The following is a 71,845-nucleotide window of genomic DNA, read 5'->3' on the forward strand; positions in this document are numbered from 1 at the left end:
ACATTTTATAAAAGGTGTCATTATAGATACTCAATTAATACACTAGTCTTTTACTACATTTGTATCAAATGATAATACTACATCTAAACAAAAATGTCATAATGGGACTCATTTACTGACACTTCTGTTAAATGTCATACAATTTTTTCTTGGTAAATATAAGATAAATATATATATAGACGCATACCTAAAATAATTTTTAAAAAATCAAGTATTCTTTTTAAATTCAAAAGTTGGCTTCTGAATATTTTTAAAATATTCAACTATTTAGATCACCACCAATCAACTCATGCATTTTTATTTACTTGAAAATTTTAACCAATAGACTCACACAAACACTACAAAATGAGATGATACAATAACTAATTAAGCTCTAATAAAAAACGCTAATTAAAACAAGAAAATAAAATGCTAATTCAAATAAAAGAATCAAGCAAACAATCGTTAATATTTTTTCTTTATGCTTTGTGGAATAAAACAACAACCACATGCCTTTTAAACTTTTTATTAATATTATACTCCCTCCGTCCGCCAAAATTATGTAAAATTGCTTGGGCACGAGATTTAATAAAATTGGTGATGATTTTGATGTAGTGGAGAAAGGGTCCCACCACTTTATGAGATGTGTGATTGAGATTGAATTTTGAGTGGGTTTTTTGTAAATAAAGAGTGTTAGTAAGGATAAAATATTAAAGAGGATGGTGGGACCATTGCCATAAAAGGAAAGTGACATAATCTTGGCGGACGCCAAATATAGTAATTTTTACATAATCTTGGCGGACGGAGGGAGTATAATTTATATAATATCTATAATATATATAGAGGGAGTAAATTGTTGGAGGCAAATTTAGGAGAGTATTTGGCAAATTTAGGAGACTATTTCCCGCTGATTTTTTTAACGCTAAAATTTAAAGCCCTCCCCACAAAGAAATTCGGCGGTTATCAGCAAATAAGAGAATGAAAACCCCTAATTCCTAAACCCATCGTCCCACCATTATATTTCACAATCATCCTTCCCATTTTTTCCCTCCTAATCGCATCATCTAATCTTAAAGAAGCAAACAACACAGAAGGGCAAGAAACCATCCACATTTATTTATGAAAATCACGCACACAAGCACATATTAATTGTGTTAAGCTTTTTGTTGATGGGAATTCATGTGTTTCAGGTTAATCAGATGATTTGTTGGCCACAACAGTGGTTTTCTTGGTGCTTGTAAGGTAAGACACTTACTTTGCTATTTTTGTTCTGTTCTATTGAAATTCTGATATTTCTATTGCAATCTATTAGTATTTGAGCCACACATATTATATTCTTTTTATCAGCCATCAATTTCATTTTATATTCGAAGGCACAAGTGAGGTAATACTTTGACAGGCTTGTATTTACTCTTTTTATTCCCACGATTTTGATTCAAATTTGATATTTTTAATTCAATATGTTAGGGGCTATAACAGAGTACTAGTACAACGGTCTTGTTCGCTTCTCATAATTTATTTGGATTTGATTCCAATTTAATTCAATTTTTGTTGTCTTTAGTAACAGTTGTAGTGTTCGTGTACTACAAAGAAACAATTACGTGCAATTCATAATTGTTTGATGTTCAGATTTCTGTCATCTTTTGTTCTAAATTGTTCTATGCATTTCACCAGTTCCTATTTGTTTCTTTCCACAAAAGAAGTGAACTTTCTGCTGATTTTATCTTAAGGTGCAAAAACAAGTTAGAAACTCTTTAATCATTCAAATGATAACTGTAATTTGAGGATGTTCAGCTACAGAAGTGTAAACTATGAAAAGCATTTATATAATTCATTACAATTTTTCAAAACCTAGAACTTCATGATGACTCGTAACCTAGGGAGGAGCTCAAGTATCTCATTAGTTACGTGCAAGGTAATATGTGATGTGAGGTATAATTACTTATGCATGGTACTGAAATCTAATTGATTCATATTGATTGGTCTGCTTTAACCTTTTGTCTGCCTTTGTATTATAGAATTTGTGTTTAGTTTAGGCATCTTCAGTCTCTCATATACGTTGTTCTTAAAAATTATTTATGAGATTCTAATTTTCCTTCATTGTCTTGCTTTGATAGACAGTGGAAACAGAGCCTGTGAAATCTTCTTTCACCAGAAGTAGTTGCAGGTTAGATTCTACAATGATTGCCCTCTTTTTCATTGTCGGATATAGTAGTGTTCATATACCATAAAGCTAGCGTTGCTTTTGATAGAGTGAAGGGTTTGAGATAAATAGAAAACAGGAGAGCTGAAAGAGAAATAAATTGAAATAAAAACTGAACAAGGAAAACAGAGAGTAACCCTCCTCTTGCGAGGCCTACAGCGAGAACGCTGTCCCGAACTCCTCTTGCGAGGCCTACAGCAAAAGCTGTCCAGAATAATACTGCGACGATAATCCTAACCCTAACACACTAATAACTATTTAAAGACCTACAGAAACTTGAGGCCCAAGAAATATCTTAAAGCCCGTACAAAAGTCTGACTCATTACTTTATTCTAGCCCTAAATAACTTAAGCCTAATAACTAAATAAATTAAAGAAACAATTTATAATTAATTAACTATAAATATATACTGATCTTGTATCAATTCCTTCGCTCTTCAAAACAGCCTTGTCCTCAAGGCTGTAAGCACTTCAAAAGACTTCCCAAATCTGTCTAGTCTTCAAGCTATTTTGATTAGGAAATTCATATTCCCATTGTTGCACGGTAATCCTTGGAGAGGCTGTATATATTCTGCATAAGTTTCTGGTGTTGAGAAACTCCTTAGTCAATTGACTCAATTCCTTCCAATCTCGATGAGCAAAGCTGGTGTAAATCCTTGTTGGCGCAAGGGTCTTTGTAGGGAGAGAAGCAACCCTTGTAAGAGGTGAAGTTCTTGTAGGGAGAGACGCAGCAAGTATATTTGAAGGTGCAGAAGTCACCACGACTACTGCCTCTATAAGAGAAGTAGGTGTCGTCATGGAAACAAGAGGAAAAGGTGGTGGCGTTGTCAGGGAAACAGGAAGCTGAGGCGGCGGAGGTGGCAGACTTGTAACTAAAACAGGAGGTGGAGGTGGAGGTGGCGGTGGAGTCATCACAGAAACAGGTGGTGGATGCGGCGTGGCTGATTTAGCACTGTCTTGGCTACATGGAACGGGAGAGGGCTTCATTTTGCTTGATCGAATTGTCAGCAACTCCTCAATGCGATTGAGTTTCTCCATTATTCGCTCAAATGTTGTCGAGCTCGAGTTAACAGCCTCAACACCCTTCTCTATCTTCTTCTCCATCATCTTTTTTTTTTTTTTATCCGGCAGGTCGGACCAATTGATAGAGTGAAGGGTTTGAGATAAATAGAAAACAGGAGAGCTGAAAGAGAAATAAATTGAAATAAAAACTGAACAAGGAAAACAGAGAGTAACCCTCCTCTTGCGAGGCCTACAGCGAGAACGCTGTCCCGAACTCCTCTTGCGAGGCCTACAGCAAAAGCTGTCCAGAATAATACTGCGACGATAATCCTAACCCTAACACACTAATAACTATTTAAAGACCTACAGAAACTTGAGGCCCAAGAAATATCTTAAAGCCCGTACAAAAGTCTGACTCATTACTTTATTCTAGCCCTAAATAACTTAAGCCTAATAACTAAATAAATTAAAGAAACAATTTATAATTAATTAACTATAAATATATACTGATCTTGTATCAGCTTTTACACAAATCTATGTTTTTATGGCTTCTAAAGGACGGAAGAAACACAAAAAGAATGTTAATCTTTTTGATGATGAACAGATGTGTCCCAACAAAGGTCCACAACTACTAAAGTTCGTACTGCTAATACTCAAAGTTTCACGCGAAATTATGGAAATACAAGTAACTTATCTCGTCCATGTATTTATTTTTTTATACAAGTTAGTAAACATCTTCTTGTTTCCTTTTTATTCATGTTTAAATTTTTATTTAGGATGAGTTAAATTTATTTATTTTGCTATATTAATACTTCTTTTTTGTGTTGTCAGCTTGTTAGTGGCTTTACTGTGTTATGTATTTAGCACGCACTATAATATATTTTGTTTGATCTTCTAATACTTGAGAATCCTAGTCTTTTTTGGGAGAAATGCTATGTTACCCGATTACATCAATCATAATGGTTGTCTTGCAGACTCTATTATGGCTAAATCCGTGTAGGCATGAGTGTGACATTCTTGAAAATTTGCTTATCTTTCCCCATTCCGCTTATTTCTTGGTATGCCTATACATTGTTTGACAAGCGATAGTTGCCATGGTCAAGTAGTTTAACTTGTTCATTGGTCTCCGGCTGTGGAATAATTTGTTAGTTGTATAAATTTGTTGAGGTGAGTTATATATTGAAGCTTAGATTGGCCCTTCTTCATATTCTTTATCATTGATGATATTGCAAAGTTAGCATTGAGCATTTAAAACAGGTTTAAAAAATACCATATTTCTTGTAATAGTAATGAACTATAGTTGGTAAAGCATTATTCTGGTGCAAGTAAAATAGGCATAGCTCTATTTTGTTTGGTTACTTCCACGCACAAGATATATTGATATCTTGGTATCTTGTGACTTTATTGAATGCATTTTTGTTGGATTCTATGTCAGCCTAGATGAATTCAGATCATTGCATAGCTTGGTGATACAGTGGAAGTGGAAGAGAGTATCTAGAATAGACAAAAATATGGAAATGGTTGGACCAATGTTCTCCTACAATTCGCCATGGTTCACGGTGAAATATTGAACGTTTTTGTGTTCTTTTAGATAGGTTATTTTAGTTTTAGATTTTTATTCATACTTGTGCAGTTTTAGTACGGGATGCACAACACTTTATATTGTTTGGTATGTATGTTCACTTTACATAAGTGGTATGAGGCCATTAGACATTTTGGATCTCTTTATATTCAATTTGAATATTTTTTTTAATGAATTGTTCGTTAGTTTTTGTATGGCAATTATTAATAGTTTAATATGAATTTCGTACTTTTATGTTAATAGTATGTTAGAAGTGAAAATGTAATTATACTTATCTAAAGGAAGATGTAAATTTTAAACATTTAAAGGATAAAAATATAATTTACAAATATTTTTAGGCAAAATAAATAAATAATAGACATTTATAGGGAAAATGTGTAATTAAAAATATTTATAGGGGGCATTTTGTAATTTTTTTCCCTGTAAATTAGTGTAGTTTTAGACAACATTTTAAGACACTTTTTAGTGACATTACATGTTATTTTTCATGACGCCTTTAAGTGTAGTAATAGAGGTTTTATTGCCACACTTAACCTATTATTACATTTCCTAATATGACACCTGAAGCAAGTGCCATTATAGCTAAAGTGTCACAAAAATATATTTTTTGTCACATTTTTAGGTGTCATAACAACCCATTTTTCCAGTAGTGAATGAGTTCTGTGAATTTAGTGAAATAATATATAGATAGTTGAGTTAGTTATAAGTTGTTTTTTTAGCTAAATTTAGTTCTCTACATCTGAGGAGTATCACAGTTACCTATATTGCTAAATGGAATTTAAAATATCATGAAGTATTTTATTCACTAAGCTGATTAAGCATGTGCCATCAATTGCATGAACTGAAATCTGGTGAATTTGTTGAGTGAATAACATTTGAGGAGATGTGATGGGAATCTCGTTTTTGTATTGAAAATGATCATCTTTTGGGTTAAATTGGGAATAAGAGGTGGGGATTTGAGGTTTATCAAGGATCATATATTTCAAGATTTCTTGAATTCACGACCACATCTATGAATTCACAACTTAATATTATTGAATTCACAATTTTATGTTTCTAAATTAAGAACTAGATCTATGAATTCACAACCAGCTCGATAAATTCACAACTTAATGTTCTTGAATTCACAACCAGCTCGATGAATTCACAATCGTAACAATTCACAACTAGGGTTTAGGTTTAGGGTTTAGGGTTTAAGGTTTAGGTTTTAGAGTTTAGGGTTTAGTTTTTAGGGTTTAGGGTTGGGTTCAGTTTCAGTTTAGTTCAGTTTCAGTTCAGTTGTGAATTCACAACTAGGGTTTAGGTTTAGGGTTTAGTGTTTCAGTTCAGTTCAGTTGTGAATTCACAATCGTAACAATTCACAATTAGGGTTTAGGTTTAGGTTTAGGGTTTAGGGTTTAGGTTTTAGAGTTTAGGGTTTAGAGTTCAGTTTCAGTTTCAGTTCAGTTGTGAATTCACGACTAGGGTTTAGGTTTAGGGTTTAGTGTTTAGGGTTTCAGTTCAGTTGTGAATTTAATGTTTAAGTTCAATTCAGTTCAGTTTCAGTTAAGTTTCAGTTCAGTTCAGTTGTGAATTTAGTGTTTCAGTTCAGTTGTGAATTCACAATCGTAACAATTCACAACTAGGGTTTCAGTTTAGTTGTGAATTTAATGTTTCAGTTCAGTAGTTCAGTTCAGTTGTGAATTCAGTGTTTCAGTTCAGTTGTGAATTCACAATCGTAATAATTCACAACTAGATTTAAGAATTCACAACTTAATGTTCTTGAATTCACAACTAGCTCGATGAATTTACAACTTAATATTCTTGAATTTACAACCAAATCTATAAATTCACAATCAAAATAAATTACAGTTTTAATTGTGAATTCAAACTTTAAAAACTCAAATTCACAACTACTTGAATTCACAACCAAAATAAATTCTAGTTGTGAATTAAATTCAGGTTGTGAATTAGACTGATTGTGAATTCACAACCAACATAAATATGGTTGTGAATTCGTTTGTTGTGAATTCACAACCAAAAAATTCTAGTTGTGAATTAAATTTTTGTTGTGAATTCGACTGGTTGTGAATTAAATTTTGGCTGTGAATTCGACTAGTTGTGAATTCACAAACAAAAAATTCTGGTTGTGAATTCGACTGGTTGTGAATTCTCAATTCACAACCAAAAAATTTTGGTTGTGAATTCACACTGGTTGTGAATTGCGGGATTTTTTAAAGGGGCGATGTAAAGTGGACATTTTTTTAATTTTTAATGTGGAAGGGTATTTTGGTAACAGTGGCCATTTTTTAATATTTTTATCTTAGTGGACAATTTTTAATTTTACAATATGAAAGTGGCAATTTTAAAAATCCACTCTATATATTATTATTATTATTATTATTATTAACGAGTTATAATTTTTTTTAAGAGCTATGTTTAAAATCACCCATATGTGAAATGGGATGGGCCTAAGAAAATATTAGTACATAAATATTTGTACAATTCCATCGAAGAAATGGGCTTTTGTCTCTCCCATGTTTGGCTGGCTTTGGGTTTTCTTGAGAGTAGGGTTGTAATCGAATCGAATCGAAGCGAATATCAACATATTCGATTTGTATTCGTGAAATGAAACTATTATTCGATTCGTGATTCGATTCGAGTTCGAATATTAAATTTGATTCGTTATTCGATTCGTTGATATTTTTGAGTTATTCGATTCGATTCGAGTATTCGATTCGTTTTATAATAGTTCCTTAAATTGTCGAACCGAATACTCGATTCGAATATTCGACTTGTATTCGATATTATTCGATTCGAAAATATTCGATTCGAAAATCTGAAGTGAAAAAAAATGTTAAATAATATATAAGCCACAAATTCAAAATATTGTGAAATAAACAATATCCATGTAGAAACATACATCATGAAAAGTTTCAAATACATCAAAATAACATGATACTAGAACAAATGTCAAGCATTCAATCTTCCTTCAAGCTTGTAACTTAACGTGAAGCTTCTTTTGCAAACACCTCTTCAATCCACAACTTCTTTCTCCACATCATTCACTTCCACCGTAATCTCATCTACTTGAGGAGTATTTTCTATTAGATTTGAATTGGCCATTAACTGCATTCTGCCAAAACAAACATAAAATCACAAGATCAAACAATCACACAATTCTACAAATAATCAACAGTCAAGATCAAACATTTTTCATCAAAATGAACTATCCAAAAAAATCAATCTCTCCACACACGAAAGGGAGATGAAGAAGCAGAAGGCAGAAGCAGACCTGTTTATGCCGATTCAACACATCCGGCTTCACGGATCAGTCGAGAAGCAACGAGAGAATCTGAAACCCACAAATCAAGAATCCCAAATTCACAAAACAGACACCAAGAACCCAAAAAGGGAGGGAAAACAGAACAACTAAAACTAAAATTGAGCAAAATAAAGTAAGACATTTTTTCAAGATTCCCACCTCGATCTGGCCGTTAGCGGCAGCGATATGCAGAGGAGATTCCCCTGACCCATTTCTCCCTCTCTCTCTCAAGATAGATATGCAGAAGTTGGAGCAGCAGGCGGCGATGCAGATGCAGGTGCGGCGACCGGTGCAGATGCAGGCGGCGATGTGGCGCGGTGCAATCTCTGGAGCAGGCGGCGATGCAGAGGTATGCGGCGACGCGGCGCGGTGCAGATGCAGGCGGCGCGGCGCGGTGCAGGCGCAGATCTGCGGCGGGGGTGGGGCGACGAGGTTTAGGTGCAGGAGGGAGCTGTGCGGCGCTGATTTGAGGAATGAGGTTGAGGAGGAGATTTGAGCTGTGCGGCGATGAGATTTGAGATTTGAGGTTGAGGATGAGATTTGAGGTGCAGGAATGAGCTGTGCGGCGATGAGATTTGAGGAATAACTTTTAGTGAATTAGGTTTAGGTTTAGGTTTTACTTTTTAGTATATTCAATAATTTAAAATAAAAAATTATTTATATATATATATATATATTTCGAATCGAATAACTACGAATATCGAATCGAATATCAATATTTCATTTAAGTATTTGAATAATAATCGAATCGAATCGAATATTTATTATCGAATACGAATCGAATAATTTCGAATACGAATCAGGCAATTTCGAATCGAATCTCGAATCGAGCAAAATTATTCGATTCATTTACAACCCTACTTGAGAGCGCCGCTGTCCAAACCAAAACGCCAAAACCACATCAAAACTCAAAACTTCACTCTAATTTTAAATTTCCGAACACTATATGGTATCTCCGGCTTCTAAACTTTTTTTTTTTTTTTTTTTTTTTTTTTTTTTTTTTATTATGATGGTGAAGTCCTAGTGATAAGGAGAGCATAAGGCTCATTCCTACCCTCTTTTCTTGCAATTTCGTTGCAGATTTAGCAAGCAATTTGTGCATTTTATCCTCTTTTCTTCTTCTAAATTTCCATTCGCAATTTTTGCAGAGTTTAGTTGCATATGGTTTATTCTGAGTGCATAACAGTTAAACTTTTTTTTTTTTTTTTTTTTTTTTTTTTCAGGTGAATGCTAGTTGATGTATATGGAATTCCACAACAAATGGCGCAAAACTGAGTGATTTTTTTGGATAAAAAATGCCAATCGGATTGCTTTCCAATCTTAATACTGCTTTTTGTTTTGGCTTCCCAAGAGCTGCAAGGGTAAAGCTGTATCAACCCCTGCATTTCATAGAAACCCTATTCTTCCAAAATTGTTCAAATAGTAGCTGTACCAAAATTATGGCCACTTGTTCCATAGTAGCTCATGGAGATGTTGTGGTTGATACCTCACTGTCTAGTTATGGGAGTTTATCCAGTTTTGTTAAGCCCGGTGGTGTGCATTTCGGTAATAGGAGCCATAAGGTGTGCGGGAGAGCTAAATTGAGCTTGACAAATGTGGCGACTGGAAGCCGCATTTTCTCTGATTTTGAGCGGAGTAGTATCCGTTCTTTCTCGTCGTCCTGTTACTCCGATCATGTTGTGCCTGAGGAGCTTCCAAGTGTTGCAATTTCGGACAAGGAGTGCGTACTTTATCTGATTCTGTTTATTTTGTCTTGAAACCTACATTGGCTGATGTGATTCATGTTAGGTTTTTGTATGGAATTCTGGAACAAAGTGATTTCACTGGCATGAGTATGCATTTGGGGTTAAGTAAATAGAAGAAATGTGGCATGCATTTTTGGCTTTTTCTTTACTTTTTATGTTTTGCTTTGGCTTATTTGTAGGGCTCTAGATAGGATTTTGGCATTTCATCTATGTCTTATCTTGACAATGCTACTCATTTTCTAAATCAATTGGTAACTTTACAATTCAGCAGAATGTGCCTGGCTTCTGTTCATCAATCTTAACTGAACCTAACCTCGCTGATCAAATTCCTGTTATGTTTTGTCTATGAAATTCAGCACAAATGGCATGGAACATGTTTTGCTTTCCTGCAGTTTTTGTTGCACGTTTGTGCCTAAACTCCTGAATAAGGACAACGTTGTTTATCACATTATCCTTTTTGAGTTTTGTTTTCCTAGCTGCTTTTGTGCTTTGCTTGTCTGACTTAAATTCATTGGGCATTGGCTTGTTTGTAAAAGTTAAACATAGATTTATGAAATCTTGATATGATGCTTGCTGGCTAATGAATGTGATACCTTTTTCTAAATAAATAAATGATGCAGCCTGGGATGCTTGTAGTCTAATCACGAATTCTGAAAGATGAGTGAAGCCGTGAAGGTCACACGAGAGTGCTGAAATGCTATATGTTCTTTATAAATGTTTTAAGTCATAATTACTGTAACTTCTGATTTTCAAGAAACTTATTCAGTTTAATTTATTTATTTTTATTTCTGCATGAAACATTTTTATGCTGTATGTATTGATAATGCTCCATATCTGTAAAGGACTTCAATCCATAGCACTCTGAAGCTTCTTTCTGGAGCGTGCTACCTTCCCCATCCAGCTAAAGAATCTACAGGAGGAGAGGATGCTCATTTTATCTGTGCCGATGAGCAAGTAATTGGTGTTGCGGATGGTGTTGGTGGTTGGGCAGATGTTGGTGTTAATGCAGGAATATATGCCCGTGAGCTTATGTCTAATGCTGTTGAAGCAATTAGAAAAGTTCCAGATGACGTCGATCCCTTCTCAGTGTTGGAAAAAGCTCATGCCGCAACTAATGCTATGGGTTCCTCTACAGCCTGCATTATCGCCCTCAAAAACCAGGTTTGAACTTTCAATATTAAATCCGGACTAGACTTTTACCTCAACAATTACTCTCTTTGGAAATGTTGGTATCATAGCTCTGTCAATTCATTTTTTTTTTCAATAATAGAGGGTTAATGACACATTGGGTGTGGTAAGGTTTACTCTGTGCTTGAGTGTGATCCAGAAGCATTGCTGCCTTAGGATGTTATCAAAGATGCATGTGCTTCTCTATGTAATTTGCCTCTGCTGTGCTTTGTGGACTCGTTAATTTTGGGATGATTATAGAAACTATCATTGTCACATTTTTATCTATTTAGCAAAAAAATTAATTTTCTTACACAAAGAAAAAAAATTAGAGATATATAAAGTCAAATTTCTTATAGAAATTGAAATAAAAACTTTGCTAACTGTTAGCAATTTATATCATCAATTACTCTCCATCAGTCCACAATTTTTTACCACTTTCAGTAAAACAAGATAAATATAGGCAAGATACAACATATCTATACACCAATACACACATAAAGAGCAGAGATGCATATATATAATATGGATATTATGCATGAGTTCCCCTGTTATACTGGTAGGGGTGAGCATTTGATTGGTTTGATTCATAACTGAATAAAAGATTTTTTGTTGAAAGATGCACCAAACCAACCAAACTTTTTCTAGGACCTTGAACCAAACCAAAACCGAATTTTGAAGTTCGGTTTGGTCAAGTTTTTAGTTCACTGAACCCGTGACATTGCGACATACTATTCAGTTACTTTGATTCTGAATTTTGTGTGATTACAGAATATCAAATTGTTACAGTAGGCTTAAGTAATTGATTTGATTTTTTAGTTAACAATAGGCTTCCTTATTGATTTCATGAGATGGGATCTATTGGAATAATGTCGAAGCCTGAAATTTGATTTGTGACATATAAACTCACTAATTGAACACAGGTCATAAAAAGAGGATGGGAACAAAAAAGGTGAAATCTTGTAGCATTTAGAAGCTGGTTTTGAGGAATTCAATTCCTGTTACGCACCTCTTTGCCTCTATTTGCATCGGATATTACATGCTCACAATCAAATAGTAATTTACAGTAACAGTAGCAGCCGGTTACATAAGTTAGTTGAAATAAAGCCTTCATATCTTTTTGCATTGTTGGGGATTCATTATAGGTTGATCTTACTCATACTGCTTCAATGGGGAGTTAGTTGTCAATTTTAATTCTGTCACCACGGAATGGTTTGTAGAATGTCTAACTTTTGATATAGTCCGGTAGGATAAAGCCTGTCAAATTAATTATCATCACGAGTAGCTTTTCTCATTTTCAACTGATCAAAGTCTAGGAAGCAATATGCATTAGCTTGTTGTAGTAAGGTCAGGACGTGTTCTAAAAGAAATTTTCTTCATTTAAGCAGGATCTCCATGCCATTAATCTCGGAGATAGTGGCTTTATGATTGTTAGGGATGGCGCTTTAATATTCGAGTCACCTGTGCAACAACATGGTTTCAATTTCACCTATCAACTGGAACGAGGAAACCAGGGAGACCTACCAAGTTCTGGACAGGTGAGTTCAAAAGTTGCTTCAACCATAACGGCACCTCAATTTCTATTCAATATAAATTCTCATACATGCCAGGTGCCCCCAGATTTTCATTTGCTTGTAATTTAGTAAAATATCTAGCAATATTGCAATTTGATATGCTCACGGGCATCATACGGCTTCATGAGCCAAATAAAATGTCAGCTGACATTATTATGCTAACGAAAATGTCAGGTTTTCAAGATTTCGGTTATGTCTGGAGACATTGTTGTTGCAGGAAGCGATGGCTTGTTCGACAACTTGTATGCTAAAGAGATAGTATCCATTGTGGCTGATGCAATTAAAGCACAACTCAGCCCCAGTGATACGGCGAAGAAGATTGCGGCCGTTGCACGTGCACGCGCACTAGACATGAAACATCAGACTCCGTTTTCTGTTGCAGCCCAAGAAGCTGGGTTTTCGTATTATGGTGGTAAACTTGATGATCTGACTGTTGTTGTCTCTCATGTCTCGTGAACATTTTGCTTAGTGCTATGTATCATTTTGATGTTCTCACTATTATATTTTCCGCGTAAGACAACATATGAACTCTCAAAGTTTTTTTCCTTATCAGATGAATTATTTTCAGCAAAAATAGAGACATTAAGCATATTTATGCTGTTTTAGACTAACCTCAAGATGGGAATTGAACCCATCTTAACAAGTAAATTGTGAAGGGAAAAGAGGGTAAGAGCTTTGCTTGCAATCTATGACTGAGCATAAACATCTAGGGGCTTTATTTCAAGAGGTAATTATCTCACCAATGGTGTGACAATCCAACTCAAAATTCGATTAGAGCAGTGTAAATCAGTTTTGTTCCCGCAAAAGGGTTTGGATTATGAGGCACACTTTGGGTCATCCATTCTATATTTTTTTAGTTTGGTCATCTATTCTAATTGGGATGAATGCCCTGTGCATTTGAATATGCACAAGTATATATACGATTTATTTATTCAGTGACGAAGCTAGAAATTTTATCGTGAATTTACATATTATTATTATTATTATTATTATTATTATTTTTTTTTTTTTTTTTTTTTTTTTTTTTAAGAATTGTGAATTTACAACTTTGATTTAGTGAGATGGCTGATGATGCATCCGCAAAATACTAGATATCTAGGAAAAAATAAATCTTTTTTCTTATGAGATAAAAAGTAAACGTTCTTATTAATGGGGGCTTTGACATACTTTAAAACACGAGGAGCAACATAATTAACGTTTAGCAAGAAAAATTACTCAATTTATTGCCTACTGCTTATAAAACATAAGTATACATATGCACGCAATTGGACGTAGGCTTCACTTAAATTAATTAATTCCATCAGAAACATGCAAATGGCAAAATACATTTTATTTTCAAAATTACAAGCATCCTCGGTTACAAGTAGGGTACAAAAGTCAGACATCAGCATGAGCTTTGGTTTTCATCTTCCTTGCTATCTCCTTACTCCTCTTGGTGTTCCTCTCTATGTTCCCTTCTTCTCTCTTCCTCTGCTGCCTCTTCTTCTTCGCTCCATCGCTCCTGCTCCTCTTCCTTCCCTCGCCTTCTCCTTTCTTCTTCCTCTTCCTCTTTCTCTTCCCGTCTCTGTCTCTCTTCTTCCTCCCTCCTGGCCATTTCTTCCTCCTCTTCTTCCTGCCTTTGCCTCTCTTCTTCCTCTCGTCTCTTAGCTGCTGCTCGTTGTCTCCTCCTTTCCTCTTCTTCTTCTTCTCGCCTTTGTCTCTCTTCTTCTTGCCTCCTAGCAGCCTCTTCCTCCCTTTTCCTCTCTTCTTCTTCCTGTCTTCTCCTTTCTCCTTCTTCCCTCCGAGCTGCCTCCTCTTCTTCTTCTTCCTCCTCTCTCTTTTTCCTAGCTGCCTCTTCTTCCCTCTCCTTTGCCTCCTCCTCTTCCTCTCTCCGCTTCTCCTCCTCTCTTTCTTCCTCCTCTTCGCGTCTTTTCCTCTCTTCCTCCTGCCTCTTAGCCTCCTCTTCTTCCCTCTCCCTCGCCTCCTCTTCCTCTCTTTCTTCCCCCTCTTCGCGTCTTTTCCTCTCTTCCTCCTGCCTCTTAGCCTCCTCTTCTTCCCTCTCCCTCGCCTCCTCTTCCTCTCTCCGCCTCTCTTCCTCTCTTTCTTCCTCCTCTTCGCGTCTTTTCCTCTCTTCCTCCTGCCTCTTAGCCTCCTCTTCTTCCCTCTTCCTCGCCTCCTCTTCCTCTTTTCGCCTCTCTTCCTCTCTCTCCCTCGCCTCTCTCTCTCTGGCTTCCTCCTCCCTCTTTCTCGCCTCCTCTTCCTCCCTCTCTCTAGCCTTCTCTCTTTCTTCCTCTACAATCCTGAACTCCTCGTCAGCACAAGAAACACACCCTAAGATGACCGAGTCTTGCTGTGAAGCCAACAGCCGATCCATTGTCGTAATATCCACGCTGAATGACGTCGCCAACATGTCCTTAGTCAAGGTCCGGAGCACCGATGCTTGCCCTGCCAAAAACTGAGGATGATTTTTCTTTGCGGAGCTACTGAACCCCATGAACACAAATGTCTCGTTGTTGAAAGCCATTTGAGCCATTGGGTGAAACCTTGGCACAACAAAGAGGTCACCTTCTTCAACCTCAAACCTCATCATGTCACTGCATCCCGTTCCATTCGAAACACTCGGACACACGACACGAACCATCCCCCGCCCTTGCACAACTATGGCTATCTCAGTAGCCGCAGGATTCCAGTGCGGCCCCATCATGGATCCCTGCCATTACATTTATTTACCTAAGGATTATGCTCTACAACATACATAAACTATATACATCTGCGACTAACATAGAGTGAAAAAGTGCTTTTGTTCTTGTAGAATAAGAAGCCTTCGCATGTTAATGCATGTATTTTATTTATTCGAAGCTATTAGAGCCTTTATGGGGAATATGAGTCGATGCAATAACAAGAATATTTCTAATAGAACAAATTTGCGGATGAAATTCTCTTTCTCATAGTTTATTATGTTCCATCGTATTCCACTATTAATTTCACTATTTTATAATTATTTATTACAAGAATAAAAAAACAATATTATATAACAAACCCTAATTAATATTTATCATTAAAAATTATATACCCTTAACTCATGAATTAATTAACCCTAATAATTAATTATTAATTCAAAAATTGGAAAATAAAATAAAAATAATAATTATAAACCCTAATCATATTAGTGAACCCTAGTCAATTAGCTTAAAATTACACAAAAATATTAAAAACTAAAATTAAAGAAAAAATAATTAGAAACTATGAAAGACTGAAAGTGAGATATTGACAGTGGGACGCCAAATGAGACTGGTGGTACGGTAGATGATGAATGTTTAGAATACATATTATGCAAGAGACAATGTTATATATATTGATTAATGACTTACTCTTGTCAAGTTCACCATAAATATGCCAATGTTGGTGCCCTTCAATGCAGAGAGCTTCTTCCCTGTTACTGTGGTGCTCCATCCGTTCGAATTCTCAAAATCTTTATCCTCTTTGAAGAGATTGAAGAGTTTCGAACTCGACTTCTTCCCCTTTTTCTTGCTCAACTCGAATATGTTGCGACTTGTGCTTCCTAGAAGGCTGCCTAGGAGTTTAGTTTCCACCTCCCATGCTCTTCTCTCACTCTTGGACACTCCATGTATTATGGCCGCCGGCTTCGTCCCGTTCAATAGTTCTTCTATTACTTCCTCAGGTACCTTGATTAGAATCAAAGATTTATATATCACAAGTTTCTTAACAAAAGAATAAAGTATATGAAATCATAGAACAAGGAGAGTTAGTACATTAAGATATCCATTTTGTTATTATAAGAATAAAAATAACCACAAAGATAAAAATAACAATTTTAAAGTACTACTCTTCCTATATTTCATAGTTTATTGGGCAAAATAAGGTTAATTCACCAGTAAGAAGCTTTGTGATACAAATTATAGGCAAAATATGATCGATTTTACAACTAAGAAGCATTTTGGTCGTAATATTAGGTAAAACAGAGTTAATCCACTACCAAAAGATTTAGTAATTGTGAATTACTATTATAATAATAGGAGTAAAAGTGTAAGAGTGCCCATTTTTTTGAGTTTCTTTTAAATTTTAGTATCTACTTTTTTTTATTTACAATAGCAAATTAAATAGAAATTCTATTAGTTAATCGACCAGAATCTACCTTGAAAGCTGCTTGCAGAACTTTCTTGTCGAAACCAAGAACCATATCGCGGATACTAGAGTAAGGCCCAGTTGGTGGCTCCTACATAAATTATAAAAATAACCAAAAACGTTTCATCATAAACTATGTTATAGAAAATAAATTATCAGCAACTCACGGAATAATTAAAAAAAAACAGTTATTAGTGTCACAATTTACATGCATGTCCGTGTTTGTATTGGGGAAGATGGAATGAATCCTAAGCTTCTGGCGTTGAGTCTCAGTCTCCAAATTGCTCTGTATGAAGAAAGCAGCTCCCGCTTTTAGTCTGTAAACATCTCCGCGCCTTAAATCCGCTGTCTTAAGCTCATTTTCCTCCGTCCACAATAATTTGCCACTCCCTAACAAACACATATAAGCATGAATAAGAAAAATTAATCCATACATAACTCATAATTGCATTAGTTTTTGTCAGCATATCTATATCAATGTACTTCATTTTTGAAGACAGAAGAAATTAAAAGAAAGTATTCAAATTCAAACTCTCCCAATATACTTGATAATAAAAACTTTTTATTATAAAAGGATGAAATTCTCAATCCATTATAAAATTCAAACCCACTATGTCCCATTATTAATTTCACCATTTTATAAAATTTTTATTATAAATATAAAATAGTTAATACGTAAGTGATGACTAATATTTAAATTTTAAAAGAATTGTATACCAAATTGTGCATTAAAAAAAATCCTAAAAATTAATTATTAATAATCATAAATTATACTAAAACTAAAAACGGTCAAATTCGTGAAGAAAGAAGTGATTAAAATGTATCTTTTGAAAGAGAATGGAATAAATGAGCCATGAGAATGTAAGAAGGTGAGAGTTGATATAAACAAACTTCAAGTCAATAAATATTTCATAGATTTTTATGATTAAAATAGCAAGATGAGAACCTGTGTGGACATAGAAAAACATATCCGAATGCAGAATGACCGGAAGGAAGAGCGAATTGGGTTCCATAGTGAAGAAATGAAGAAGATAGGAGGTGCCCACGCGAGCGCCTACGATCTCCCCATTCTCCGTTGAAACCAACACTCTCCTCTCTCCCCTTCTAACCACAAACCCTTCTCCTTCTTCTCCCCCATTACAAGCCTGCACAATCACACACCATACACAAATTGCAATCAAAATGCCTTTCATCTTCGCACAAACCAAAACTATCGAATAGAGTTGAGGTTTTGTTTGAATATGGATGGAAGATGGAAGGAGATCGGATACGTGGCTTTTGCATGAGCGCCACCAACTGCCACGCGGCGGGACTAATGATATCATTGATATGTTTCACTATTAATTTTATTATTATTTATTATAAAAATAGAAAAAATATAATAGAATTTAATTATTTCTTCTGTTTATAAAAAAAGTATGATTTCTTTTTGTTATTTTCGCACCTCCATGATAAATATTGTGATTTTATTTTATACGCGTATTCTTATATTTTTAACCTTATTCACACTTAATCTATACCAATTATAAAATTTGTTGTATAAAATTTGATTTGCCTATTATACACCATATATATACTTTTAAGGTCAATTATGTTTATTATATATTATGCATAATAAATTTAAAAATATATTATGATTTGTCTTTTATATTTTAATATTAAATAGTCATATCTTCATCACATAAATTACTATTCTATATTATGTAAAGTTAATAATTTAGAATTACAATACAAAGGGTTGCTTGATAGTTTTATTAGAAGTTTAATTTTGCTAGAATTATTGGAATTAAAATTAATTACGTAAAGATGAAACTTAGAAAATAAACATGACGACACAATTAGGTGATGTTTAATTAATTAAAATTATTTTTTTATACTAAATTTAAATGATTTTTTTTTTAATTTTATGAGTTCTATAACATTATACTTTAAGAAAATTATCCAATAATTAGTTCAAAAAAATACTGAAATGATAAATGTTACTATAAAATAAAATACTATAAATTTACATTTATAAAAAATAATTATTTTTTACGTGCGAATGCATGTCAATTCTGGTAGTATATATAAGTTGATTACACATAAAATTGTATTTTTGTACTCCATATTGTAATTTTGTTATATATTTTACACATCTAATGTGGATTACATATAAGTTGATATTATGTATGCCTTTCGTCCCGGTCCAATAGTCCCATTTCATTTGGGCACGAAGATTAAGAAAATTGCTTTTTGAGTGTAAAAGTGAGTAAAGGTGTGTGGGACCACATTGTGTGTAGTGTAAAATCATTACCAAAAATAGAAATTGGACTATTGGAGTGAGACTTTTCGAAAAGGAAAATGGGACTATTGGAATGGGACGGAGGGAGTACTAAATACAATGTTAGGTCCGGAGGGTCTCAAATAGGTGTATGGGGGGGGGGGGGGGAATACACCTATAGGCTATTTTTACTCAAAATCAGAGAGATCTCAAGATAGAGATCAAAACGAAACTTTACACGCCTTAGACGCCTGTTAATTGAAAGGAGTTTTGACCAAACAGGGTTGACGACTGATACTGAAATACTCTTCAGTAAAGAGTTATTAGTTAAGTCACTGGAACTTAACTGATGCACGTTAAGGCTTCAGTCGAGTTTGCTAAAACAGAGATGTTACAAGTCTTCCTGACTATCAGAGGATAGATCAGTCAGACTGATAACTGATTTATGCTTAATTGTTCTAAATTTTGGGGTTTGCATGTGTGTATTTTAAGATAAATCTTCTGGAAAATTTGTGCGTTTTATGGTTTGTTTTATGCTTTGCAGGAGATTTAGGTTTTATAGATGGAAGAGTGCAATTTTGGAGATTTTAGATGAAAATGGCGTTTTTAGGAGTACTCTGCCGTGCAGAGCTGAAAAAGCCCATGCAGAGCTGAAAAGTCCGTGCCAGAGCCGAAAATCCCGCTGCAGAGCAGAGCAGAGAAGCTCACTAGAGCAGAGCTTCGAGGATAGCTCTGTAGCAGAGCAGAGCTGACTTGCAGAGTCAGAGCTGAAGTCTCCAGTGCTGAACTTCCCTATGCAGAGCTAAAATCTCCAGAGCAGAACAAACCTGTCAGAACAGAGATAAAGTAGCAGAGCTAACTTGACAGAGCTGACTACGCACCAGAGTTAACTTGGCAGAGCAGAGCTAAAGATCGACAAAGTCAACACTGTACTTCAGAGTCAACATATCAGAGCTGACTTTTAGCTCTGACTTTGCAGAGCTGACTTTCAGCTCTGCACTATTCCCAGAGCTAACTTTTAGCTCTGAACTATACCTTTGCAGAGCCGACTTTCCAGAGTTCGCTAATGTTGCAGAGCTACGATTTTCGCCAGAGTAGAGATAACTTGCAGAGCACGATTCTGATGGACTTACCTTCTCTTACACGATTCTATTGCCTTTAGAGTCCAATTTTGTATGGCAAGTTTGATGGTGATCAAGATTGAATTGAAGACTATAAATAGAGCCTTGATTTTCATTGTAAAAACATCCCTTTGACCCTAATCTTTAGTTTCCGCTAGGCAGCCAAAGTTTAGGTTTATTGCTTTCTTAGTCTTAGTTTCGAATTATGTTCTTAGTTAGTTTAGTATAGTTCTTTTAATTCATGTTTTAGATTAGTTCTTCGTTTAGAGTTGTAATTACGTGACAGATTACTTTTCGAGACAGTTTTACGGTATTTCTTAATCAAGTTTATTTATTTTTTTTACTTACGTTTCTTTAAATTCTGCAATTTAAATTCTGCACTTTAAATTATGCTATTTCAATTATGCGTTTTCATGCTTTCCTTTAAATTATGCAATTTAGTTTTATGCTCATTAGATTAGAAGCTTTTAAATTACAAGTATTTAAATTCCTAGTTAGTATTTAAATTCCAAGTTCCTTTACTGCTATGCGTTTAATTTTGCCTAGGGTTTTAATAGTTTTTGTTAGGTCCGAAGGGTCTCGAATAGGTGTATGGGGGGGGGGGAATACACCTATGGGCTATTTTCACAATTTCCTCTAAAAACAGAGGGATCTCAAGAATGAGATCAAAACAAAACTTTACACGCAAACTATGACGCCTGTTGACTGAAAACAGATTTGACCAAACAGGGTTAACGATTGATACTAAAAACTCTTCAGTAAGGAGTTATCAGTTAAGTCACTGGAACTTAACTGATGCACGTAAGGGCTTCAGTCGAGTTTGCTAAAACAGAGATGATATAAGTCTTCCTGACTATCTGAGGATGGATCAGTCAGACTGATATCACACGCAGCGGAAATAAACTTGTTTCATAATAGCCTCGGTTGAGCACGTTGTTAGTCTTAGGTTTCTCTTTGCAGTTATTCAGTAATCAGTTTATCAACAGTAAGAACACAGATAAGAATGGAAAGACTGAAAGCTGTAAATAACACATAGAGTTTTACGTGGTTCGGAAAACACTTTCCTACATCCACGGTCGGTTGATCAGACCAACAATCCACTCCGTAAGTGCTTAACTGGTGCACTGCAAACCGAACTGTGTGCTTGTCGGGTGCACACAACCATTTCACTGAAGAGACCTTACTTCAGTACCCACGCTTCACTCGCGTCGGATTTCTCACTCCTAGCACGACCTTGCACTAGGATCTCACGGAGTCAGAGTACCTTCCTGAACTCCTTTTCACTCAAACACTCGGTTTCTTTCTCACGAAAGGAGGTTTGAAAAACTTGCCAACTAGACTTCAAAGAACAAGTTCTTTGGAGCAAGTTTTGACCTGGGCTTCTGGGTAAACAGATATATGCCTAAGGTCTAAGAGGATGTGTGTAATCAGTAGTGATTGATTTTGGCTTTGGAATTCTCTTCTTCGATTCAAGCTTTAGGGAGATTAAGCTTTGGGCTGAGTGGCAATTTCGGCAGAGCTTCAGCTTAGGTCGTTGAATCGGTGAAGATTGAGGTTGATCCTCGAGCGCTATTTATTGGAGAGGTCTTGAATAGATCCGTTGGCGGAGAATGTCTTCAAGATTTCTTCCGTTGGAGAGCATTTCGAATTTGGGCTGAGGCTTCAATCTCCGAGGTTCCTTGTTTGGTGGAAACGGCTCTCTTGAAAGACAGGAGACGTGACGTCTCTGATAAAGTAGCCACCAAATAGGAATGACCTCTACAGAGAGGGATGATCCTGAGATCTTTACATTTAATGCGGCTGTACTGTGTAAGCACGTGGCTTCCTTTGAACGTTGGAAGTTCAGTCCGAGGAAGAATGTTTAACTGAACTTGACTTTAGTATCAATCTGCTGAGTCCTCGAAGCATGCATTAAGTAATCAGTTCTGAACTGATTCTTCAACTGATACTTCAGTTGGTATCTTCAGTCTTCAGTCCTTCAGTCTTCAGTCTTCAGAACTGCTAACTAAACTAGAAACGAACTCTAATACTTGAGTTCAAAACAGTTCTAGTCTATTACAAATTAAACCTAAGGATTTTGGTATCATCAAAATAAAACCTGATATTCCATGGGGTTCCCAACAATTTCCCCATTTTTGATGATGCCAAAACCTTACAGCAATTCTAAGCAAAAAAAAGACTGAACTCAGAGCACAAGTTCTCAAGCAGGGTGAAAACAGTTCCCCCTTAACAATATAACCTAATAACTTGTACTTCAGAGTTATGAACATAACAGTTCAGAACAGGAACGAGGACAAAGACATAAAACCATAATCAGAGCCTGGACAAAAAGTTATTGTCTTCAGGTTGAGATAAAAAAGAAGTTCTTTTCATTTCAATAATCTGACTGATGAGACATCAGTCGAGGTACAGAGCAAACTTACATTGGAGTACAAAGTAAATACAAAAACTCATGGGAAAACCCATGGACTCCAGCAGTCTGCTTGGCTGCGCCTTGACTTCTTGATCTTCATCTTCTGTCTTCAGTCTTCATGTTCCTAAGCTTGTTCTATTCCCACTTGTTTTCCTTCAACTTGAGGTCTTTACTGGAACGTCCTCCTTTCTACTTCTGGTGATCCTTTTGCTGTCCTATCTTCAGTCAAGAAAGAAGATGCATGAAAAACCTTTGAGAAGGTTTTTCTCTGACTTTCAACTTTTCTCCCTTTTTGGCAACATAAAAAAGAGAGCTGATGATGGAGGCAATGATCGGATGGGACTTCAACTCCGACTCTCAAGCACTCGTGGGAGGACTTGAGAAGGGGAAGAGGTCTCGAGATGCAGAAGGAAGAGGACGCCAGTGGAGAGGTGGAGAGATGAGAAGGGAGACGGAGAATTGAAGGAAAGGAAAGTATGCATAGCATTTCGGAGATATTCATGAAATGCGGCTATGCATACGAACCTGAGGGAGAGGAAGAGAGACAAGGAGCGGTGGGGAAGAGGAATGAAAGAGGTGAGGCGGGAGATGAAAGAAATGCATGACGAGCCTTTGGTGAAAGAAGTAATTCAAAGGGCAACTCATCCTACATGTAAGGGATGGATGTGAGGATGAAAAATCGAATCAGTGGTAGTCGTGAGGACTAACACTGTCGATGTTGCGCCGGTTGACAACGAGCTCCTGGTCATTGTTGTTGCACCACACGGAAGCTTCACAAAAGGTGAGAAGCTCGCCTGAGGAACAAGTGAAGACTGTCTTCTTGAGATAGGTACTTCAAGCCATATGGTCCGGGCATGAGGATGGAAGACGCTCGCGTCGATGGATACAAGTGAGAACAGCGCAAACTTTGACGTCGGAGAGACGTTGAGTTCCAGTGGAAGGGTCCGGTGAAGACCAAGTATGTGAGCGTCATTCTTTCACTCCATGACTTTGCAGTTATCGAATTCTCCTAAGTCGGAACAGAAATTTTCTCTGTAATTTTGAAAGAATTTGAAATTTTATCACAGTGAAGGCTGTGGAGAGTTGTTAGTTGATGCAGAAAACTATCGAAGACACCAAGGTATAAATAAACACAAATACCAAGTGTGAAGATGAAAAGGTTTTTGAAAACTGTGCCTAAAATGTTTTTGAAGAAAAATTCACGTTCGCCGTCACTGCAGGGGACGAAAGCTTCAAAAGATGAGATATATCATGTTGAGTGATATTCACAAGGAGTTTGACCACATAGGCAAAAAGGTTGGAAATATTTTTGGTAAAGATCAGGGCAGATCACATCAAATCAAATCAAATCAAATCAAATCAAATCAAATCTTAATCAAATCTCCGTCTTCCAAAGATATTCCATGACCCAATAATCAAGACAAATCAGTTAAAGATTTTGAAAGGAACTGATCAGCCAGAGAAAGATTTTGATTTGGAAACACATAAATCTTGACTGAAATAACTGATTTTAAATAGTAAGCTTAAAACAATACTTACTGATCAACTGATCTTTGTAGTCAGTCGATACCACTTGATCCTGGTTGACTCATCAGGATGAGTTTTCTTCATTGCTTTCCACGTCAGCAATCGTAGAACAGCAGTTGGTTGACCACCAGTCATCATGACTGTTTGAGAGAAATCTTCAAATACAACATCACTCTTCAGGGTTGATGAGATCGATCCTTCCACAAAGATTGTTGAACCTTTCTTCTGGAAGAACTTTGGTCAGCAAGTCTGCTATCTGAATTATGGTCGGAATCCATTCAACAGAGATATCATTCTTTTCGACGTGATCACGAATGAAGTGATGTCGAATAGCAATATGCTTGACTCTGGTGTGATGAACTGGATTCTGGGATATTGTAATAGCACTGGAGCTGTCGCAATAGATTGAGACTTCCTTTTCTTCGATCCCATAGTCCTTCAATTGTTGGACTAACCATAGGAGTTGTGAATAGCAGCAACCCGCAGCAACATATTCAGCTTCAGTGGTGGAGGTGGCGACTGAAGTATGCTTCTTTGAAAACCAAGAGATGAGCTTGTTGCCTAGGAATTGACAGGTTCCGGATGTTGATTTGCGATCAATTTTGCATCCTGGAAAATCCGAGTCTGAATATCCAATGAGCTTGAAGTCGTCGTCAGCGGGGTACCACAATCCTAAATTGGGTGTGCCTTTAAGATATCGCAAGATCCTCTTTGCAGCATCCATGTGAGCTTCCTTTGGATCTGACTGATATCTCGCACAAACCCTGACTGCAAACGTAATATTTGGTCTGCTAGCAGTCAAATACAGCAATGATCCAATGATTTCTCTGTACTTGGTTGAAGATACAGATTTCCCTTCTGATCCTGGATCCACTTTCCAGTTTGTATTCATTGGGATCTTGACTGATTTCATGTGTTGAATACCGAACTTGGCGATCAGTTCATTGGCGTACTTGGACTGATTGATCAGTGTTCCTTCGCTGGTCTACTTGACTTGCAATCCAAGAAAGAAATTCATTTCTCCCATCATGGACATTTGGAACTTGTTGGTCATGATGTCAGCGAACTTCTTGAACATGCGTTCGGATTTGGATCCGAAGATTATGTCATCGACATAAATCTGAACAAGTAGGAGATCTTCTCCTTCTTTGAGAGTGAATAAAGTTCTGTCCACTGATCCTTTCTTGAACCCTTGTTCAATGAGATACTCAGAGAGAGTATCATACCATGCTCTTGGAGCCTGTTTCAATCCATAGAGCGCTTTGTTCAGCTTATACACCTTTTCTGGACCTGCAACCTCAAACCCTGGAGGTTGTTCGACGTATACTTCATCTGTGATCACTCCATTTGATGTACCTTGAATCCTTTGTGAGCTGCAAAGGCTAAGAAGAGCCTGACTGCTTCCAATCTGGCCACCGGTGCAAAAGTTTCATCGTAGTCGATTCCTTCTTCTTGACTGTATCCTTTTACAACTAGCCTTGCTTTGTTTCTCACAACGTGACCTTCTTCGTCTTTCTTGTTCTTGAAAATCCATTTCAAGCCAATCACCTTTGCATCATCTGGTCGATCCGCAAGTTCCCAAACTGAATTTCGATTGAATTCATTGAGCTCTTCTTGCATTGCAATGACCCATTCAATGGACTTCAGAGCTTCTTCAATATCCTTGGGCTCTGTAGATAATAAGAAACAGCTGAAATTCTTATCTTTGTTGATGCAGTTCTGGTTGATATCAAAGACGAGGTTGCACATTGATCTTCGAGTCTTGGCACCGTCTGATGGTTCTCCAATGATGTTCTCCTTTTAATGAAGTTCAAACCATCTTCGATACTTCTTGATCTCTTCTGGTGTTGGAGGAAGCTCTTCGGTCAGGATGGTTCTGAGGTGTTGAGCATTGTTCTGAACTGGTGAGAGATGAGTTGGCTCATCTTCGGCTGGTTCAGCTCTGTCCTTATCGGTAGGAGTTCTCCCTTGACTGATGGCGTCTGCATTGGCTCCAGTCTGAACTTCTGACCTTTGACTGATCTTCTGATACTGAAGCTTTTCAGCATCTTCATCTTTTCCGGGTCCCCACACCAGGACTGAAGAGAGTTCGGTGTCCTGCTTTTCAGTTCTGGAAACTTCAGCATTCTCTGTTTCCTATTTCCTGAACTCATCAGCAGACTCATCAAATACAACATGAGGTGTTTCTTCAACACAGAGAGTTTGAGAATTAAACACTCGATAGGTTTTGCTGGATTTTTCAGTTCCAGAATATCCAAGAAAGATTCCTGGATCAGCCTTGCTATCAAATGTGTTTAATTTTGTAGCGACCCGCTCTTTTATCAGTAGTTAATTCCAGTTTTTCGTGTTTATTTATCTATCTTTTGGTAAATGAAGCACTTTATGTTTTCAACTATGTTTCTGAATTTCGTATTTTGGAGACAGAGTCACTACACTAGCAGTATGCATTTATTTATCTTCGCGTGTTTAAAGACCGCGACGAGAATCTTTGAGTCGATGAATAATTATTATTCAAAGTTATAACCAAGTTAGCTAAGTTGTGTTATTTATCAAGATGGAGTTTATTTCACATTGTTGCTTAAGTCGTGAATTACTTCCGACTTTATCGTTATTTAAATCTCGGGTGTAATACCCCGGATTTTCGATCCTAGGTTTCATATGATCCTATTGATATTACAAGGATATGATAGATCCCTAATTCCCGATTAAAAAGAATAATTATCCTAGCGATGATTTAATGAGTCTTGATGCCTAGGTTTTCTCTAAAAAAAAAAAGAGAGACGGTAAATAAGAAGATGATTATTTTATTTTTCCGTGTGTTGTTGATTTCAATAAATATATATATTTATTTTCATTTCAAAGTATGAAAATCAAAGTGCATATTTATTTCGAATACGCGTTTGTTTTAGTTCGGGTTTGAACGATTACGGGCCCGTATAGAGGGCCAAAGGTGGGCCGATTTTTAGAGAGCCTTGGGCCGATTTTAAGGCCCTATTTTAGAGCCCAAATGCAGCCCATTTCAGCCCCCAAAGCCCACTTACACATCAGCCACCCTTTCAAATTCAAAAGGGGACAAGGGTGAGCATTACATGCATGGGGAACTACCAAAGTGCATGGGAAGTGCAAGAGTCTCACAACCAATGCACCCATGCATTGGTGGCAGCCACTCTACCCTCCCCTAGGCCTCATTTTCGTGCTCCCCTCTCCCTAAAGCCAAGAGTTGGCTGATGCAACTTCCTCCATACTCTTTAACTCTCTCTACAAAGCCTAGTCCTCACTCCACATCCACCCCTCTCCATTTTCGTCCCTCCTTCCTTCCCCCACTCTCACAACTTTTCTCCCACCATTATCACACTCCATAGAAGCCCTTTAAGCCCCAAGAGAAGTATCAAAGCAAGGGAGAGCGTGGGAAACCTAGGGCGTAAAGTTGGAGTGAAGATTGTGCTTCGAGGGTGAGTTTTCTTTTGTCTTCTCAACTGAAAATACTTTAAGACCATGGATTTTTTACACATATGTGTGCTATATTGTGTGAGGATATGTTTTATGGTTTTGGATGTTTATTTTGGTAGAGTTTATTGGGTGAAAAACCGTGCATGAGGTAAGGCAGCGAATCTGCCATAAGGACACTGCTCCGGCAGTATTTTGCAAGGCGATTCCAGCCATCCAAACGGTCCCCAAAAATTCCCAAATTAATTGTGTATCATATTTCATATGTTTTCTACACTTTGGTAAACTTTCAGAAGGTTTGGAGCTCTTATAATTTATTTATGAATTTTTAAAACATCACTGCCCATCTGGAATACATTTTTGGTAAATACTCTTTGGGAGGCCATAAGTCAAGTTCCAATCGGTGAAAGCCTTTGAAACTTGAATATGTCACTCTAGACTCCCGTATCTTTCTTTTGGCTTCGGCCTCACCATTTTTGAGTAAGGGAAACAACCGGTATAAATTCTTGAAATCTAGTTCTTATTCCTTGTACCATCCAGTAGGTTTTACAAACCTACGACTTCGAGCTCGCAAAGGCCGACTTAAATATTTGATTCTCAAGCCTATGTTTCTGCTGAATATTCACTGACATGTTGTGAACTTACTTGTTCAGTTTTAGAATTTTTGGTGAAGCCTAAAGTGGGTTTTCCGATTTATGTTCTGAATCTCCCAAACTTGAACTCTTTTTGTGCACTGAACTTTAGACAGTCATATCTTCTAAACCATGAACCTTCTTGGGGAAAATCCAACTGGAGAGTGTTACACTCTCTCCCTAGTTTCCGGATTGACCCTTGGAGTTCCTAGTGGAGTTTTGTAATGGGAGATATGAATTTTAAAAGAAGGCCCATTGACTTGGTTCTAATCTGGAAATCTGAAGTTTCCAGATTTTTGCTTGTTAAGTACCCATCTTTGAGTGGGCATATCTTGCTCGTTTGAACTTTGTCTCATTCGATTCAAATTGGAGAATGATCCTTGAAATGTCTAGTTTCCAGAATGTCTTTTGGAGCCTCATTTGGAGATCCGAGGCGGATTTGGTGTCTGTTACAAAACAACCCCTTAAGAGCTCAAGTTGTTGAATTATTTTCTATGTATCAAAGTTGATTTTAAAGGATGTTTCATGAAAGATTTAGTATATGTGCGTAACGAGTTTGGGACATGTTTTGTGCAAAGTTTTTATGAATGAGTGAGTTAACCTAGATAAGGCATCAAGATAAGCTAATGCATAATCCCTAGTTCGATTATGCGTTGTAAGTTCGGGAATAGGTTGACCCAGAGACCCTAAGTAGACAACGATTCTCGTTATCTATGGTATGTGCTAAGTGTTAAGAACTCGTCTTGTAGGAATTGGTTCACAGGACGGTACTACAGCTTAAGATCACCTCTCTTCCATACCGAGGATCAGGTGGGCATTACTTTCATATATATCAAATGAGTTTAAATGTTACATTCAAGCAAGTTATTTCATGACAAAATCTTTGAGTTAAAGTTATTTCAAGTATTGTCTTGCCATAAAATGTTTCAATTTCAGTATGATATCTATCTGATGTGGCTTTGCCAATTATGTAATCGAATTCGGGTCCTGAGCAGTTGATAGCTATCCTGCCAGGGCTAGTGTACACCAGTGACCGTGAGCCATCTAGCGGGTTGGCCGGTCAAGTGACCGTGAGAGGTGGCCACCTCTCCGGCACACAGTTCCAGATATGATAGATTACAAAAGAACTTAGTCTGATCAGACGAACTTTAAGAATCACAAATAAATTTAGTAAGCTTGGGCTTCTTTAGCTAAAATTCCCTTGCTGTACTGTTTATGATGGCATGACAATTTACAGTTTTGAAGCATGTATTTTATACTTAGGCATACGTGCCCACTGAGTGCTCTTGTACTCAGCCCTGCATATATTTCTAAATGTGCAGGTTGAGCAGTGGCTGATGAAGATGAAGTGACGAGTGGAGCTTTTGTCATAAGTTGATTGAATAAACTCTTGGATACATGTCTTCATACATGTAGTCAGATTATTATTTCCGCTGCGTATTCTTAAGTAATAAGCCTCTTGATTTAAGTTCGGATTCATCCGAACTTACTAGTTATTTGAATCTTTGTAGCTAAACATAAGTTATTTTATAAATGCCCCTTCACTGTCAATGATTAAGTTCGATCCTTCTTTAATTATTTTTACCCCTTTCTATCCCCGCTTCTAATTTCCCTCCCTTGGTCACGGTTTTCCCGGCTTGGTTATCCTTAATTAAGTCCGGTCGTGACAGAATGGTATCAGAGCAGTTCGTTTGCTCTGAACCCAAGAGTTATCTATTAGCCTTAGTTTGGATATTAATATAAAAGTGTCGGTCGACAAAAGCTCAGCACTTCATCACATCGTCATGCTCAACGAGAAAGAAAATGGTAATGATTTTAAAACGTTGAAAAGTTCACGTTTCATGCGAATGTACTGATGCTTACATTCAGGATATATGCTTTATTGATTGATTAGATATCTCAATGAACTTAGATACGTTAAGAATGCATGATCACTATTACGAGAAGAACAATAGAAATTAGAAACTCAATTATCTCTCACAATAGCTATAGTGAAGAGCCAAATCAAATGTCACTTGAAGAGACACGAGAATTCAATGAGAAGATATGCAATGAGATGAAAGGAAGAGTGGCACACACGAGTTAGTGACACAGGTATAATGTTTCATTCATGTTGTTCACGCGAGATGGAACACCGAATCGACTAGTGCCTTATTTGATGATAGATCACGTGAGTCATTGCACGTAGCGACGAGTGCGACTTATGTAATCAGATAGCTAACGCGTAATTAGCTTAGCCTCATTTCAGATTTCTTGGTTATCACCGGTTATTGCATGATGAGAACCTTTATAATTAATGTTTGAACCTCAGGGTTAGACTCACATAGAGTCATAACACATTGTGTATGATGTCATAATATTGCGATTAGAACTATTGGCTTACAGTTTTAGATATTCGAAACCTTTCTGATTAAAGTTACCTATTACGTTACACGTAAGCTTGATTTAGAACCCATGTTGATTACGATCACCTACTACGAATCGAAGGACGAGATGCGAGGGGAATGAGTTCCCGAAGATGGTTAAGAGTTCAATAAGAGTTAGAAGCATCGACAATGGTTCGATATTGAAGTTAAGGAATTGGGATTCTAATGAGACACGGCGAGTATACTCAAGTTAAGTAAACATACCTTAGACTATCAGAGATACCGCCCTTTGTTAGAACGTATTGGATTAGACATTTAGTTTAGTAAGAATAATGAAAGTGTTGACTAAGATCATTACATGCCTTAGCATTACGTATGGTGACACATACCCTGTAAAGATGATCAGAGGAGCAAACCCTATTTCCCTTTTGAAGGCGTGATGATTCCGAAGGTCTTTTGCAATGACACTGAAGAGTGATTTAATTATACGGTTACATACAAGCGCTATGAGAAGGAACACTAAGTACTAGAAGTACTACATTAAGATCATGTAGAGGAAGATTGTTGAGTAAGGTTGAGCCTACCTTATTTCGCCTATAGAAGATGTTTAGGGATTGCATTAAATTAGGAGGCAGACTCCAAGTTTGAGAAGCTCTAGAATATTCTCAAGGACATGTTCAAGATGTCAAGGAGAAGTGGTTTTTAGACCAAATGTACCTTTTGCAGCCAATGAACAAGAGTTACCAAGTTCGGGAAAGTATTTCCGAGTGACTAAGAAGTAGTTGTGTCGGACCTGGCCAGTCCACATAGCCAAAATCTCAGTAGTCGTCATATATGGGTCTTTAAACCCATATATTTTAAACCTTCATCTGAAAAGCCAACCGGGTTCAGACTATTAGGTCATTTCATTTCGACCTTTCAGTCAATTCATTTCTACCCTATGGTTATTCATTTATAATTGTTTGGCAAATTATTGGATATTTTAAACCTTCATCTGAAAAGCCAAACGAGTTCAGACTATTAGATCATTTCATTTCGACCTTTCAGTCAATTCATTTCTACCCTATGGTTATTCATTTATAATTGTTTGGCAAATTATTGGATATTTTAAACCTTCATCTGAAAAGCCAAACGAGTTCAGACTATTAGGTCATTTCGTTTCGACCTTTCAGTCAATTCATTTCTACCCTATGGTTATTCATTTTCAATTGTTTGGCAAATTATTGGAACACTTTGCCTAATTGCCAATTGTGATTTGAATCATTGCGATCCACTAGCTGTTGGTAGATTTTCTGTAACCCAAGGACAAACAGGTACTCATCAGATTAAATCAGTCAGACACGAATGCCTCGGCCCAAGGGTCAAGCACGTGATGCATTTAGACCATTCCGTATGTTTTTAGTAGGACGTTTTCGTGTTCTTCGGAAACGATGATTGTTCCGATGCTTTGTATGCCCCTATGTCGGCTTAGTTGTTTTGACTAGTACTAAAACGCTGGTCCACCGGACGTAACGTGACTAAGTTCTTTTGTGATGATTTTTGCTAGACCGCCAGTCCATCACGTGTAGTACCTGGATAGATCAGTAGATCCAGGTTCGAATGTTGATGTAAAAGTCCTCATCAAGGCAATTTTCCATAACTATGTAGTGACCCCATCGATCTTTTGCAGCAAGCTACTTCCGCCACGTTTTACTCACATGTTAGCATGAGAAAGAGTATGAGCGAGTTTTGAGAACCAAGAAACGGGTTGCAGATTTGATGATATGCGTCTGAACACTTTTCGTAATGTAGTAACGACTATATGTCAACTCATCGGAATGCCACCAAGACGAGGGCGTCCGAGAGGAGGGAGAAGAATTCCCCGAGATGATTAAAGAGGTCCAGTACCAGGGCCAGGATAAAAATAACCCCACCATCCATACAACCAGAAGGTAGAATAGAGGAATTATTTCTACGACAAACCACACCTATCCTCGGTGGGATATGAGATCCAACGGAAGCTGAGACTTGGACCTATGGTAGGAAGCACAGAGGAAAACGATGACAGCTGAACAACTGAAAAATTTTACATGGGAACGTCTATAACATGAAATATGACAAGGATATACCCACGAGCTATTGCAAAAAGAAAGAAATGGAATTTTACAATCTAAAACAAGGAAGAATGACTAGTACTCAATACAACACGATGTTCTGTGACATGTCGAGATATGCGCCAGAGCAAGTACACACGAAATAAAAGATGGCTAAAAATGTTGTGCCGGTCAAAGGCACGAGATCCGGATGGCCTTGACAGGCCATTGGGGATTATCTTACACGAAATCGCTTAGTCGAGTAATGGACGTTGAGGCAACAGGGCCGAGAGAAAGACCAGTAACAATGCCTATGCCAACATCTCCACATGACTAAGATCATGGTGGTTGCCAATCGAGATTTAAAATATTGAAGAAGAGCGGTATCCCAATAGATAGACTCGCACCATAAAATCTTGTCTTATCACAATGAGCATAGTGACGACTAGGATGACTCAGTTTGTCATTAGTTATCAACCACTAGGAAGTAGTACTTTTACAATTAGAAGGATACATTAAGCGTCAAACTATCTTTTGACTTTGGATCGGTAGAAACAAAGCTGCTTCTGGAGTCTCGAGCAGAGAACCGGAACAATTACTGTGTATGACGAAGTTTTCGATGGAATGCTAAGGTATGTTCCACGATGGTGGACACCGTTGAGAAACGCATAAAGAGGTTTGGAAATGAATTATGTCATGAGATATTGAATTTTCCCTAACAAGCCAAACCGATTTTACGCAGGAGTAAGAAATGAGCGAGACTCTCATATTTAGTCACTACTATCCATTAGTAAAGGAAAACCCACGCACAGTCAAGGTATAGACTACCTTAAGATGGTCGTAAAGAAAACAAATGGGACAATAGTAGCAATTGCCAAGCGAAAAGGAAGCTATGGCAATAACAATCATCCCAACAACAGGGCTAAGAAAAACCAGGGTACTCCTAAACATATAGGAGATAATCAACAAAGGATCCTGCCCTGCCCAAAGTATGACAAGAACCGTAGAAGATACTGCAATAATGGAAGAGTGAAAGTGAAGGTTGTTACACAGTAGCCAGAAGGGTATTTTGCAAACCGTTGTCTAAATAAGGAACAAGAGACGGGTCCATGCCGAACCTGCTTGTCCAGGCTTCGTATATGCAAACGATCCATGCTTTTCCCCAACCAAACAGTAGTAACCACGCTAGCAGCATAAGAGACAGCAACAACAACATGTGCGACCCTGTCACGTTAGAAAGCCACGGAAAGCTAGAAAGAAAGAAGCTGATAAGTCCACGTGGGATTAACATAGGTAGGAAAAAAAGGGGATGAGAATTTAGCAAAGTAACACTTAAGAAAAAGTATCCTATATTGATCATTTGTCGAGGATAGATGGCATTTTTTTTTTTTTTTTAGCTCAGAGGATCGAGTGCATTCTCAAAGATATATTTGAGACTTGGATACCACCTACTAAATTTTTGACCAGAAGATGTACCTAAGACGGCCTTCACAACCAGATTGGCCATTATGAGTTAGTAGTGGTGCCTTTCGGATTGATCAATGCACCAATTTGTCTTAGTTTTCATAGATGATGACTCGACCTACTCGAAGAACGAGAAAGACCATGAGGAACACCTGAGGATAGTCTTAGAAACGTTGAGAATAGAGAGTCTTTATGCTAAGTTCAACAGGTGCGAATTGTTGACTCGGTGAAGTCATATTTTTAGGGCATATCATGTTATCAGAAGAGATCAAAGTGGACCCCAAAAAGGGTACAAGTTGTACATGAGTGGAGACCACCTACAAATCCTAATGAGACAAGAAATTCTTGGGATTACCAGGTTATTATTGTAGATTCATAGGATGATTTTCCAAGATAGCAAGGCCAATGACACAATGACTTAGGAAATGAATCTAATTTTCGTGGATGAAAGAATGTGAGAAGCTTTCAAGAGCTCAAGGAGAAGTTAACAACACGCGAGTGTTAGCCATTCCAATAGCTGACAAAGAATATGTGAATTATACGTACGCGTCCAAGAGGGGACTTGGTTGCATCTTGATGCAAGACGAAAGAGTGATAGCTATGCATCACGACAGCTTAAGCCACATGAGTTGAACTATCCAACTCATGATCTAGAATTAGTTGTAGTAAAGACACCACCTATATGGATTTAGGTGCGAGATGTTCACAAACCACAAAAGCCTTAGGTACTTTTTCGAGCAGAAGGACTTGAACATGAGACTGAGGAGATGGCTCGAACTCGTGAAGGATTACGATTGCGGTATCAATTACCACCCAAGGAAAACTAATGTAGTAGCTGATGCTTTAAAGTCGTAAAAAAACTCAATCCGAGTTAGAACTTCTTCTCGCTCAAAAGGACACACTTGTAAGGGATTTTGACGGATTGAAGATAGAAGTGGTTCAACCACCGGCAACGACAAGAGCAATTATTGCAACTCTGGTAGCCGCCCCAGACCTCAGAGAAAGGATCATCAGCGCCCATAGAGCGGACGAAAGTTTGGAAAGGGTTCGTCTTAAGATCCGAACAGGCATGCCAGGAGGCTACCAAGAGGCAACGGATAACGCCGTTCTTTGAAGGAAGATTGTGTGTTCCCCATAACGAGGAACTCAGAAATGAGAACATGAGTGAAGCTCATGACACACCCAGAATGGAAGTGGGAGCACATAGCGATGGATTTCGTGACGAGTCTACCCAAGACAAATAGAGGCAACACAACCATTTGGGTAATAGTGAATCGACTCACGAAGTGTGCTCATTGTATACCAATACCAATCACCTACGGGTCAGACAAGCTAGCTCAGTTGTACATCCGTGAGATTGTACAGCTACATGGAAAACTAATATCCATTACTTCGGGTAGAGATTCGAAATTTACTTTTAGATTTTGGATCAGCTTGCAGAAAGAGTTGGGAATCAATGCTGCCTTTGATCGAGTTTGCCTACAATAATAGTCATCAGGCGACCATTGATATGGCACCTTACTAGACGCTTTATGGAAGGAAGTGTAGATCGCCACTTTACTAGGATGAAGTGGGTGAGAGAGAAGTTTTAAGACCAGACATGCTCGATGAGATGGTTGAGATAGTCCGCTAGATCAGAGGACGAATAAAGAAGGCACAGGATAGACAGAGATCTTACGCCGTTTCACGATTTGAAATAGGAGACAAGGTCTTCCTAAAGGTATCTCCCCCCCAAGGGATAACTAGGTTTGATGTCAAGGGAAAGCTTAGATCCCGATTTATAGGACCATATGAGATTCTAGAGAGGATAGCTCCAGTGGCCTATAAGTTGGCATTACCGCCAAGTTTTGGAAACGTCCACAACGTTTTTCACGTATCACCACTCAGGAAGTACGTTCACGATCCAAAGCATGTGATCCACTAAGAAGAGATGATCCTTAGCCCAGACTTGAACTATGAAGAAAAACCCTAAGCTATTATAGGACCATATGCAAATTTCGGGACGAAATTTTTGTTAAGAGGGGTAGGATGTAGCGACCCGCTCTTTTATCAGTAGTTAATTCCAGTTTTTCGTGTTTATTTATCTATCTTTTGGTAAATTAAGCACTTTATGTTTTCAACTATGTTTCTGAATTTCGTATTTTGGAGACAGAGTCACTACACTAGCAGTATGCATTTATTTATCTTCGCGTGTTTAAAGACCGCGACGAGAATCTTTGAGTCGATGAATAATTATTATTCAAAGTTATAACCAAGTTAGCTAAGTTGTGTTATTTATCAAGATGGAGTTTATTTCACATTGTTGCTTAAGTCGTGAATTACTTCCGACTTTATCGTTATTTAAATCTCGGGTGTAATACCCCGGATTTTCGATCCTAGGTTTCATATGATCCTATTGATATTACAAGGATATGATAGATCCCTAATTCCCGGTTAAAAAGAATAATTATCCTAGCGATGATTTAATGAGTCTTGATGCCTAGGTTTTCTCTAAAAAAAAAAGAGAGACGGTAAATAAGAAGATGATTATTTTATTTTTCCGTGTGTTGTTGATTTCAATAAATATATATATTTATTTTCATTTCAAAGTATGAAAATCAAAGTGCATATTTATTTCGAATACGCGTTTGTTTTAGTTCGGGTTTGAACGATTACGGGCCCGTATAGAGGGCCAAAGGTGGGCCGATTTTTAGAGAGCCTTGGGCCGATTTTAAGGCCCTATTTTAGAGCCCAAATGCAGCCCATTTCAGCCCCCAAAGCCCACTTACACATCAGCCACCCTTTCAAATTCAAAAGGGGACAAGGGTGAGCATTACATGCATGGGGAACTACCAAAGTGCATGGGAAGTGCAAGAGTCTCACAACCAATGCACCCATGCATTGGTGGCAGACACCCTACCCTCCCCTAGGCCTCATTTTCGTGCTCCCCTCTCCCTAAAGCCAAGAGTTGGCTGATGCAACTTCCTCCATACTCTTTAACTCTCTCTACAAAGCCTAGTCCTCACTCCACATCCACCCCTCTCCATTTTCGTCCCTCCTTCCTTCCCCCACTCTCACAACTTTTCTCCCACCATTATCACACTCCATAGAAGCCCTTTAAGCCCCAAGAGAAGTATCAAAGCAAGGGAGAGCGTGGGAAACCTAGGGCGTAAAGTTGGAGTGAAGATTGTGCTTCGAGGGTGAGTTTTCTTTTGTCTTCTCAACTGAAAATACTTTAAGACCATGGAGTTTTACACATATGTGTGCTATATTGTGTGAGGATATGTTTTATGGTTTTGGATGTTTATTTTGGTAGAGTTTATTGGGTGAAAAACCGTGCATGAGGTAAGGCAGCGAATCTGCCATAAGGACACTGCTCCGGCAGTGTTTTGCAAGGCGATTCCAGCCATCCAAACGGTCCCCAAAAATTCCCAAATTAATTGTGTATCATATTTCATATGTTTTCTACACTTTGGTAAACTTTCAGAAGGTTTGGAGCTCTTATAATTTATTTATGAATTTTTAAAACATCACTGCCCATCTGGAATACATTGTTGGTAAATACTCTTTGGGAGGCCATAAGTCAAGTTCCAATCGGTGAAAGCCTTTGAAACTTGAATATGTCACTCTAGACTCCCGTATCTTTCTTTTGGCTTCGGCCTCACCATTTTTGAGTAAGGGAAACAACCGGTATAAATTCTTGAAATCGAGTTCTTATTCCTTGTACCATCCAGTAGGTTTTACAAACCTACGACTTCGAGCTCGCAAAGGCCGACTTAAATCTTTGATTCTCAAGTCTATCTTTCTACTGAATATTCACTGACATGTTGGGAACTTCCTTGTTCAGTTTTAGAATTTTTGGTGAAGCCTAAAGTGGGTTTTCCGATTTATGTTCTGAATCTCCCAAACTTGAACTCTTTTTGTGCACTGAACTTTAGACAGTCATATCTTCTAAACCATGAACCTTCTTGGGGAAAATCCAACTGGAGAGTGTTACACTCTCTCCCTAGTTTCCGGATTGACCCTTGGAGTTCCTAGTGGAGTTTTGTAATGGGAGATATGAATTTTAAAAGAAGGCCCATTGACTTGGTTCTAATCTGGAAATCTGAAGTTTCCAGATTTTTGCTTGTTAAGTACCCATCTTTGAGTGGGCATATCTTGCTCGTTTGAACTTTGTCTCATTCGATTCAAATTGGAGAATGATCCTTGAAATGTCTAGTTTCCAGAATGTCTTTTGGAGCCTCATTTGGAGATCCGAGGCGGATTTGGTGTCTGTTACAAAACAACCCCTTAAGAGCTCAAGTTGTTGAATTATTTTCTATGTATCAAAGTTGATTTTAAAGGATGTTTCATGAAAGATTTAGTATATGTGCGTAACGAGTTTGGGACATGTTTTGTGCAAAGTTTTTATGAAAATGAGTGAGTTAACCTAGATAAGGCATCAAGATAAGCTAATGCATAATCCCTAGTTCGATTATGCGTTGTAAGTTCGGGAATAGGTTGACCCAGAGACCCTAAGTAGACAACGATTCTCGTTATCTATGGTATGTGCTAAGTGTTAAGAACTCGTCTTGTAGGAATTGGTTCACAGGACGGTACTACAGCTTAAGATCACCTCTCTTCCATACCGAGGATCAGGTGGGCTTTACTTTCATATATATCAAATGAGTTTAAATGTTACATTCAAGCAAGTTATTTCATGACAAAATCTTTGAGTTAAAGTTATTTCAAGTATTGTCTTGCCATAAAATGTTTCAATTTCAGTATGATATCTATCTGATGTGGCTTTGCCAATTATGTAATCGAATTCGGGTCCTGAGCAGTTGATAGCTATCCTGCCAGGGCTAGTGTACACCAGTGACCGTGAGCCATCTAGCGGGTTGGCCGGTCAAGTGACCGTGAGAGGTGGCCACCTCTCCGGCACACAGTTCCAGATATGATAGATTACAAAAGAACTTAGTCTGATCAGACGAACTTTAAGAATCACAAATGAATTTAGTAAGCTTGGGCTTCTTTAGCTAAAATTCCCTTGCTGTACTGTTTATGATGGCATGACAATTTACAGTTTTGAAGCATGTATTTTATACTTAGGCATACGTGCCCACTGAGTGCTCTTGTACTCAGCCCTGCATATATTTCTAAATGTGCAGGTTGAGCAGTGGCTGATGAAGATGAAGTGACGAGTGGAGCTTTTGTCATAAGTTGATTGAATAAACTCTTGGATACATGTCTTCATACATGTAGTCAGATTATTATTTCCGCTGCGTATTCTTAAGTAATAAGCCTCTTGATTTAAGTTCGGATTCATCCGAACTTACTAGTTATTTGAATCTTTGTAGCTAAACATAAGTTATTTTATAAATGCCCCTTCACTGTCAATGATTAAGTTCGATCCTTCATTAATTATTTTTACCCCTTTCTATCCCCGCTTCTAATTTCCCTCCCTTGGTCACGGTTTCCCGGCTTGGTTATCCTTAATTAAGTCCGGTCGTGACAGACAAGTATTTTCTTATATTTTCCCATTAATTTCATTTTAGTTGAGTTTCTTTGCCGCTTGAGTTTTAGGAGAATTCTCACTGATCCCTTGGGAGACGATTTTGCTTGCTACTGTCTGCGCAGTGTGGGCATACCGGCTGACTGCCGGATATTTTTGGTGTAAAACGACGCATCAAAGTTATATATGTTTATGCATGTTTGTATTTTCGGCATGTGCCCACTGAGTATTTTTATACTCAGCCTTGCATGTATTTCTAAATGTGCAGGTTGAGCAGGCGATGGAATGGATTTGTGTTGAGCGGATTCTCTTTTGATGATTAAGTAATGAAACCTTGAGTATGCATCTTCATATGTATAACTCACACGTATTTCCACTGCAACACTCTAATTTTCGTTATTGCTTCTATATGAACTTAATACTATTTTATTTCGGATGATGTCACGTGGGTCTAGTCTTTGATATGAACGTTTGTAATTTCCCAAGCAGTCATATATATTAGTAATTGCTTTAAATGATTGTTTTTTTTCTTAAAGTGTTTAAGTCACAAATAAATTTCCTTTCTTTTTCGCTTCTTAATTCCCACCCCGAGTCATAACCCCGGTTAATCCGTACTTAGGTATAGTGGGTTGTGACATTCACTCACATCAGTCAGAGTTTTATGTTGCGGCTGGGTTGATTGATTATTACCTCTGATTCACTGGGCTTTCAGTTATTCCGTCGGAGATATTTGGATTCCTGTTTTCGCCACAAATCCCCTTGGTTTACTTCCTCTATCTGGCTAGGCAATATGGATTCTGTTAGCTCTTTGATCTCAGACACTTTCTATTCTTTTCTAGATTGACAACTGACTTGGTTATAGGCTCATTGACAGGATTGAGATTCCCAGCGCTGTCCATCCGCATCTTCAACAGCCGATCTCTAATTATTTTTATGATAGTTCCTGGTATTTCACTTTGGATTTTCTGGTGGCTTTTCCTGAGATTACTTTTGACATTAATTGTTTCGACCCCTATCTCTGGGGTCGATGATCGTCGTGCTTGGACTCATTCTCACTTTGGAGAGGTTACTTCGTCTTAGCCATGGATCATATTCATCCTAGCTTTCCCACCGTGGACTGGGGAAAGTGGATTTGGCCGTCTTTCATCCCGGTTCGTCGCTCTATTGTTACTTGGCGCATTATTTTGGGCCGTCTCCCGACAGCTAGCCTTTTGCGCCGCCAGGGCTTCCAGGGTCCGGGGTGGTGCCCGCTCTATAGGACAGCCGAAAAGTACAATGTTCATCTTTTTTGGGAGTGTTCGATTGCCAAGCAGGTCTGGAGTTCTCTTTTTGCTTGGTTTCACTTTGATGGTTCCTCTATTTCGGATGTGGGCAGCTTTATTTCCTGGGCTATGTGTGTTACTGCCAGTAGGCAAGTCGCGAACCTTTGGCCGGTCGGTGTCATGTCCATTGTTTGGGGTATTTGGAACCATCGGAATAAGGCGGTGTTTGATGATGCTTCTATTTCTGCCACCACTTTGACTGTCCAGGTCAAGGCTTTCATTCTTGAGGCTTCTCGTTTCAATCTTAGCGAGATGACTAACTCGGTTGAGGAGTTGCCGGTTCTTCATGGTCTTGGGGTGCCGGGCAAACCCCGTCGTCCTACCTCTTATGTTTATGTCTTTTGGCTACCTCCTCCGTATCCTTGGCGAAAGATCAACATTAATGGGTCTGTCCATGGTTCGCCGCTCTGTATTCACGCAGGTGACATCATTCGTGACTCCAGCACTGTGATTGGGTGCTTCCATTTTGCTGCTGGTAGAGACTGGGCTTTCAAGGCAGAGCTTTTGGCTCTGATTATTGCCTTGGAGCAGGTGGTGGTCCAAGGTTGGGATTACATTTGGATTGAGATAGACTATACTTATTTGGTGGATCTCTTATGTTCTTGCTCATATTCGGTTCCTTGGCGGTTCTTCAATAGGTGGCGGAAGATTCTTCAGGATATTACTGACTTGCATATTATCATTACTCATATCTATAGAGAAGAGAACCACGTTGCTGACTTCCTTGCTTCTTCTGTGGTGGATGAGGGTTATTGGCCTTTTGCTATTCTGTATATTCTGCAGCTGGTGCGAGATGACAATTGTTCTCTTCCCTATGTCCGGATCGTTCAGTAGTTTGTCTTTGGTGGGTGTTGGTGCGGAGCGCTAGTTTGGAAGTTTTTCAGGGTTCTGGTGTGCTGGTCTCTGCTCCTTCCATGTGATCTCCTTTGGGTTGCTCTCTTTAGTTTCTGCTGCTTTACCAGCATTTCTATCTCTCTCTGTTTTTGGTTCTTGTTTATGTTTTTTATGTTTTCTGTCTCTGGCTGGTAAGCCGGGCTTCCTAGGGGAGATGGTTTGGTCGGAGTCTCTGAGGTTGTCCCATTTCCGCTTACCGCCGGTGTTTCCTATTGTCTCTCTAGACGGGCACTCTTTTTCCTATTTAAGGGTTTTCCCTTTGGATTTACCTTAAAGAGGTTTTAATGAGGCTCGACCCTTAGTTTGCGCTTGTGCTCTTAAGGGTTTTGGATCTTTTTGTTCAGTTTTTTTGTTTTTCTCAATAAAATTTATATTTCAGTAGTTACAAGCATATAATTTCATACAAAAATGCATAACTTTGAACAGAAAAATGCATTACATTTTTACAAATTATGTATTTTCACTACCTCACCCCACACCACGCCCCCCAAGCCATTTTGTTTTTAAAATTTTACAAATTCTAGTATTTTCGCCACCCCCACCCCCCACCCCCAAGCAAAAAAATTTATTTGTTTTATTTTTTCACAAAACTATTTTGTTGACCGCTGATCCACCGCCCACCACGCCCTCAAGCTATTTTTTTTTCTTTCATATTTGTGAAAAAATCAAATTTGTTAAAAAAATAAAAAAATAATAATTTTTTTTGGGGGGTAGGGGGGGTGCAGTGGTAAAAAAGTAGATTTGTGAAAAAAAAAATTGGCTTGGGGGTGGGGGGCAGAGGTCAAAAAATCATATTTGTTAAAAAATAAAAAATAACTTTTTTTTTGCTTGGGGGGGGGGGGGGGGTTGGGGGTGGTGCAGGGTGGGGTGAGGAAAATAACAGATTTGTAAAATGAAATGTATTTTTTGTATAATTTAATGCATTTTTTTTTGTGAAACTTTATGCATTTTTGTGTGATTTTATATGCATGTGAAACATGTCTATTGGTTTTTTTTGGGAGGGGGGGTGGGATAGGGGATGGTGGTGGGGAGGGCTTGGGGGATGGTATAGGGTGGGGTGGCGAAAATACCAAATTGTTAAAATGAAATGCATTTTTCTGTTCAACGTTATGCATTTTTTGTGTAAAAGCTTTATGCATTTTTATGTGATATTAGAAGCATGTAAAATATGTCTATTTTGAGAAAATCTAAAAAATTATTATTTTTATTTTATTTTTAATTTTGAAAAATATATTCTGATTTTACCCATCTGCAGATTTTGCCTTGAAATGTCTTGGAAGTTCCTTGCCACGTGTCACAATCTTAATGCGCCACATGTCACAATTGTGTGGTCAAGATTGGGTACTACGATACTACATTAAGACATGGTACTATATGATCCTATATAAAAAAGAAAATAAGTCATTATTTATAAAATGGATGAAGCATTGACGAGGAGTAAATACGCATCAGCGTAGTTACCCTTCTATACTTCCATTTTATATACCGATTAAACATTCCCTATTGTGCAGAACCAAGAAGGGCTATGCAGATTGTCGGACACCCATGGCATGCGCAACCTTATCCGGCCTTGAAGACTCTTTACCGCGCAGACCTATCCGTGCAGACCTATCCAGCCCTGAAGAACTCTTCACTGTGCAGTCTTAGCAGGCATTGAAGAACCGCTTCCTGCACAGACTCTGTCGGCATTGAGGAGCCTTGCCCACGTCAACTCAGCAAATGCCTAGAGGCCCTATTCGGCGCAGAATGCCCTTAAGAAGGTTTGCGCAGACGAATCAAGACTCGATGATAGTTGGAAAAGCTGCAAATTCGTTAATAAAAGGACGAATCGCAGGAGATAATGACGGCCACTACCTTTTCTGCATGTGGAGTACGTGAAACACTAAAACGACTATTGTACCCTTCTTCTTTGTAAACCCTATAAATATATGTGGTCGTTCATTGTAATAAAGGAGACTCTTTCTGATAAATAAAAGCATAAATATTTTTCATTAGTGTTCTTGGTGTTCTTCAAGTCATCGGTAGTCTAGATCGTCTCGGAGCTCTCAAATTCGAGTTATTCAGGTTCTTGTCTCTCCCTTAACCAGTCAGTAGAGGATAGAAAAGGTTTTTGTTTCACCAACTAGCGTCGTCTGTGGGAAAATTTTGAGCTATGGCTTGAGTTTAGTTAGTTTCAGTATTTTCGTCTTTTTTGTTCTTGGTTGTTTCTACTTGGATCTGAATATATCAGCATGTTTTGGGGTGGATCTGGGGATATGAGGGGCAAATCGATGTTTTTGGGATTTTTGTATGACATGCATGTTTGATCCCTCATGATTTTAGTTTCTCTGTTGGTACTCTATGCATGTTTAACCAAGGATTTCTTATATGTGTTTTGTTTCGGAGTTGATGTGTTTTCGAAATATGATAAAGATGGAGATTGTACTCGTGTTTAACATTCTATTTCCTTCCGTAAGATGATTACTTGGTGAATCCGTGGAGTATGCTTCCTTGTAATATTTTGATCTACCTAACATGTGTTTTATGGATGTTTAGTTCATGGTTCGCATACGACTACAATTTCCATACTGAGACTAATGAAAGTGGCTAATCTTTGAAAGCTGTTTTGTTTATTGGAGAAGGGATGCGATAGTGATTTTCTTGGGTTTATTTCCCAAGAAGATCCACTGTTCTTCATAATTGTTCTTGAGAAGAGGTTTTCTATGCGTCTTTTCTATTTGGCGAATCCGTACGTTTGATTTGGGATCTTGCAATGGGCCGAAGTTTATGAGTTTCAGAAAGCTTTATTAATTTAGGGTTTCCTATGGGTTTTCTTATGGGCTTCATCATCATGACTAATAATTACCGCAAGAAGGTTAATACCCAGTGCCAAAAGCCTGCGCAGACATTTTTAATGTATTGTTAACATCATTTCTTTGTCTTATCATTTTAATTATTCAGGTACCACTCATGGGGACTAATGATCCTCATCGAGATCTTGCCAAAGAATTCGATGCAGTCGCAGGAAATGGGGGAAGTAAGGAAACAGGAATTTCTTCAACACAGAGGATCGATCTATCAGAGCTCACGCCACCAGGGTTCACCACTCTGAACAACAACCCTATTCTAGGGATAGCGCATTCTTTGATCGGGACTTCAGCGCCGGCCAACACTACATCTGCTCCGGCCTCATGACTCATCAATACTAACATAGCAGAGCAAATGATGGCAATGCTCAATTACGCAACTATGAGTCAATTGATGGGGATGCCACCCCCTCCCATAACACACCAGTAACACCACGGGAAAAGGAACAGATTACCTACAAAAAAGCTACCATCACAGCTGTGCAGGAAAAATGAATTGAAGGTCCTGATGTTTCAAAGCAAATTACGCAAAAGAGAATAGAAAATAGTGAAGAAGGGAAATAAAATAATAAGCGAAGATTCGTCACTGACAGTGTCCAAATAGAGGATGTGGGTGATTCGACCAGTAGAACTACTCCGCGGTGTGGTTTCAGAACTCAAAAGGAGAATACCAAATTGAAAGAAAAAGTATCGTTCTTTAAGAGCCAACTGAAAAGTTTGGAGACTGAATTGAGGGAGAATGCCTAAGAGACTGAATTGAATGAAAATTTTGATCAAGAAGAACGAATATTTGAAGAACGGAGAAAAGAACCACAGAAGAAAAATCAGCACAGGTTCACGGAAATCGTCACGTCAAGTAGAAGGGAAGGGCGCAACACCATTCACCACATGATACCCCGATTTAATGCTAGCCCTTTTTCTGATGAGATCTTGCTAGAACCCTTGCCTGTCAACTACAGACCAATAACATTAGACTATGATAGGACGACATACCCTGAGGAGCACATGGCACAGTTTGAGGGATTAACCGCATTACATCAGTACGCCGAAGGTATCAGATGCAAGATTTTTGTAACTTCCCTTTCCGAAGTTTCCCAGCGTTGGTTTCGTAATCTGAAGGTTGATTCTATTAATTCTTTTGGGGATTTATATCTCATGAGAAAATTTGCAAGTGCCAGACAAGTGGGAAAGATAGCCATGTCATTAATGGACGTAAAGCAAGAACCTCAGGAAACACTAAGAGAATACGTTGCCAGATTTAACATAATAGCATTAGACGTACCCGATGCAGAATCGCAGATAAAAGGATACGCGTTTGTCAAAGGTTTAAAGCCAGGGCCGCTCTTTGACAAGTTACAAATAATGCCTCCGCGAGACTTTGACGATATTATGGTCGTTCTACCTGGCTATCTACAACTGGAGGACGCCAAGGCAACAAGAAAGGCAGAATCTGACAGGCATCGATCGAAGAGAAATGACAATAATGTTGAGCATAATGACATGCCTTATCAGAAGGCACCATTGATGCGTCTTCGACTTTTGGGCCATTTGGCCCTCTTTTTTCCCTTTATTTGTGTCAGTTCAGGTCTGTCCAGGGGGAAAACAAAGTTGTGGAGGAAGGAAGATCAGTAGAGCGGAAACGGAAGAAATGCGGTCAGAATGGGCATTACCGAGCCCAGATTGCCAAATCATGTTTGCCAGCATGGAGCTTCGGCCAACAAGTACCTCTCCAATTCAACTTGGAGCATGGGAACCTGGAGTAACCATCTGGTATGAGCCACACCGATAAGAGCAGTCAGTCTGATCGTTACCAGAGGAAGCAGACAGCCAGAGCCATAAAAGGAAGGTCAATCTTGGAGATCTCGAGAAACAAGTGAAAGAAAGAAGAAGAGACTAGAAGGACCGAAGGGATGGGAAAGGTTGACTAAGCTTGCAGCTGGACGCCATCTTCAATCAGGATCAATCAAAGATCGAGCTGATTAAGGAAAGAAGATCCCGGCGAAGGTTTGGAACCGGCGCAGCTAGGGTTAGGTCTCTACCATCTGGCAGTATAAAAGAAGAACAGTGTGCAGCATGCACAACTTCTTGACACCCCGAACATTTTACTTCTCCCCAGTTATTGCTTTTATTCGCCGCGTGTGGCATCCAAAACACTTTATATTTCCGTACTTTAACTCCGTCGTGTTGTTACTTTTGGACAAAGTTCGAAGGCTTGAAGCCTAGGTATTATTTTATCTATTTCAGTATTTCATTTCGTTCAATCATGAGTTTAATTCTTTTTGCATCTATGAATTTTATTATGTGTGAGTAATCCTTTAGGTGAGGTTTTAGGGGTGGAAATAATTGTTGTTAACATGTAAACATTCGTGAGGCACTTGCTCTTTCGGTTGAATTTCGTGGTTCTGGAAGGATCTGTTCGATATCATGGGCAGTAGAGGCCTAACGGGAGACCCTCGTTCGGTAAAACGCTGTCCGTGTCAAGCAAAGGCCAGGGTGTACCAAGGAATAACAACCGGTATACCAGAGACCGAGTAGCTGAGCAACGTCAACAAAAGGCGTTGTAGATCCGAAAGGTGGGAAAGGATTGATGGGATACACTGTCCTTCCTCAGTCTTGGGCTTCTCTAGAGAATATCCATCAACTGTGACGAGGCATAAAGCCATGGTTATCAAACGAGGAAAGCAATCTCGGCGCCGTAGCATGTCTATGACTGGTCGGTCGACAAGGCCGGAAATAGTTGAGTCCAGGAGGCATGTGTCACTCTAGTGCGGAGTTGGGGACCTCGGGAGAGAAGGTTGATGAGGGTCATACTTGGTGAGTAACGGGTATGACTACTATCTAAGGAGGAGTGAAGCACTGCCTTGTGACCGGGGATTGTGTGACCTTCGGACCAAGTGACCACAACGAGATCAACCATCCTATATGTGAAGTGTAACCCCTTGAAACGCCCCGATGTCTTTGGGCCACGCCTTGGGTTTGCATGGATCGTAAACGGATCATCAGTGTGCCTATGACCGAAACGAATGTTAACCACAGTTATGACCTAACCGAATAACCTCACCCCTTTGTTATTATTGATCTTGTCTATTTCTTGTGCAGCGTATACAGATTGAGAATTGTGACACCTCAGTTTGTTGTAGGAGAACAAAGTGGTTCCTCACTCCCTGTGGGATTCGACCCTACACTTACCACTAAGACTGAGTTCTTGTTGTGAGCAGTAGGAGCGTGTATTGTCTGTACTGGGCATACACAGGTATTTTGTCCGCACCGCACGACGGGTGCGTGCCAACCATACAAGGGATTACCACCGAGAATACCAACCATGGCGGTAGAGACACAGAGCCCCCCACCTAAGGCAGCAAGGTGTTGGATTTGTATACTGAAAGCAAGAACGTTTTATGCTTGTATACAATGGTTCCTGTGTTCACTATTTAATCTCCTATCTGATTGGGTTCATGATTGCATATGTATGTTCTTTATCTCTATATAAGTAGATTATATGGTGTGTTGTAGATCACAGAAGACCATATAATTGGATTAACCTTAAGAGATATAATATGATCACAGCCGAAATAACTCTAGGACAAGTTATTGGTTTAGGTTGCGGTATAGATGGAAGTAGTTTGTCTTGACTACTTATCTATACTGGTACGTTATACGTATTGATAGGACCACAGTGAGATATATTCTTCTATCTGACTTAAGTGAAGAATTAAAGATCTCGGTGACTTATAAGATCTTAATACTAATAAGTTGTCAGATATATATGTTGATTCGTTTATCACTTTGACTTACTATGAGCGAGAGTTATATAGTAACTTGAGTACTCTGTATCTTGGGTGATAGCGGTTAATATATGATATCTGATTATCTGTATTAGTACTCGTATCCGGTATAGGATAATGACATCCCCTTAAGGAGCTCAATAATGTTTATTGCGCTAAACCCTGCAGGTTGATTAAGTTCAGGCGCAATAATAAGGTTTGAGTGGTACTGCTTAAGGATTACAAAGAGATTAATTAATTTAGGCTGTCAGAGCTCTAATTAATTAATGGATGTCGGATATTTTAAATACGAGGATTTAATAAGTCTAAATACAAGCCCCGACTCATCACCGGCAATAAAGGGGTAAGTCAATATTGGTTCTCTAGTGGAATGAAATGATATTTATAAATTAATTATGGTCTGGGCTGACCATTGATAAATTAATTTATTTGAGGCCCATCTTTATTCCTTGTATCTGGTCCCTGGACTGGCCCAATGTCTCCTAGCCCAAGTAGGGCTAGAAATCGCCCCCTACACAAGAACTGGCGCCTCCCCCTCTTTTCAGTATTATAAAATACAGCTGTCAGCTCTCAGGAAATACACACTGATAATTATTAGGGTTTGAGAGCTGGGAGGAGGCGCAGGAAACGTGGGAGCTTTCTGCCTTGGGATTTTCACAGTTCGTTGTCCATCCAACGGTGAAAGTTGAGCGGGATACAGTCGAGAAGATCAGAACTGGAGTCTTTCGACACGATCATCAACAACCTGTGCATCCGATTTACAAGTAAGTAATTCCTAACACCTATGTGCAGCTGTTAAATTCAGAGGAGCATGTTAGGATTAATCGTTGTATGATAAATTAATAATAACCAAGAAACGATCATCGGGCAAAGCGGAACGTTAATTCAGTTTAATATTCCTTCAATTGGTATCAGAGCCCAGGATTAATTTATTTGCTCTATTATTAATTTATGTACGATTTATAATATGCGTTGTTTTTACTGCTGTTGTTCTTCGTGGTTTGTAGATTCGTGGAATACGTCGTTTTGACGATGTAATCATTTTTCACCACGAGAAAAATCCGTGGTTAGATTAGGATTTCAATTGTATTTGTTTTTCCGTTGGAAATCTGTAAAACTGAGAAACGAGACGAAGATGACGACGAATCAACGACGAAGAACGGTGTAAGGAGACACGACGGGTACGGTGCGGCACGGGCTACCGGCGCCGAGGGCAGCGCGCGCACGAGCGCTTATGCGCCGTGCGCTGTGCGCGCCTGGTCAGGCTGCCGGGCTGCCGTGTGCTGCTGTCACCGAGATTGCCGGATGACGTCGAGACGAGGCGGACCGAGGCGAGGCGGGCTGTGGCAGGGCGTGCGACGGGAAGCAGCCGGCAGGGGCGGTGCGCGCCCGGGGCAGCGCCTGCTCGCTCTGCGCGCTGTGCGCCCGGCGGGCGGCGCGCTGCCGCTGCTGTCGCTGCCGTTGCCGTATGTTGCTGCTGCTGCCGCGCGCGCCGGGGACTACCGCTGCTGTTGCTGCCGTGCTGTTGCTGGACGCCGAGGATGCCGAGCCGGCTGCTGCTGTGCACCAGATGTCACGCAGAGACTGCTGCCGTTGAGTTGCCCGCACGTCGGGTTGCTGGTGCGGCGCACGCCAGGCTGCTGCTGCGGCGGCACTATGCGGCGGCTGTGCAAGGGAGGCGGCGGCAGCTAGGGTTTCCAAACCCTAGCTGCAAATCTCAAACCCTAGGGGGCCCAAACCCTAATTCCAACGACGGGCCTAAAGTGTTCGGGCCGAGATTAGTTTTTGGGCTTGTTTTTTTTTCTATTTTAAATGTAATAGAATAGATGTTGGGATTCCACGAATGGGTCACGAAGAATTTTAATTTCTTTTTACTGTTCTTTGCATGCCGTGGTGTTAATCCCTTATGCTCTTTACCTGCTTTTGTTCGTCTCTGCTTGTTAATATGCTTTATTAACTGCGCTTAGACAAGCATGATAGTAGGTTTATCGTTTTCTTAAGCATGTTTTAGAATTCTGCGAGCATGTTTTACATGTTGCGTTCTAGATGAGCATGATTAGGATTATGTGCTTGAGCATGAACAAACCTTTTGAATTAAAAAGACTAAGCAGTTTTAATAATTTTAAGCAATTAAAATTATTTCTAGACCTCCACATGCGGTCTCTAGACAAAGTGATTAGCAATGTGAGTAAACGTCCACACAGCGTGGCTTGTTTCACATTTATTTCTCATAAGTTTGTCAGAAGAGGTTTCTATTAAAAATATTTAAATCCATTAAAGTAGTGGGAGTTATGCAGTAAACGTCCACACAGCGTGGCTTACTTGTATAATTTTCACAAGTACTTTGGAGAATGGAATTTAAATAAGATAACCAAGAAAATTAAATTGAAAGCGACATGGTCCTAGTGAGTATGTCAATTTCAAGAATTTAATTTTTAAGGTTAAATTGTGGTCAATGCTTAGATATCATATCAAGTACAATGTACAACTCCCCGAGGAGTCCCTTCTTGATGAGGATATGGTCTAGTTAAGGTGCCAACTATTAATTTCTTTTGTCAAAAGGTTAAGTTGACATGGGAATTAAATGACTAGGTGAATAGTCTGATTGAGGAGTTCGTGTGTAAACGTCCACACAGCGTGGCTTGTACATGGGATTCCTTGAGCCGTTGGAGGTTTCATTAATATTGTTTTTATCAAAAGGTTACAATATTATTGTTACGAACTATATGTTTTCATGTTCTTACATGTTTAAATTGTTTACTTTCAGATATGTCTATGTCTCCGATAATTAATATTCTAGCAAACAATCCTCTCACCGGTCCTAACTATACTGAATGGAAACGCCACATAATGTATATTCTTGACGCTGACGACCACAGTTTTGTGCTTACCACTCCACGTCCCGCGGCCTTAACTGATCAGTCAACTGATGCGGAACGTGAGGCGCATAAGAGGTGGCACAAGTCGAATAATATGGTCAAGTGCTATATTATGATGACTATGTCGCAAACTTTGCAACTCCAGCATCAGGGCATGGACGATGCGACTACGATCATGTTAAATCTCTCTGAGGTTTATGGGGAGTCCAAAAGATCTGCCCGCTTTAACATGATGAGAGAAATCTTGGCATGTAAGATGAGCGACGGCAGTTCTGTGCACGATCATGTCATGCATATGATAAATTTGTTTGACAGGCTTGATCTGCTAGGAGGGGGTATCGAAGGCGAAGCCAAAGTCGATATCATCCTCAAGACTCTCCCCAAATCTTATGAGAACTTCCGTCTCAATGTCGTTATGAGCAAGGCCAACTATACTCTTAATGAGTTGTTGAATGCTCTAGTTACGGCGGAGGGAGTTATGGGCACGCGGAAAGAGAAAGAGGTTCTTGTCGCTGCCAAGGGATCTGCTTCTTCGTCGAAAGGTGGGAAAAAGAAGTGAAAGGTCCAAAGGGCAAGAATGACAATGAAGCTAGTGGGAGTGGCAAAGCCAAAGTGGACGGCCCTACCGGCGGTGTGAAGAAGCCGACGGGAAAGGGAAAGTACTTCAAGTGCGGCAAGACTGGGCATTGGAAGAAAGATTGTCCAATGCTCAAGGCAAAGGGACAAGGTACGTCACAAGTTCTAGTAACTGAAACATGTTTATCTTCGTTTTCTACTCATTCATGGGTAGTGGATACGGGGGCAACTGATCATGTTTGTTACACCTTGCAGGGCTTCAAGCCGACAAGGCAGCTGGAAAGTGATGAGATCACCATCCCCATGGGCAATGCGTCGAAGGTCGCAGCTGTTGCTATTGGAGATTTATCTTTATATTTTGATGATGACATTTTAGTTTTGAGAGATATTTTATATGTGCCGGATTTTCGGCGGAACATAATTTCTGTTTCAAAGTTATTTTTGGATGGATATTCTGTTACTTTTGATAGGGGTGTTTCTATCATGAAAAATAACATGACTATTTGTTCTGGAATTTTGAACAACTCTCTCTATACTATTACATGTCCAATTAAAAATTATGTCCATGTTGCATCTACATCACAAATCTGTCCTAATCCGAATAAGAGGAAGTATTATTCTCATGAACAAAATACGCATGCGTGGCACCTAAGGTTAGGCCACATCAATCTGAATAGGATCCAAAGGCTCGTTTCAAATGGAGTCTTGAAAGACTTTCAAGTTGTTCCATTTAGAACCTGCGAATCCTGTATAGAAGGAAAGATGACGGCAAGGCCTTTTAAGGCCAAGGGGAATAGGGCCTCGCATGTGTTAGAATTGATTCACTCTGACTTGTGTGGACCGATGTCCACAAAAGCTCGTGGAGGGTATGAGTATTTCGTCACTTTCATTGACGATTACTCAAGATTTGGGTATATTTACCTACTTCAACGCAAGTCTGAATGCTTTGAGAAATTCAAAGAATTCAAGGCAGAAGTGGAGAAGAGAACAGGTAAATCTATCAAGTCATTGCGGTCTGATCGCGGTGGCGAATACCTCGGAAACGAATTTTTGCAATACTTGTCAGATTTTGGGATTACATCCCAATTGACTGCACCGGGTACTCCCCAACAGAACGGTGTAGCGGAGAGAAGAAACAGAACTCTTTTGGAAATGGTACGATCAATGATGAGTTATGCATCATTGCCTATTTCGTTATGGGGATATGCCTTGGAAACAGCGGTTTACTTGCTGAATCTAGTACCTTCCAAATCGGTTCCTAAAACTCCTATCGAGTGCTGGTCAGGGCGCCAGCCCAGCTTGAGCCATATAAAGGTATGGGGTTGTCCTGCATACGTGCTAGACAAGGAAGCAAAGAAATTGGAACCTAGATGTGAATTAATGTTGTTTATAGGATATCCTAAGAGAACGAAAGGTGGTTATTTTTATAATCCTAAGGATCAGAAAGTGGTTGTTAGCACCAACGCACGATTCTTGGAACATGATTATATAGATAAGCACAAGTCTAAGTTCGAGATTGTCCTTCAAGAAATCGAAGGCAATGGACAGGCGATTCCATCACCTCAGCCAAGTGTGCAAGTGAATGCACCACAAGATAATGCACAAACCATTGTCACAGCTGTACCACCACCGCTTCGTCGTAGTGGGAGGGTTGTAATTTAACCCGATCGATTTATGTTCTTGGGAGAGTCTTCGGATCTTCTTCCTGTTGATGAACAAAAGGATGTCGACCCTGATAACTATAGATAAGCAATGAAAGATCTGGATGCAGATTCTTGGTACGACGCCATGGTTTCTGAAATAGAATCCATGACTGCTATGGATGTATACGAGAAAACTGAATTACCTGATGGCTTCGAAGCTATAGGTAGTAGGTGGGTATACAAGAGAAAGCGAGATTCGGATGGCGAAGTCGCAGCTTTTAAAGCTAGACTGGTGGCGAAAGGCTATGCCCAGGAACAGGGTATAGATTATGATGAAACTTTTTCGCCGGTTGCCATGCTTAAGTCTATCTGAATACTCCTTGCCATAGCAGCCCACATGAACCTTGAGATTTGGCAAATGGATGTCAAAACCACTTTTCTAAACGGTTTTCTTGAAGAAGGAAGGGACATCTATATGCAGCAACCCGAAGGGTTTGTGAAAAAGGGCAAAGAGCATCTTGTTTGGAAGCTGAAGAAGTCTATTTATGGACTTAAGCAAGCTTCGAGGTCATGGAACAAGCGTTTTGATGAGGTGATTAAATCCTATGGATTTACTCGTTGTGAAAACGAAAGTTGCGTGTACCGTTTAGATGCCAATGGCGACGTGGTTTTCCTTGCACTTGATGTAGATGATATTCTCCTCATTGGCAACAATGTTGAGCTATTATCGGACATAAAGAAGTAGTTATCCGAACAGTTTCAAATGAAGGACTTAGGAGATGTAGCGTACATCCTGGGGATCAAGGTTGTCCGTGATCGCCAGAAAATGATGTTGAGCTTATCTCAAGCGACCTACATTGATACTGTGATTGCTCGTTTCAGCATGCAAAATGCCAAGAAAGGCTTGCTACCTTTCAGACATGGCATTCCTCTGTCTAAGGACATGTGTCCTAAGACGCCTAGTGAGGTTGAGGAGATGAGGAAGATACCCTATGCTTCCGTCGTAGGTAGCCTCATGTATGCAATGCTTTACACGAGACCTGATATTTGCTATGTCGTTGGCATGGTTGCAAGATATCAGTCGAACCCTGGACCAGGACACTGGACTGCGGTAAAGCATATTCTCAAGTACCTGAAGAGGACTCGAGATTATAGGCTAGTTTACCAGTCAGACAGTCTATCTCCTTTGGGTTACACCGATTCGGATTTCCAGGCTGACCGGGATGAGAAGAGATCTACCTCTGGATATGTGTTTACCTTGGGAGGTGGAGCCGTATCATGGCGGAGTGCAAAGCAGAAATGCATTGCAGACTCCACCATGGAAGCCGAGTATGTAGCTGCTTCCAAAGCTGCTAAAGAGGCTGTATGGTTCCGGAACTACCTCTTGGATCTAGGAGTGGTGCCTAATTTGCCTAAGAGTATCATAATTTATTGTGATAACTCGGGTGCAGTGGCAAATTCTAAGGAACCCAGGAGCCACAAGGCGACCAAACACATAGAGAGAAAGTACCACATCATACGAGAAATCGTAAGAAGAGGAGATGTGCTAGTTGAGAAGATTAATACTTTGGATAACTTAGCTGATCCTTTCACGAAGAGCTTGCCGCAAAAGGCCTACGAAAAGCATGCTCGAGGGATGGGGCTGCGGTTGATGCCACCCACTTAGAGAAAAACTTTCAGTATAAGTGGGAGAAGAAGTGAAGTGTGAAGTGGATGTTGTAATAGCTAGTATTTAGACACATTGTATACTAAAAGTTTTGCTTTAGTATAAGTGGGAGATTGTAGGATTTGTATACTGAAAGCAAGAACGTTTTATGCTTGTATACAATGGTTCCTGTGTTCACTATTTAATCTCCTATCTGATTGGGTTCATGATTGCATATGTATGTTCTTTATCTCTATATAAGTAGATTATATGGTGTGTTGTAGATCACAGAAGACCATATAATTGGATTAACCTTAAGAGATATAATATGATCACAGCCGAAATAACTCTAGGACAAGTTATTGGTTTAGGTTGCGGTATAGATGGAAGTAGTTTGTCTTGACTACTTATCTATACTGGTACGTTATACGTATTGATAGGACCACAGTGAGATATATTCTTCTATCTGACTTAAGTGAAGAATTAAAGATCTCGGTGACTTATAAGATCTTAATACTAATAAGTTGTCAGATATATATGTTGATTCGTTTATCACTTTGACTTACTATGAGCGAGAGTTATATAGTAACTTGAGTACTCTGTATCTTGGGTGATAGCGGTTAATATATGATATCTGATTGTCTGTATTAGTACTCGTATCCGGTATAGGATAATGACATCCCCTTAAGGAGCTCAATAATGTTTATTGCGCTAAACCCTGCAGGTTGATTAAGTTCAGGCGCAATAATAAGGTTTGAGTGGTACTGCTTAAGGATTACAAAGAGATTAATTAATTTAGGCTGTCAGAGCTCTAATTAATTAATGGATGTCGGATATTTTAAATACGAGGATTTAATAAGTCTAAATACAAGCCCCGACTCATCACCGGCAATAAAGGGGTAAGTCAATATTGGTTCTCTAGTGGAATGAACTGATATTTATAAATTAATTATGGTCTGGGCTGACCATTGATAAATTAATTTATTTGAGGCCCATCTTTATTCCTTGTATCTGGTCCCTGGACTGGCCCAATGTCTCCTAGCCCAAGTAGGGCTAGAAATCGCCCCCTACACAAGAACTGGCGCCTCCCCCTCTTTTCAGTATTATAAAATACAGCTGTCAGCTCTCAGGAAATACACACTGATAATTATTAGGGTTTGAGAGCTGAGAGGAGGCGCAGGAAACGTGGGAGCTTTCTGCCTTGGGATTTTCACAGTTCGTTGTCCATCCAACGGTGAAAGTTGAGCGGGATACAGTCGAGAAGATCAGGACTGGAGTCTTTCGACACGATCATCAACAACTTGTGCATCCGATTTACAAGTAAGTAATTCCTAACACCTATGTGCAGCTGTTAAACTCATAGGAGCATGTTAGGATTAATCGTTGTATGATAAATTAATAATAACCAAGAAACGGTCATCGGGCAAAGCGGAACGTTAATTCAATTTAATATTCATTCACAAGGGATGAAAGAACAGGGAGAGAAGGAGAGGATCAGGGACAATAGTCATATCTTATGTATGCAAATGTGCGAACACATGTTAGTGTAGCATGTGAACAAGGTAAATATCCTAACAACCATGAATCTCATTTTATTAAGATAACATGGCCCCAAACCTCATTAAAATCTAGTGGGAAAAAGAGTGTTTGGTCTACAGTGCATGATCTTACTTGCATCCAATTTCAAACACATAAAACCTCTTCAAGGTGTTGATGTTTTATGGTCTAGTGAGTGGCCTTCTTTCTTGATCTGATAAGTGGTAAGCTCCTCCTCCCAGAATCTCTGTGATCACAAAGGGTCCTTCCCAATTAGCTTCGAACTTCCCTGTAGGTTTTAGGGCATCAGCCCTCTTCAAGACTAAGTCCCCTTTCTCAAACATGCACTGTCACACCTTCTTGTTAAATCCAGCCTTTATTATGCTCTTGTATTTTGCCACTCTGATTAGGGCCTCTTCCCTCTGTAATTCAACTAAATCTAAGTCCAGGTGGCGATGCTCCGCATTCTGAATAGAATCATAAGTTGCTATACAGTGTGAAATCAGCCTTACCTCCGCGGGAATTATGGCATTTGCACCATACACCAATGTTAATGGAGCTTTCCTTGTAGCTGTCTTTGTGCTCGTTCGATGAGCCCACAACACTGTGTCCAGCTCCTCAGCCCATCGACCCTTGCTCTTCTCTAGCCGTTTCTTGATCCCATCACAGATCGTTCTATTTGTTAATTCGACTTGGCCATTGGCTTGCGGGTGTGCCACTGATACAAACCTTTATGCAATGTCCATCATTGAACAGAAATCCTCGATCATTTGGCTCGTGAACTGAGTTCCATTATCTGATACGAGGATCCTCGGTGTCCTATATCTACAACAGATATTTTGCCAAATGAATCGCTCGATTGTGCAATCATCAATTTTAGATACGGCCTCAGCCTCTACCCATTTCGAGAAATAGTCAATTCCCTCGGTATTGTTGGTAATTTTCCAACAATATCAATACCCCATTTATCAAAAGGGCATGATGTATACATTGCTCCCATATTTTCCCCGGGTACATTGATTCTCGGCGCGTGTCTTTGGCAAGCTTCACACTTCTTAACAAATGACTTGGAATCCTTGTTAAGCCCCGGCCAATAAAAACCTGTTCTTATAATTCTCCTGGTTAGATCTTAATTTGTATCCTGCGTTACTTCCACAACATCCTTGATGTATTTCTTCCAGTGCAAATTGAGCTTCTTCCGGTGTTAAACATTTCAACAGAGGGTGTGTAAAAGAACTCTTGTACAGCTGATCATTGATGAGACAATAATTTTCATATTTAGTGTGTTGAGGGACATCCTTGTTCATTCGCTCTCCTGTTTTCAGATAATGTATGATTGGTCTTCTCCAATCACCATGTTCCTCAATAGCGAAGACCTGCGCTGACATTTCCCTTTTCGGCTCGAATAAAAGTGTTATTTCTTCGCTCCATGTCTGCTCGACCGTGCTGGCTACCCTTGCTAAGAGATCTGCATTGCTATTTACCTCTCTTGGCACTTGTTGTATTTCAAACCCTTCAAATTCCTTTTTGGTTTCCTGGATTTTGTCATAATAGGCCTTCATTTGTTCATTCTTAACCTCGTACTCTCCCAGGAGTTGTTGCGCCACCAGTTGAGAATCAATTTTGATCACCACATATTCAGGTCGGAGTTCACTTAAGATATGGGCCGCTCTTAGGGATGGCAATGGATCCTGGACCCGGTCCAGATCCGTAGATCCAGATCCTTTTTACAGGATCTGGACCTTGTAAAAAATGGATCCAATGGATCTGGACCGGATCAGGATTACTCTTAAGATTTGCGGATCTGGATCTGGAGCAAAAGTTTTGAGATCCAGATCCGGTCCAGATCCGGCCCACGGATCCGGTTATATATAAAAAATATATATATTTTATTTTATTTTTATCAAACTCTACCTTAAAGATCTATTACTAATCTAAACATCTATTTTCATAAATAATGTATATAATTCTATTAAAAATAATATTTTATTTTATCTTAATTTAAATTTTAGTTGTTATTATTATTATTATTATTATTATTATTATTATTATATCTTTTATTTATATTGATAATATTGTTTTTTTTTTTCAATGTAAAAATGGAAGACACATTGTTCCACTGTTACTGAATATTGTGATGAAGATAGAGATAAAATTGATTGTAATGATATGATAATTAATTTTTCATCCCTTTTTATATATACAATTAAAATAAGTGTGTATCTACTAATATATTATTTAGTACTTGAATATCATATTCTTACTTATTATGAAATTTTATACTAATATTTTTATATAGGTTATGATTTAATATTTATTTTTAAATAATTGTTGATACTCTAGACAAAATTCGATTTTTTTTAGTTAATTCAAAATTTATAAATATTTTAAAAGAGTAAAAAGTATGGATCTGGATCTGGACCCGAGACCCTATGGATCTAATGGATCTGGGTCTGGATCTTATTTTTTTTGGATCCAATGGATCTGGTCCGGATCTGGACCTAAGTAAGAAAATTCGGATCTGGATCTGGACCAAGCAGGATCCGGTCCAGATCCGGCCCATTGCCATCCCTAGCCGCTCTCAACACAGCCTCATATTCTACTTCATTATTTGATAACTTGTCCCCGAACTTCACGGCGAATTGATAAATTTTCCCCTCTGGGGATATGATGTATATGCCTACTCTGCATCCCTCTTTTGTGACCGATCCGTCCACCTACGTTGTCCATGGTCCTCGCATTGGCCATCAAGTTGCTTATTGGATAAAATTTGCTAGTGCTTGAGCCTTAATAGTTTTACGGGGTTCAAATTCAACTTCGTATTCACTCAATTCTATCGGCCACTTGACCATTTTGCTTGTTAAATCTAGCCTTCCTAGAATCTGTTTAAACGGCAGTGTTATTCTTACGATGACTTTATGTGATAAGATTTTCTTAGACAATGTAAGTGAATGTGACAAGTGAGAATGGGGGCATAGGTCATTGGTAAGTTATAACCAGTAGACACAATAATGTAATGAACATCTAGACCAAGAAGCGAGTATAAGAGATTATCCACAGATTCGACGTCTTGACCAGATTGCCTTTTATTATTGATATTTTTGTTTAGTGTTTTCAGTTTATTTTATTATTTTGAGTCAAATTGAGTTTAGTCTCGAGAGGTATCTCGTGTCTAGGACGATAGTCCTGAAGGGGTATTAAATTTAATTAATACTCGATTTGTCCGAGGATCGTCTCTTGGATTATCTTAATTCACCATACATCGATTAAACCTAGCATGCTCCTATTAATTTAAGTGCTGCACCTTGGAGTTAGAATTAGTTACTTGTGAATTGAACGCAGAGGTTGTTGACGATTGAATCAAAAGACTCCAGTTCTGACCCAATTCGTCACTGAACAGGTTATCCAACTTCAACGCTCCTTTTGACCCCTCAAACGACCTCCAATCGTATTTTTTGCAGAAATAAGACTTCTTTGTCTTTGAAAGAGCTTTCCGTGACCATCTGTTTCATTTCAATCGGAGTTCTGTAGAGGAATTTATGGCTTTTTTTCGGAGACTGCCAGAACATGGTTTCCTGCGAAAATCTGACTCCAGCTCAGATCTTCTGAACTGTATCCCGCTCAGTTTCCAACGTTGGATGGACAACGAACTATGAGAACTCCCAGAGAATTCAACCCCTACAGTTGTATTGGGAACTTTATGGAATATCCTAATCCTTGTTTTGATGATACCAAAATCCATAGGACTTAATTGTAATAGTCTAGAACCTTTTGAACTCAAGTGTTAGAGTTCATTTCTAGTTTAGTTTGCGGTTCTGAAGACTGAAGACTGAAGGACGAAGGATTGAAGATTGAAGACTGAAGTTACCAACTGAAGTATCAGTTGAAGAATCAGTTCGGAACTGATTACTTAATGCGTGCCACGTGAATTCAGCGGACTGATACTAAAGCCAAGTATCAGTTAAACATTCTTCCTCAGACTGAACCTCCAGTGTTCAAAGGAAGCCACGTACTCCAAAAGTTCAACCTCATTAAATGCAGAGATCTCAGGATCATCCCTCTCTGCAGAGGTCATTCCTATTTGGTGGCTACTTTATCAGAGACGTCACATCTCCTGCTCTTCAACATAGCCGTTCTCACCAAACAAGGAACCTCGAAGATTCAAGCCTCAGCCTAAATTCGAAAAGCTCTCCAATGGAAGAAATCTTGAAGACGTTCTCCGCCAACGGATCTATTCAAGACCTCTCCTATAAATAGCGCTCGAGGATCACTTCAATCTTCACCGATTCAACGACATAAGCTGAAACTCTGCCAAAAATAGTTTCTCAGCCAAAGCTTAACCTCACCAAAGCATGAATCGAAGAAGAGAATTCCAAAGTCAAAAATCAGTCACTACTGATTACACACATTCTCTTAGACCTTAGGCAAACCTCTGTTAACCCAGAAGTCTAGGTCAAACTAGCTCCAAAGAACTTGTTCTTTGAAGTTTAGTTGGCAAGATTTCAAACCTCCCTTCGAGATACTGAATCGAGTGTTTGAGTGAAAAGGAGTTCAGGAAGGTACTCTGACTCCGTGAGATCCTAGTGCAGGTCGTGCTAGGGGTGAGAAATCCAACGCGAGTGAAGTGTTGGTACTGAAGAGTGGATCTTCAGTTGTTTCGGTTGTGTGCTCCCGGCTAAGCACACAGATTGGTTTGCAGTGCACTAGTTAAGCACTTGCAGAGTGGATTGTTGGTCTGATCAACCGACCGTGGATGTAGGAAGTGTTTTCCGAACTACGTAAAATTCTTTGTGTTATTTACAGCTTTCAGTTTTACATTCTTACTTGTGTTCTTACATTTGATAAACTGAATTCTGATTAACTGTAAAGAGAAACCTAAGATTAACAACGTGCTCAACCGAGGCTATTACAAAATAAAGTTATTTTCGCCGCGTATGTTATCAGTCTGATTGATCTATCCTCTGATAGTCAGAAAGACGAGTAACATCTCTGTCTTAGCAAACTCGACTGAAGCCTTAACGTGCATCAGTTAAGTTCCAGTGACTTAACTGATAACTCCTTGAAGGAATATTAAATTGAATTAATACTCGATTGCCCGATGATCGTTTCTTGGATTATTATTAATTCATCATACAACGATTAAATCCTAATATGCTCCTATGAATTTAACAGCTGCACACAGGTGTTAGGAAAACTTACTTGAGAATCGGATGCACAAACTGTTGATGATCGCGTCGAAAGAATCTGACTCCAGCTCTGATCTTCTCGACTGTATTCCGCTCAATTCCCAACGTTGGATGGACAACGAACTATGGAAATTCCCAAGACATAAAGACCATACACGTTTCTGCGCCTCCCTCTGCTCTCAAAAACCTTAATTTTTATCAGTGTATTTTCCTGAGAGCTGACAGCTGTATTTAATAATACAGAAAAGAGGAGGAGGCGCCACTTTACATGTGAGGGCCGAAAATTCTGTCTTCTTGGGCTAGGAGACATTGGGCCAGCCCAGGGACCAGATACAAGGAATAAAGATGGGCCTCAAATAAATTAATTTATCCATGGTCAGCCCAGACCATAATTAATTTATAAATATCAGTTCATTCCACTAGAGAACCGATACTGACTTACCCCTTTATTGCCGGTGATGAGTCGGGGCTTGTATTTAGACTTATTAAATCTCCGTATTTAAAATATTCGACATCCATTAATTAATTAGAGCTCTGACAGCTTAAATTAATTAATCTCTTAATAATTCCTTAAGTAGTACCACTCAAACTTTATTATTACGCCTGAATTTAATCAACCTGCAGGGTTTAGCGTAATAAACCTTATTGAGCTGCTTAAGGGGATGTCATTATCCTATACCGGATACGGGTACTAATACAGATAATCAGATATCATATATTAACCGCTATCACCCAAGATACAGAGTACTCGAGTTAGTATATAACTTCCTAGAGTTATTTTGGCTGTGATCATATTATATCTCTTAAGGTTATTCCAATTATATGGTCTTCTGTGATCTACAACACACCATATAATCTACTTATACAGAGATAAAGAACATACATATGTAATCATGAACACAATCAGATAGGAGATAAGAATAGTGAAAACAGGAATCATTGTATACAAGCATAAAGTTCTTGCTTTCAGTATACAAATCCAACAATCTCCCACTTATACTAAAGCAAAACTTTTAGTATACAATGTGTCTAAATACTAGCTATTACAAAAACTTCACTTCATCTCTCCCACTTATACTGAAAGTTTTTTCTCTAAGTGGGTGGCATCAACCGCAATCCCATCCCTCGAGCATGCTTCTCATAGGTCTTTAGCTTTTCGTGAAAGGATCAGATAGGTTCTCCAATGTATTAATCTTTTCTACTAGCACATCTCCTCTGTTTACGATTTCTCGTATGATGTGGTACTTTCTCTCTATGTGTTTTGACGCCTTGTGGCTCCTGGGTTCCTTAGAATTTGCCACTGCACCCGAGTTATCACAATAAATTATGATACTCTTAGGCAAATTAGGGACCACTCCTAGGTCCAAGAGGTAGTTCCGGAACCATACAGCCTCCTTAGCAGCTTCCGAAGCAGCTACATATTCGGCTTCCATGGTGGAGTCTGCAATGCACTTCTGCTTTGCACTCCGCCATGATACGGCTCCACCTCCCAAGGTAAACACATAACCAGAGGTAGATCTCTTCTCATCCCGGTCAGCCTGGAAATCCGAATCGGTGTAACCCAAAGGAAATAGACTGTCTGACCGGTAAACTAGCCTATAATCTCGAGTCCGTTTCAGGTACTTGAGAATATGCTTTACCGCAGTCCAGTGTCCTGGTCCAGGGTTCGACTGATATCTTGCAACCATGCCAACGACATAGCAAATATCAGGTCTCGTGCATAGCATCGCATACATGAGGCTACCTACGGCGGAAGCATAGGGTATCTTCCTCATCTCCTCAACCTCACTAGGCGTCTTATGACACATGTCCTTAGACAAAGGAATGCCATGTCTAAAAGGTAGCAAGCCTTTCTTGGCATTTTGCATGCTAAAACGAGCAATCACAGTATCAATGTAAGACGCTTGAGATAAGCTCAACATCCTTTTCTGGCGATCACGAACGACCTTGATCCCCAGGATGTACGCTGCATCTCCTAAGTCCTTCATTTGAAACTGTTCGGATAACCACTTCTTTATGTCTGATAATAGCTCAACATTGTTGCCAATGAGGAGGATATCATCTACATAAAGTGCAAGGAAAACCACGTCACCATTAGCATCTAAACGGTACACGCAATTTTCGTTCTCACAACGAGTAAATCCAAAGGATTTAATGACCTCGTCAAAACGTTTGTTCCATGACCTTGAAGCTTGCTTAAGTCCATAAATGGACTTTTTAAGCTTCCATACAAGATGCTCTTCGCCCTTCTTCACAAACCCTTCAGGTTGCTGCATGTAGATGTCCCTTCCTTCTTCAAGGAAACCGTTTAGGAAAGCGGTCTTGACATCCATTTGCCAAATCTCAAGGTTCATGTGGGCTGCTATGGCAAGGAGTATTCGGATAGACTTGAGCATGGCAACCGGTGAAAAGGTCTCATCATAATCTATACCCTGTTCCTGGGTATAGCCTTTCGCCACCAGTCTAGCTTTAAAAGCTGCGACTTCGCCATCCGAATCTCTCTTTCTCTTGTATACCCACCTACTACCTATAGCTAAGAAGCCATCTGGTAGTTCGGTCTTCTCGTATACATCCATAGCACCCATGGATTCTATTTCAGAAACCATGGCTTCGTACCAAGAATCTGCATCTTGATCTTTCATCGCTTGTCTATAGTTATCTGGGTCGACATCCTTTTGTTCATCAACAGGAAGAAGATCCGAAGATTCTCCCAAGAACATAAATCGATCGGGTTGAACTACAACCCTCCCACTACGACGAAGCGGTGGTGGTACAGCTGTGACAATGGTTCGTGCAGTGTCTTGTGGTGCATTCACTTGCACACTTGGCTGGGGTAATGGAATCGCCTGTCCATTGCCTTCGATTTCTTGAAGGATAATCTCGGACTTAGACTTGTGATTATCTAGATAATCATGTTCCAAGAATCGTGCGTTGGTGCTAACAACCACTTTCTGATCCTTCGGATTATAAAAATAACCACCTTTCGTTTCCTTAGGGTATCCTATAAACAGCATTAATTCGCATCTCGGCTCCAATTTCTTCGCTTCCTTGTCTAGCACGTATGCAGGACAACCCCATATCTTTATATGATTCAAGCTGGGCTTGCGCCCTGACCATAACTCAATAGGAGTTTTAGGAACCGATTTGGACGGTACCCGATTCAGCAAATAAACTGCTGTTTCCAAGGCATATCCCCAAAACGAAATAGGCAATGATGCATAGCTCATCATAGATCGTACCATTTCCATAAGAGTCCTGTTTCTTCTCTCTGCTACACCGTTCTGTTGGGGAGTACCCGGTGCAGTCAATTGGGATGTAATCCCAAAATCTGACAAGTATTGCAAAAACTCGTTCCCGAGGTATTCGCCACCGCAATCAAACCGCAATGACTTGATAGATTTACCCGTTCTCTTCTCCACCTCTGCCTTGAATTCTTTGAATTTCTCAAAGCATTCAGACTTGCGTTGAAGTAGGTAAATATACCCATATCTTGAGTAATCGTCAATGAAAGTGACGAAGTACTCACACCCTCCACGAGCTCTAGTGGACATTGGTCCACACAAGTCAGAGTGAACCAATTCTAACACATGCGAGGCCCTATTCCCCTTTACCTTAAAAGACCTTGCCGCCATCTTTCCCTCTATACAGGATTCGCAGGTTCTAAATGGAACCGCTTGAAAGTCTTTCAAGATTCCATTTGAAACGAGCCTTTGGATCCTATTTAGATTGATGTGGCCTAATCTTAGGTGCCAAGTATGTGTATATTGTTCATGAGAATAATACTTCCTCTTATTCGGATTTGGAAGGATTTGTGATGTAGATGCAACATGGACAGAGTTGTTAATTGGACATGTAATAGTATAGAGAGAGTTGTTCAAAATTCCAGAACAAATAGTCTTGTTATCTCTCATGATAGAAACACCCCTATCAAAAATAACAGAATATCCATTCAAAAACAATTTTGAAACAGAAATTATGTTCCGCCGAAACTCCGGCACATACAAAATATCTCTCAAAACTAAAATGTCATCACCAAAACATAAAGATAAATCTCCAATAGCAACAGCTGCGACCTTCGACGCATTGCCCATGGAGATGGTGATCTCATCACTTGCTAGCTCCCTTGTTGGCTTGAAGCCCTGCAAGGTGTAACAAACATGGTCAGTTGCCCCCGTATCCACTACCCACGAATGAGTAGAAAACGAAGCTAAACATGTTTCAGTTACTAAAACTTGTGACGTACCTTGTCCCTTTGCCTTGAGCACTGGACAATCTTTCTTCCAATGCCCAACCTTGCCGCATTTGAAGCACTTTCCCTTGCCCGTTGGCTTCTTCACGCCGCCGGTAGGGCCATCTGCTTTGGCTTTACCGCTCCCACTAGCCTCATGGTCATGCTTGCCCTTTGGACCTTTCCACTTCTTTTTCCCGCCTTTCGACGAAGAAGCAGATCCCTTGGCAGCAACAAGGACCTCTTTCCCACGGCCCATCACTCCCTCTGCTGCAACTAGAGCATTCAACAACTCATTAAGAGTGTAGTTGACTTTGCTCATAACGACATTGAGACGGAAGTGCTCAAAAGTTTTGGGGAGAGTATTGAGGATGATATCGACCTTGGCTTCGCCTTCGATACCCCCTCCTAGCAGATCAAGCCTGTCAAACAGATTTGTCATATGCATGACATGATCGTGCACAGGACTGCCCTCGCTCATCCTACAAGATAAGATTTCTCTCATCAAGTTAAAGCGAGCAGACCTCTCGGACTCCCCATAAACCTCGCTGAGGTTTAACATGATGGTCGATGCGTCATCCATGACCTGATGCTGGAGTTGCAAATTTTGCGACATAGTCATCATAATATAACACTTGGCCATATTATTCGACTTGTGCCACCTCTTATGCGCCTCACGTTCCGCATCAGTCGACTCATCAGTTAAGGCCGCGGGACGTGGACTGGTAAGCACAAAACTGTGCTCATCAGCGTCAAGTATGTACATAATATGGCGTTTCCATTCGGTGTAATTAGGACCGATGAGAGGATTGTTTGCTAGAATGTTAATAATCGGAGACATAGACATATCTGAAAGTAAACAAATAAACATGTAAGAACATGAAAAACACATAGTTCGTAACAATAATATTGTAACCTTTTGATAAAACAATATTAATGAAACCTCCAACGGCTCAAAGAATCACATGTGCAAGCCACGTTGGGTGGACGTTTACACACGAACTCCTTAACCAGACTATTTACCTAGTCATTTAATTTCCATCCATGTCAACTTAACCTTTTGACAAAGGAAATTAATAGTTGGCACCTTAACTAGACCATATCATCATCAAGAAGGGACTCCTTTGGGAGTTGTACATTGTACTTGATATGATATCTAAGCAATGACCACATTTTAACCTTGAAAATTAAATTCTCGAAATTAGCATACTCACTCGGACCATGCCGCTTTCAATTTAATTTTCTTGGTTATCTTATTTAATTCCATTCTCCAAAGTACTTGTGAAAATTACACAAGTAAGCCACGTTGGGTGGACGTTTACTGCATAACTCCCACTACTTTAATGGTTTAAATATTTTTAATAGAAACCTCTTCTGACAAACTTATGAAAAAACAAATATGAAGTAAGCCACGTTGGGTGGACGTTTACTCATATTGCTAATCACTTTGTCTAGAGACCGCATGTGGAGGTCTAAAATAATTTTTAATTACTATAAAAATTATTAAACAGCTTAGTCTTTTTTTCTTTCAAAAGGTTTGTTCATGCTCAAGCACATAAACCTAAACATGCTTCTCTAGAACGCAACATGTAAATCATGCTCGCAGAATTCTAAAACATGCTTAAGAAAACGGTAAACCTACTAGCATGCTCGTCTAAGCACAATTAATAAACAAATATTAACAAGCAAAGACGTGCAAAAGCAGGTAAAGAGCATAAGGGATTAACAACCACGACATGCAAAGAACAGTAATAAAAGAATTAAAATTCTTCGTGACCCATTCGTGGAAACCCAAATCTATTCTATTACAAAATAAAATAGAAAAACAGGCCCAAAAACTAAAAACAGCCCGAAAACTTCAAGCCCGTCGTTGGAATTAGGGTTTGGGCCCCCCTAGGGCCTTTTGAGAAGCAATCGGCCACCTAGGGTTTGGAAAACCCTAGGCGCCGCCGCCTCCAGCCAGCAACAGCAGTCCACGGCGGCGGCTGCCCCGCCGCCGGTCTCCTCCTCGTGCTCGGCTCCAGCAGCACCAGCCTCGGCAGCACCAGCCTCGGCAGCAGCCCATCCCCGGCGTGGGCAAACAGCATGCGCAGCAGCGGCCCGGGCAGACGGCCGAGCAGTGCGGTGCTGGGCGCGCAGCACGCAGCCAGCAGGCACGCGCGCGCACGGCCCGAGCACGCCCAGCCCTCGCCCCTTGCCGACTCCAGCAGCAACACTCGGCAACCCCGGGCGGCAGCAGCTCCAACAGGCGACGAATAGCAGCGGCAGTGCGCCGCCCGCTGGGCGCGCACCGCCCCTGCCGGCAGTTCCCGTCGCTCGCCCAGCCCGCCCTGGTCTGCCTCGCCTTGACCCGCATCGAGCAGCAGCAGCAAGGGCGCACGGCGCCTGCCCAAGCGCGCGACGCACAGCGCGTAAGCGCTCGTGCGCGCGCGGCCCTCGGCGCCGGCGGCCTTGCTCGCTCCGTGCCCGTTGCGCCTCCGTCTCACCAAACACCGTTCTTCGTTGTTGATTCGTCGTCATCCCCGTTTCGTTCCTCGATTTTACAGATTTACAACAGAAAAACAAATACAATTGAAATCCTAATCTAACCACGAATTTTCTCGTGGTGAAAAACGATTACAACGTCAAACGACGTATTCCACGAATCAACGAATCACGAAGAACAACAGCAGTAAAAACAACGCACATTATTAATCGTACACAAATTAATAATAGAGCCAAGAAATTAATCCTGGGCTCTGATACCAATTGAAGGAATATTAAATTGAATTAATACTCGATTGCCCGATGATCGTTTCTTGGATTATTATTAATTCATCATACAACGATTAAATCCTAATATGCTCCTATGAATTTAACAGCTGCACACAGGTGTTAGGAAAACTTACTTGAGAATCGGATGCACAAACTGTTGATGATCGCGTCGAAAGAATCTGACTCCAGCTCTGATCTTCTCGACTGTATCCCGCTCAATTCCCAACGTTGGATGGACAACGAGCTATGGAAATTCCCAAGACAGAAAGACCATACACGTTTCTGCGCCTCCCTCTGCTCTCAAAAACCCTAATTTTTATCAGTGTATTTTCCTGAGAGCTGACAGCTGTATTAAATAATACAGAAAAGAGGAGGAGGCGCCACTTTACATGTGAGGGCCGAAAATTCTGTCTTCTTGGGCTAGGAGACATTGGGCCAGCCCAGGGACCAGATACAAGGAATAAAGATGGGCCTCAAATAAATTAATTTATCCATGGTCAGCCCAGACCATAATTAATTTATAAATATCAGTTCATTCCACTAGAGAACCGATACTGACTTACCCCTTTATTGCCGGTGATGAGTCGGGGCTTGTATTTAGACTTATTAAATCTCCGTATTTAAAATATCCGACATCCATTAATTAATTAGAGCTCTGACAGCTTAAATTAATTAATCTCTTAATAATTCCTTAAGTAGTACCACTCAAACTTTATTATTACGCCTGAACTTAATCAACCTGCAGGGTTTAGCGTAATAAACCTTATTGAGCTGCTTAAGGGGATGTCATTATCCTATACCGGATACGGGTACTAATACAGATAATCAGATATCATATATTAACCGCTATCACCCAAGATACAGAGTACTCGAGTTAGTATATAACTTTCACCCATAGTAAGTCAAAGTGATATACGAATTAATATATATATCTGAATACTTATTAGTATTAAGATTTATCAGTCACCGAGATCTTGATTCTTCACTTAAGTCAGATAGAAGAATACATCTCAAACTGTGGTCCTATCAATACGTAATGACGTACCAGTATAGACAAGTAGCCAAGACAAACTACTTCCATCTATACTGCAGCCTAAACCAATAACTTGTCCTAGAGTTATTTTGGCTGTGATAATATTATATCTCTTAAGGTTATTCCAATTATATGGTCTTCTGTGATCTACAACACACCATATAATCTACTTATACAGAGATAAAGAACATACATATGTAATCATGAACACAATCAGATAGGAGATAATTATAGTGAAAACAGGAATCATTGTATACAAGCATAAAGTTCTTGCTTTCAGTATACAAATCCAACACTCCTTACTGAAGAATTTTTCAGTATCAGTCGTCAACCCTGTTTGGTCAAAACTTCTTTATGTTAACAGGTGTCTTAGTTTTCTTTTAAAGTTTCGTTTTGATCTCTATCTTGAGATCCCTCTGTTTTATAGGAGAAAAATAGCCCATAGGTGTATTCCCCCCACATACACCTATTCGAGAACCTCCGGACCTAACAATTGGTATCAGAGCAGGTTGTTCGCAAGAACAATTCTGTTTCTGATTAGGTTCTAATTGAACTAGATCATTTTTCTCAAAGGTCTCGAAAACTTTTCTCTTTCAAAAAGTGCTTGCTATTTGCCTTATCTGTTGTTACATGTTCTCTCTTTTTGATGGAGACTAACCACAGCAGATTATCTTCTGTACCGATGTTTAGTATTGATAAATACGACATATGGAAGTTTCGGCTTGAAAGCTTCCTCACCTCCCAACATTGCCGAATGTGGGAAGTCATCTCCAACGGACTAATCATCATCACCGAAACCATCAAAAGAGTTCCCGTTGATCCAGAACGGGATCCATACGATGAGGTTCAGATCAAGCAGAAGGCAAACTTCACCACAGAAGAAAGGAAGCAAGATGAGTTAGACAACCTCGCCAAAAGCATCATCTCCGGCACAGTTCAAGACAAGCATGTCACCAAGATCATCAAGTGCAAAAGTGAAAAGGAGATGTGGGACATTCTTGAAAGAATGTGCGTAAGATCCGAGGAAATCAAGGAGAACAAGCTATCCATAGCGTGCCAGAAGTTCGACTCATTCCTCATGCTCAAGAATGAATCTGTCGACGAGATGGAACTCAGATTCAATCATATCCTGAATGAAGTTCAATCCATCTCGAAGGACAAGTACACTCAACGAGAAATCAACTTGAAGATTCTTCGAGCACTACCGCGAGGAGATTGGTAGATCTATTCAGTCACTCATCAGAACAAGCCTGGATTCAGTCAGCTCCCGACAAACAAGTTCTTCTCTGACCTCTTGGCAAATGAGTTCGACATCCAGAGAAATCTTAGAATCAAGAAGGCTGGAGGATCAGACGAAGATAGTCCTTCAACCTCAAGAGGAGCAGCACTGAAAGCTTCAGTAAGAGAAAGCAAGAAGCAAACGAAGGAACCGGCGGAACTCAAGCTCGAGGACTTCTTCAGTTAATATGCTTTGTTGACTGAAAGATTCAACAAGATGGAGTCCAAATTCCGCAAGTACAGAAGGTTCCACAAGCAGAACTACAAAGGAAAAAAAAGAGAAAGCAACTCCAGACATTCCACTGATCGAAGCGGAGAAAGAAAGTCAGCCGCCTACGACATCAAAGATATGGAATGCTTTGGATGCAAAAAGAAAGGGCACTTTCGAAATGAATGCCCTGAACTGACGCAGTCTGAGCGCAGAGAGCTGAAAGCCAAGAAAGATTGCAAGTATGTGAAGAAGAAAGCGATGGTTGCTGACGATGCTGAATCTTCCGAAGATACATCAGAATCATCCGACTTCAACTCTACCAGCTCAGATGATGAGAGCCAATCCCTGATGGCCAATGAAACTGAAAGAGTGGCCGACAACAGCTACGACAATGGAATGAATGGCTCAGAGGTAATCTCTCATTCAAAGACTCCTTATACTGATAACTTCCTGATGTTTTCAGGAGATCACTCAGAATCTGGAGAAGGCTCAGCCAATGAAACTGACGAGTTCGATCAGCTCATGACTGATCACTATCGGTTGAGGAAAATGTTTGAAATCTCCTCAAGCAGAA

At 39.4% G+C, this 71,845-nt stretch overlaps 3 protein-coding genes and 4 long non-coding RNA genes across 9 annotated transcripts; 4 read left to right on the forward strand and 3 right to left on the reverse strand.

The window, feature by feature from the left end:
• The first annotated feature begins 7,264 nt into the window (after positions 1–7,264).
• LOC130989106 (probable protein phosphatase 2C 55) lies at positions 7,265–13,129 on the forward strand. 3 transcript variants are annotated; one of them, XM_057913066.1, is made up of 6 exons: positions 7,265–7,311; positions 8,938–9,018; positions 9,293–9,789; positions 10,657–10,975; positions 12,370–12,519; positions 12,730–13,129. In XM_057913066.1, the coding sequence occupies exons 3-6, from the start codon at positions 9,365–9,367 to the stop codon at positions 13,009–13,011; spliced, it is 1,176 nt and encodes a 391-aa protein (XP_057769049.1). In that variant the 5' UTR covers positions 7,265–7,311; positions 8,938–9,018; positions 9,293–9,364; the 3' UTR covers positions 13,012–13,129. The 3 variants fall into 3 exon arrangements, with proteins under 3 accessions (XP_057769049.1, XP_057769050.1, XP_057769051.1); XM_057913068.1 differs by lacking the exons at positions 7,265–7,311; positions 8,938–9,018 and adding an exon at positions 9,027–9,165; XM_057913067.1 differs by lacking the exon at positions 7,265–7,311 and having other exon boundaries at positions 9,013–9,789.
• LOC130989113 (uncharacterized) lies at positions 7,593–8,933 on the reverse strand. Its single transcript, XR_009090473.1, has 3 exons — positions 8,229–8,933; positions 8,040–8,099; positions 7,593–7,880 (listed from the first exon to the last, which is right to left on the reverse strand). It is a non-coding gene; the product is annotated as an uncharacterized LOC130989113 (long non-coding RNA).
• Positions 13,130–13,878: 749 nt separating the features above from the next.
• On the reverse strand, positions 13,879–20,177 carry LOC130990778 (vicilin-like seed storage protein At2g18540). Its single transcript, XM_057915010.1, has 9 exons — positions 20,074–20,177; positions 19,927–20,017; positions 19,822–19,845; positions 19,557–19,742; positions 17,627–17,825; positions 16,889–17,070; positions 16,691–16,771; positions 15,906–16,220; positions 13,879–15,244 (listed from the first exon to the last, which is right to left on the reverse strand). The coding sequence occupies exons 1-9, from the start codon at positions 20,175–20,177 to the stop codon at positions 13,979–13,981; spliced, it is 2,448 nt and encodes an 815-aa protein (XP_057770993.1). The 3' UTR covers positions 13,879–13,978.
• A 7,095-nt stretch (positions 20,178–27,272) lies between these two features.
• On the forward strand, positions 27,273–29,648 carry LOC130989126 (uncharacterized). Its single transcript, XR_009090486.1, has 3 exons — positions 27,273–27,453; positions 28,830–28,890; positions 29,403–29,648. It is a non-coding gene; the product is annotated as an uncharacterized LOC130989126 (long non-coding RNA).
• A 7,295-nt stretch (positions 29,649–36,943) lies between these two features.
• On the forward strand, positions 36,944–39,340 carry LOC130989127 (uncharacterized). The gene is made up of 3 exons (XR_009090487.1): positions 36,944–37,161; positions 38,539–38,599; positions 39,112–39,340. It is a non-coding gene; the product is annotated as an uncharacterized LOC130989127 (long non-coding RNA).
• Positions 39,341–40,897: 1,557 nt separating this feature from the next.
• Positions 40,898–41,611, forward strand: LOC130990779 (uncharacterized). The gene has a single exon (XM_057915012.1). The coding sequence runs from the start codon at positions 40,898–40,900 to the stop codon at positions 41,609–41,611; it is 714 nt and encodes a 237-aa protein (XP_057770995.1).
• Positions 41,612–65,692: 24,081 nt separating this feature from the next.
• Positions 65,693–66,247, reverse strand: LOC130989142 (uncharacterized). Its single transcript, XR_009090502.1, has 2 exons — positions 66,011–66,247; positions 65,693–65,906 (listed from the first exon to the last, which is right to left on the reverse strand). It is a non-coding gene; the product is annotated as an uncharacterized LOC130989142 (long non-coding RNA).
• Between the last annotated feature and the right edge of the window lie 5,598 nt (positions 66,248–71,845).

Source organism: Salvia miltiorrhiza, chromosome 6, assembly GCF_028751815.1.
Source record: "Salvia miltiorrhiza cultivar Shanhuang (shh) chromosome 6, IMPLAD_Smil_shh, whole genome shotgun sequence".
NCBI lineage: Eukaryota > Viridiplantae > Streptophyta > Magnoliopsida > Lamiales > Lamiaceae > Salvia > Salvia miltiorrhiza.

Excerpts from the sequence above, each read along its gene's own strand:
- LOC130989106 (XM_057913066.1), top strand. The coding sequence starts at position 9,365 with ATGCCAATCGGATTGCTTTCCAATCTTAATACTGCTTTTTGTTTTGGC. Across the intron at positions 10,976-12,369 it reads TTATCGCCCTCAAAAACCAG|GATCTCCATGCCATTAATCT; the intron begins GTTTGAACTTTC and ends TCATTTAAGCAG. Across the intron at positions 12,520-12,729 it reads ACCTACCAAGTTCTGGACAG|GTTTTCAAGATTTCGGTTAT; the intron begins GTGAGTTCAAAA and ends CGAAAATGTCAG.
- LOC130990778 (XM_057915010.1), bottom strand. The coding sequence starts at position 20,177 with ATGAAAATCAAGGCTCTATTTATAGTCTTCAATTCAATCTTGATCACC. Across the intron at positions 20,018-20,073 it reads ATAGAATCGTGTAAGAGAAG|CTCTGCAACATTAGCGAACT; the intron begins GTAAGTCCATCA and ends CGAAAATCGTAG. Across the intron at positions 17,071-17,626 it reads GTTTTTCTATGTCCACACAG|GGAGTGGCAAATTATTGTGG; the intron begins GTTCTCATCTTG and ends TGTGTTTGTTAG.
- LOC130990779 (XM_057915012.1), top strand. The coding sequence starts at position 40,898 with ATGTCCATTGTTTGGGGTATTTGGAACCATCGGAATAAGGCGGTGTTT.